The sequence below is a fragment of the Chiloscyllium punctatum genome, chromosome 18, assembly GCF_047496795.1.
Source record: "Chiloscyllium punctatum isolate Juve2018m chromosome 18, sChiPun1.3, whole genome shotgun sequence".
Lineage (NCBI taxonomy): Eukaryota > Metazoa > Chordata > Chondrichthyes > Orectolobiformes > Hemiscylliidae > Chiloscyllium > Chiloscyllium punctatum.
This window is the reverse complement of record NC_092756.1, coordinates 29671670-29740125: the sequence shown is the minus strand read 5'-3', so window position 1 is coordinate 29740125 and position 68456 is coordinate 29671670. Positions and strand designations below refer to the sequence as shown.

The 68456-nt window shown below is 45.3% G+C and overlaps 2 long non-coding RNA genes across 5 annotated transcripts; both read left to right on the top strand.

Annotated features, from left to right (window-relative positions):
• The first annotated feature begins 7729 nt into the window (after window positions 1–7729).
• LOC140488927 (uncharacterized) lies at window positions 7730–41796 on the top strand. 4 transcript variants are annotated; one of them, XR_011963062.1, is made up of 4 exons: window positions 7730–7793; window positions 16128–16234; window positions 23672–23776; window positions 41601–41796. It is a non-coding gene; the product is annotated as an uncharacterized lncRNA (long non-coding RNA). The 4 variants fall into 4 exon arrangements; XR_011963061.1 differs by lacking the exon at window positions 41601–41796 and adding an exon at window positions 28992–29131; XR_011963060.1 differs by lacking the exons at window positions 7730–7793; window positions 16128–16234 and adding an exon at window positions 18505–18751.
• A 114-nt stretch (window positions 41797–41910) lies between these two features.
• LOC140489137 (uncharacterized) lies at window positions 41911–53876 on the top strand. Its single transcript, XR_011963082.1, has 3 exons — window positions 41911–42172; window positions 47723–47829; window positions 53700–53876. It is a non-coding gene; the product is annotated as an uncharacterized lncRNA (long non-coding RNA).
• Window positions 53877–68456: the final 14580 nt, after the last annotated feature.

The window sequence follows — 68456 nt, the reverse complement described above, 5'->3', positions numbered from 1 at the left end:
TATCCCCGGATCCAGTGGATTCTGTCATTCACAAGCAGAAACATCTTTTCCATGTCTACTCGATCAAACGTAACTGGACCATGTCAGTCTTTTTCAATGAGACAACCCTGCCCAATCTTACTTGATGAATTCAAACTCAGTTTGGATATAATTCCAGTAACTATTCTTCACCTTCCCCGATCCGAACTGTGTGCAATGCTCCAAGGGTGACCTGTCCATGGTCCTACACATATCGAACACATTTCCATTCTGTCACCCCAGAAATAAACCCATGACCTACTTCTCCATCTAACCTCACAAACCGGTGCACTTTGCTGCCAGTGACTCATTCCTATCTCCAGATCCCTCTGCCCTATTTAAAGACATATTTCCAAAGAGGAAGTGGTCTGTTTAGTCTTTTGACCACAGTGTACGACCTCACACATGGGTGGAGGTTAATCTTCCACAGCTTTGACTGCAATATTCCCTGAACCAAATCTTCCCAACAGTAAGTCTTCCTAAAAACAAAACTCCATTATATTAATGTTCTTAATCTCATCAACTATTTCTTATTTGAAAAGCACTAACCGTCCAGCTCAGTTTTGAACAAACATCCTCTGCCACAGTTATTAAAATGTCACAAGCTGAACTACAAACACTATTTCCATTCATATTCATTGGAGCCCAAGAATGAGAGGTGGTATCATTGAGGGTCTATAAAATGGTCAAGGGGTTGATCAAGTAGATGCAGAGAAGATGATTCAATCTACAATGAGTTGTCGTAAGTTTACAATAAAGGGAAAGTTGGAGGAATTACTTCTCTCAGAGAATGGTGAATCTTGGGAATTCACTACCTCAGAACAATGTGGATTTTGGGACATGAAGTAAATTTAAATAAGAGGCACACGGGTTTTTAGTTAGTAATGGGTTGAAGAGTTAAGGAGAGCTGGCAGGAAAATGGTGTTCAGGCCAATATGAGATTCACCATGACTGTATCAAATGGCAGAGCAGGTACAAGGGGCTGGATTAATACTCCTGCTCCTAATTATGATGCTCTAATGTTCTTATTTCAAAAGGAGGAAGTAAGAGGAATGCACTAATACAAGGTGTTTAATGGGCATGGTATTGGAAAGACTATGGTGAGAGGCTGTTTGATTTGGTGAGGTGAGGCACAATATCCCTACTATAGTGTCAGCAGACCAGCTGGGCCCAGCACAGAGAAAAGACCGTGATGTCTCCTTTGCAGCATCTTTCCCCTCCTATCCATTTCTAGCCTCTACCTGATTCCCCTCTCCGTAGCTTTCAACCTGAAGCCCCTTCACCAAAAACCTTGCAGCCTCTTTCTTCAAACCCACCATCACCAAATCCCCCACCATCAACATTCTGGGGGTTTACCATTGACTAGAAATTGAAGTGGACTTTCCATATAACTACGTTAAGTAAACCACCCTCCAAATCTCTGAAGCCTGTCCACCGTCTACAAGAATCAACTCAGGAGTGCAATAGGATATTCACTACTTGGCTAGGTTTGTGTGCAGCTCCAAGGACACTCAAGAAGCTTGACAGTGTCAGGAAAAAGCAGACTGCTTGATTGGCACCACATTCACTCCCTCCTCCACTAATGCCCAGAACAGCACTATGTAGTATCTGCAAGATACATTACATCAATTCATAACACTTCAATAGCATCTTCCAAACCTATGACCAATACCAAATAAAAGGAAAAGGGAAGCAGATTCATGGGAACATCACCTCCTGTAGGTTCCCTTCCAAGCCACTACCATCAGGAGTTGAAAATCTTTCGGCAGTCCTGAAGTGTCATTGAGCCAAAATTCTGGAATTCCCTCCCAACGGCCCTACCAATAGGTCTGCAACCCACACGGACTGCAGTGATTCAAAAAGGGAGCTCACAACCACCTTCTCAAGGGCATTAGAATGAGGCAATAAATGTTCACACAGCCAGTGACACCCACATTCCATAAATTCATTAATTCCTTCATGCCTCCTCCTTCCTTCCACAACACCCTCACCCATAGACAGCTGTGCTGCACAAACACAAAGCCTTGAGCAGCATGTGGTAACCCACAAGGAGGCCCAAGCTACATTCAAGCCGTGCTCAGACAGGGGTGGTCCTGAACGAACAATCATCCCCAGTGATTCACACACCGTAGTCAACAGTGAAACTATCAGTTGCTAACGTTTTCATAAAGAGAATATCCTATTGCACTCCTGAGTTGATTCTTGTAGACGGTGGACAGGCTTCAGAGATTTGGTGGGTGGTTTACTTACCGTAGTTATATGGAAAGTCCACTTCAATTTCTAGTCAATAGTAAACCCCCAGAATGTTGATGATGGGGCATTTGGTGATGGTGGGTTTGAAGAAAGAGGCTGCAAGGTTTTTGGTGAAGGAGCTTCAGGCTGAAAGCTAGGGAGGGGGGAAATAAGGTAGAGGCTAGAAACGGATAGGAGGGGAAAGATGCTGCAAAGGAGACATCACGGTCTTTTCTCTGTGCTGGGCCCAGCTGGTCTGCTGACACTACTGTAGAGATATTGTGCCTCACCTCACCAAATCAAACAGCCTCTCACCATAGTCTTTCCAATACCATGCCCATTAAACACCTTGTATTAGTTGCTACATGGGATAAACGGCCAGAGGGGTGGTAGATGCAAGTACAGTTACAACATTTAAAAGACATTTGGAGAGGTACATGAATAGGGTAGGTTGAGGAATATGAGCCAAATGCAGGCAAACCGCACTGGCATAGTTTGGGAAATTTGTTTGACATGGATGAGTTGAACAGAAGGGTTCATTTCCATGTTGGTGACTATGATTCTATTCTTTTCAGCCACAGTGGCATTTTGCAATTGTCCTAAACTATGGTGTAATTGAACAAGTTAATGGAGGCTTTTGACACCAGGGCCACAGTACTCTGTCGGTAAGGTGTTAAGTAGTAGCTGCAATTTAGTGGACATTTAATAAACAACATAATGAAGAAGTATAGAAGGAAATAACAACAGATGGTGGAATCTGTCCTGAAAACAGCAAATGCTGGAGCTGACAGCAGGTCAGAAAGCATCCCTGGAGACCAAGCAAGTTAACGATGTGTCTCGATGACTCGATCAGAGATCTGATGAAGAGTCATCTGGACTCAAAATGTTAGCTTGGTCTCTCCATCGATTTTTCTTTTAAAAAGAAGTTCATGGGATGAGGGTGTCATTGGCTCAGCAGCATTCATTGTTCATCCCTAATTGCCCAAGGGGCAGGTAAAAGTCAAGCTCATTGCTGTGTGTCTGGAGTCACATGTAGGACAAACTAGGTAAGGATGGTAGCTTCTTACTTCAATCACGTTAGTGAACCAGATGGGTTTTCCATAACCCGACAAAGGATTCATGGTCATGAGATTCTTAATTCCAGATGTTCACTGAATTCAAATTCCACCATTTCCTGTGGCACAATTCGAACCTGGTTCTCCAGAATGCAACCTGGATCTTTGGATAAACAGTCTAGAAGTAATACCACTCAGCCACCGACTCCCTCCTGTGATCTTCAGTATTTGTTGTTTTCAGTACTCAAAAAAATGTTATGCATTAATTTTGAACTCTGTAAAAGCATCCACAGTGAACACAAAAAGCCCACCTCCAGTTATGATGGTTGAGTCTGGATGACTCAGTCAGACTGGCTAATGAAGCAGAGTTACGCATTTTAACATCTGGCAGTTTCTCCGCAGTTTCGGCTGGCGTTGGGCTGCTCTCATTCCTTCTGCGATGAAACAAAGAAATGACAGTCGATACCCCCCACTAAATCTCTAAATTCAATTGTACTTCAACCAAAGTAATTTATTTTAATTCAAAAATGTTTCAGTGAAAGACATTTCAGCAAGCTCACCACCTCCTGTCTCAGTTTAATGGGAAATGGGATCAATTCTGTAGGGCCTACTGTCCCAATGGAAAAGGTCACTGGTTTAAGCCCTTGAACAGGCTATCAGCTGATCGGAGTTTTCAATCTTATTCTTTGACAGATTGCAACATGTTTTGCACAAGGGGGCATGCAGACAGGACAAACTTCAATTATATTCAACACAAGAAAAGGCAATTCCATTTAAATAAGGCAGATTAATTGAGATCAGGCCTCAGGTGAGGATACAAAACAGTCAAGTTTGGAATTCCCAGAGACCATCAAGACTGTCCATTCAATTACTGAAGTTTGTCTCATATTGCTTTCCCAATCAACCTATTTCAATGCATTATGACACCTCTGGAGCAGGAGCAGGTGGGACAGTTCCAGGCCTTCTGGCTCAAAGTTGGAGACACTACCACAGCATCACAAGAGCACTGTGTTTTAGGCTGAGTAACTGGTGGGTTAATTTGCCCAATTATCTTACGAATCTGGAAGATACTGTTACCATCCTAATGCTCGGAAATAAGCAAGTTATTAAATGGGAGCAAAGATGTTACAACAGCCTCTCTGACAAGGGACAAAATATCTTCTATTTGTTGTTTTGTTCATCCTTCAATAGTTTGAAATTTTAAAACTTTCTAGTCTACCATCATCTTTGCAGTTTTGTACATCTTTTCTTTCAATTTGATGTCCCTCATAATTCCCTCAGCGATGCACCACTGTTCATCGTGCATTTCTTTCACAAGTTAATAGATATTGTTGAGAATTATAAAATAACTGAATATATTCTTCTGCTTTAACATTCTAACTATAGTCCCATTCCAGTTTAGCGAACTACTACCTTATCCCCTTGTGACTGCCTTTAAGTTTAGATACTAGTTGAAGAACCAAATTCCTCACCCTAATGCTAGATTCTATCATGCTGCATTGCATCTTACCAAAAGGGTCTTTTACATTGAGCTCATTAATCAATCATATTATCAGGTCTAAAATAGCTGTTCCATGATTGGTTCCAGAGCATGTGTTCTGTGAAATTGCACAGAGCAGTCGACCTCAAATTGTTTCAGAAGGTAACATAAGCTGAGTGCAAATACTATTTTAACATACAGAGAACCCTCTGAATACCAGGATTCTATTAGATCCCCAAAATTACTCAGAGCATGGAATCCTTCCATTGTGGAAACAGGCCCTTCAGCCCAACAAATCCACACCAACCCTCCAAAGAGTATCCCAACCAAACCTATTCCTCAATGTTTACCCCTGATTAATGCACCGAAACTGTGCATCGCTGGATACTATGGCAATTTAGCATGACCAATTCACCTAACCTGCAGTTCTTCGGATTGTGGGTTTGCAGCCCTGGTTTGCAGTTGCTTCGTGAAGTCTGAATGTTGTTGCCTCTATTAGTCCAACAACACTGTCACTGACACAGGAGCTCTTCCCCCAAATCGGTTTGTGGCAGTCAGAGATCCTGCGCACATGCCAACCCAGTCATCTCAATCAGAAAGAATTAGTACAGCACAGATTAGAAGACAACTTGGATCGCATTGTGCTTTTGAAATCAGAGGCTTTTGAAATGTTCTAACAGTCTTTGTTACAAGGGACAAAGTATTGACCAACGAATAGGACTGAAGGCAGACAGGACCTAATGGCCTGGATCAAACATTTTTAAGGCAACTGACTGCAGAGATATTCAAGGCATCGATTGGAATATTCCAGAATCAGGGGATACAGGAAGCATCCAGTGGATTGATCCACCTGTTCAAGAAGGGAAGGTAGACAGAAATCAGGAAACTACAGACTAGTTAGTTTAATATCTGTTTTTGTAATACGGCAGAGTCGAATATTAAAGTAATAAATAGCAGGACATTTAGAAAAGCTTATCATTAAACATGGTAGACTGGGTTTTGTGAAAGAGACACTATGACAAATTTGTGACAGTTCATTGAGGAGATAACAAGCAGGGCTGATAAAGGGCAATCCAATGATGTTCTGTATTTGGATTTTAGAAATGCAAATGAAAAGGTGCTACAGAAAAGTTAATTGCATAATACAGGAGCTCACTGTTTCAGGGGTGACGTATTTGCATGGAGTGAGGATTGGTTAACCACACTGGCTGTTGCTGAGACCTCACTTGGAGTACTGTATGCAATGTTAGCTCCCATATTTCATAAGGGATAAACCAGTATTGGAGACCATTCAAAAAAAGATTCAGCTAGCTGCTTCGAGGACAAAAAGGTTGACCTATCAAGAATAGCTAAACAGGTTAGGTCAATATACAACAGAATCTCAACAAACAGATTACATACAGTGTGGAAACAGGCCCTTTGGCCCAACAAGTCCACACCGATCCGCCGAAGCACAACCCACCCAGACCCATTCCCCTACATTTACCCCTTCATCTAACACTACAGGCAATTTAGCATTGCCAATTCACCTAACCTGCACTTTTTTTTGGATTGTGGGAGGATACCGGAGCGCCCAGAGGAAAGCCACGCTGACAACGTGCAAACTCCACACAGAGAGTCACGTGAGGCAGGAATTAAACCGAGGTCTCTGGCACTGTGAGACATCAGTGCTAACCACTGTGCCACCCACATAATATAAGGGGCGATCTTATGGAAACAAGATTCTGAGGAGCTTGGCAGGGTAGATGTTGACTAGATCTTCTAGCACCAATAAAGTCTCAAACCAGGGGAGAGTGCATAAGGGAGCATTCATTTTGTAAAAAATGTAAAGAATTTTTTTCTCTCAGTGAATGGCTAGAATTTTCTAGCCCAAACAATTGTGAAAGTTAAATGTGCTAGGGGAATGGATCTGGTTGGGTTACTCTTCAGAGGGTTGTGTGGCTTGATGGGCCGAAGGGCCTGTTTCCACACAGTAGGGAATTTATGATTCTATCTCAAATTATTCTAAAAGAGGACAGATGGATTTTTGAAATATTGAGCAGTTGAGGGCTATGCAGATCAAGCATAAAAGTGGTATTGAGATGTGGGTTGACCCAGCCATGATCTGATAGAATGGGGGGAACAAGCTGGAGGGGATGAATGCCCTACTCCTGCTCCGATTCCTTGAGGCTCCATTTCATGCTTTTTTTTATCTCCAAAGAAGAGTGTGACACAATGTGCTGAAGATCTCAGATATTGTGAAAATGGTGTTTATGTATTGGTTCATTTGGCATTGTTTCATCAATCACAGCTATCCAGTCGTGAGTAGGAAGGCAATTCCCTCCATTAATAAAGGAAATCTACTGCAGAGCTCACACAAAGGTATCCTTCCCCTCAGTAAATCGCTGCCTGAACTGCTGTGCTCTTCCAGCACCACTAATCCAGTGTTTGGTTTTCAGCATCTGCAGGTATTGTTTTTACCTTGTTGATTTTAACCCAACTGTGAATCCTCTTGCAAGGATGTCTGCCTTGAAGAAGTTTTCCTCCTCTCTCTACAAGAATACTCTATGCTACTTTCTCCCCACCCCCAGCCTCCTCTAGCTTATCTCTCCACGCTTCAGGCTCACTGCCTTTATTCCTGATGAAGGGCTTTTGCCCGAAACGTCGATTTCGCTGCTCGTTGGATGCTGCCTGAACTGTTGTGCTCTTCCAGCACCACTAATCCATTATTTGGAATTCAGCATCTGCAGTCATTGTTTGTACATCTCAGTAAACTCTCCCATCACATTACCAAACATATCAGCAAAAGCAGGACGCACTGCGCATGCTCTAGCCAACAAAGGGACCCCGGGTGATTGATGTTAGCACCGGACCAATGAAAGGACGGTGGGCGGAGCTGGAGGACCTGGCGGGAGGTTGGTCCTCCAACGAATCAAAGTGAACAAGTGGCAGAACCACGTGATCACCCTCGCGCGTGGAGGAGAGTCGCTGTGATGAATTCTCAGGAAGTAATGGAGCGAAAGGATACGGTAAGGAAATAAATAAATAAACAGAGGGAAACGGGAGAAAAACTGTGTTGCTATGAGCGGAGAGGTTTTACAAACATGTTGTGCACGCCGGAAAACACAAATTTGAACATCCCATCCTGTGTTTGTAGTAAACGGGGCTGCAGGCCTGAGTGAGTGCTGGCATCTTTATTTGGGGCAACGATTCAGTGGACACGTGCGCGGCCGCCATCTTTGTAGGGGGCAAGGTGCAGCCTTTCTCTGGTACAGAGTCATTGGGCAGGATTTACACAGAGCACGTTCAAACTCGGAGAAATGGATGTTTATTTCTGGATTTGTTTCGTCATTCATTTAAATGACTTGCTATTGTAACTGAGTTTGCAGGTCATTCAAAATTGGAGCTATTGTGCATCGTGAAGAAGGTCACCTCAGGTTCCAGTGAGATATTGATCAGATACAGATTAATTTAGATAAATGTGAGGTGCTGCATTTTGGAAAAGCAAGTCAGGGCAGGACTTATACACTAGGGGAAAGTGAAGACTGCAGATGCTGGAGATCAGAGCTGAAAACTGTTGCTGGAAAATCACAGCAGGTCAAGCAGCATCCTAAGATCAGGAGAATCGACATTTCAGGCATAAGCCCTTCTTCAGGATTCCTGAAGAAGGCTCATTCCCGAAACGTCGATTCTCCTGATCTTTGGATGCTGCCTGACCTGCTGTGCTTTTCCAGCTACACGTTTTTCAGCCCAGGACTTATACACTGAATGGCAAGGCCCTGGAGACGCTTGTGGAACAAAGAGACCTTGGACTGCAGATTCATAGTCCTTGCAAGTCAAGTTGCAGGTAGATAGGATGATGAAGAAGGTGTTCAGTGTATTTCCCTTTGTTGGTTAGAGCATTGAGTATAGGATGTGGGAGGTCATGTTGCTGTACAGGACATTCGTTAGGCCACTTTTGGAATATTGTGTGCAATTCTGGCCTGCCTCCTATCAGAAGGGTGCTGTGAAACATGAAAGGTTTCAAAAAAGACTTACAAGGATGTTGTTCGAGTTGGAGGATTTGAGCTACAGGATGAGGCATAATAGGCTGGGGCTGTTTTCCCTGGAGTGCCATAGGCTGAGTGGTGATGTTATGGAGGTTTATAAAATCATGAGGAGCATGAACAGAGTAAATGAACAAGATGTTTTCCCTGGAGTAGTGGTGTTCAAAAGTAGAGGACATTGCTTTCGGGTGAACGGGGCAAAAATTCAAAGGGGCCTAAAGGAAAACTCTTTCATGCAGTTTGTGGAATGAGCTGCCAGAGAAGGTGGTGGAGGCTAGTACAATTAAAACTCATTGAAGGCATCTAAATAGACACATGATCTGATTAGGAAGCATTTACAGGGATATGGGCCAAGTGCTGGCAAATGGGAATAGATTAGGTTCGGATACCTGGCTGGCATGGATGAGTTAAACCGAAGGGTCTGTGTCGGTGCTATACATCTCTATGACTGTGGGATCATAACAGCTTATACAACTCTGCTTCATCTCTGGGCTGCCTTATGACCACTTTGTCAATATCTAGCTTGCTCAGTATCGAACAATGGGTGTATTTTTGGTCTGTTTAGTATTTTACGATTACTTTTACAGACATGTTTGTAAGTTAATTTTTCACTGCTACCCAGCCCCTGACCATGTGCTACTTATTAATTTTTTTCTGAAAAATCTTTGACATTCAAGAATTATTTCTTCCAATAAGCAAGTGTATTTTCCTTCCATTTCTGACTATCAAATTCTGCACCACTTTCATTCCCTGTAATCCGCTTTGCACTCCCTGAAACATCAGCTGTGTTTCTCCTTCCACAGATACCAGTGATTAATGCCAAAGCCCTGTTGCCTGTGGAGAGGGTGATGTTTGACTTTTGTGTACAGCTGCAGTTTGTGTGGAGAAGGTGCTCCCACAATGTGGTTGGGTAAGAGACATTACAGAGTATTCATTACAGCAATAGTGATGATTTGAAGGTAATGTCCAAATCAAGAACAGGTTGTAGTTTTATTATCCTGCTTATAATTTCACCAAAATATTATTGGGAACTTTAGACATAAGGTCAGAGACTGATGATATTAGGTCAGGTGACCAAAAGCATTGCCAAATAAGCAGGCTTTGAGGAATGTCTTAAAGGAGGAAAGCAGACCTGAGAAGTTTTGGCTGCGAATTTCAGAAAATGTTGCTTTGGCAACTATAAAAGCAGCCACACAGGTGAAGTAATGAATTAACAGATCATTGGGAGTCTCGAACAGAATGGGTTGTTGAGGTCTTCAAGGATGTGTGATGCGGCGAGCAAGGGATGATCACAACCAGAAATTAAATCAAGGGTGAGAATTTTAAATTGAGGGACGTGGGCCGGATGCTGGCAGGTGAGACTAGATTTGGTTGGGATATCTGGTCGGTATGGATGGGTTGGATTGAAGGGTCTGTTTCCATAATGTACATCTCTGTGGCTCTATGTTGTTGATTATGAATAGGAGCCTTTTGATGGATCAACAAGTTTTGGTACGAGGGAGTACTTGGGCAGCAGAAATTTAGATTTTCTTAAGATTACAGGGAGGTTGAATGTGGGAAGCTGGCCAGGAGTGTGTTTGGATACTGAAGTCTGGAGATAACACAAGGTGGATGAGAGTATGTGAGCTGAGACAAGGGTAGAATCAGCTAGAAATAGTGATCTTGGAGTGGCACTGGGCTGTCACACTCGCCTCACCTCTGGGATTCAGTTAGTTGTCAGATTGTGAATCAGGGCGGTAACACAATCGGGAGCTGAGTGGCCCTGGTGGAGCCTAAAATGAGTGTCATTCAGCTGGCTGTTGCTGAGCAGCTGCTGCTTGATAGCCATGTTTATAACATCTTCCATCACTTTACTGCTGATCGAGTGTGGACTGATAGATGGAACTTGCCTGGGTTGGATTGCCCTGTGTTTTTGTGTTGACCATCCCTGGGCAATGTTCCACATTGTCGGTAGATGCCAGTGCTGGAGCGGTACTTGGCTCGGTGGGTGGCAAGTTCTGGAGCACAAACCATCAGTATGATTGCCAGAATATTGGCAGAGCCCATAGCCTTTGCACTACTTAACCATTTCTTGATGTTATTCAAACTGAATGAAACTGGCTTCAACCACTGGAGAAGGCTCAGATGGATCATCCCACTTTGCACTTCTGGCTGAAGATTGCAGCAAATGCTGTTGTCTTATCTGGTGCATGGGTGTGTGAGACCCCTCCATCAGTAAGGGTGAGGATATCTGTGATACTTCCTCCAGTAAGTTGTTTAAATGTCCATCACCGTTCACAACTGGGTGTGGCAGAACTGCAGAGCTCCGATCTGTTCCATTGGATGTAGGATCACTTAGCTCTGTTGCTTGCTGCTGATGCTGTTTTACATGAAATAGCTTCAGGAAATGGTTTAAGTAGAATCCAAAGAGTTTAAACAAATATATCACAGACAAAAGTTGAACTGGACCAGAGAATAGGACCCCTTAAAGATTAACGAGGCTGTCTATGGAACCACTGGGGGGTTGGAAAGATATGCAAATATTTCACGTCATTTTTACTGGAGAAAGATATGGAAGCTCGAGAGTTTGGAGAAATAAACAGAGAGAACTTCAAAAGTATCCATGTTAGAGTGGAGTGTACTGGATGTCTTGAATCGCATCAAGGTGGATAAAGCCCTGGGACATGATCAGATGTAACCTGGAACTGTCTCGAAATCGAGGGAAGTGATTGTTGGGCCTCTCCTGAGGTATTTGTATCATTGATAGTGACAGGTGAGGTGCCATTATTTTAAAAAAGGTGGTAAGGAGAGGCCATGGAACAAGAGAATAGTGAGCCTGAAGTCAGTGGCAGGCAAGTTGTTGGAAGGGATTCTGAGGGACAGGATATCCATCTGTTTGGAAAAAGTAAGGAATAATCATTGACTGTTATCAATGTGGAGCTGAAAACGTGTTGCTGGAAAGGCACAGCAGGTCTGGCAGCATCCAAAGAACAGGAGAATCGACGTTTCGGGTGTCAGCCCTTCTCAAAACATCGATTCTCCTGTTCCTTGGATGCTGCGTGACCTGCTGCGCTTTTCCAGCAACACGTTTTCAGCTCTGATCTCCAGCATCTGCAGTCCTCACTTTCTCCTGTTGTCAATGTGGCTTTGTACGTGCACAATCGTGTCTCACTAACTTAACTGAATGTTTTGAAGTGACAAAGAAAATTGATTAAACCAGGCTGTGAACGTTGTTTATATGGACATTCGACAAGGTTCCACAAAGCAGACTGGTTAGCAAGGTTACATAACATGGAATGAAGGGAGAACAAGCCATTTGGGTACAAAACTGGCTTGATGGTTGGAGACAGAGAGTGATGATGGAGATTTGCTTTGTGGACTGGAGGACTGTGAGCAGCAGTGTGCTACAAGGATCGATTATTGGGTCCTTAAATAAATGACTTGTGTGTGAATATGAGGTATGATTAGTCGCTGTACACAAGACACCAAAATTGGAGGTGTAGTGGACAGCGAAGAGGGTTAGTTCAGAATACAACAGGATCTTGATCAGATGGGCCAGTGGAGCAAGGAATGGCAGATAGAGTTCAATTGAGATAAATGTTAGCTGTTGGATTTTGTAAAGGCAAATCAGGGCAGGACTTATACACTTACTGGTAAGGTCCTGGTGAATGTTGCTGAGCAAACAGATCTTGGAGTGCAGGTTCATCGTTCCTTGAAAGTAGAGTCACAGGTAGGCAAGGGAGTGAATGGAGCGTTTGTTATGCTCTCCGTCATGTTGTGGTTGTACAGGACATTGATTAAGGCTCTTCTGGAATTCTTTTTTCAGTTCCAATCTCCCTGTTCCAGGAATGATGTTGTGAAACTTGAAACATTTCAGAAATTGTTTGCAAGGACTTTGCCAGAATTGGACAGTTTGAGGACAGGGCATGTTTGGAGTGAGCTGCCAAGGGAAGGGGTGGAGGCTAGTACAATTACAACATTTAAAAGACATTGATGAAGCCATTTCTCGTATTCTGTTTTCAGTTTGAATTTCCCTGTTCTGGGAAGGATGTTGTGAAACGTGAAAAGGTTCGGACAAGATTTACAAAAACGTTGCCAGGTTTGGAGGATTTGGGCTACAGGGAGAGGCTGAATAGGCTGGGGTTAATTTCCCTGGAGAGTCCAAGACTGAGAGGTGATTTCATGGAGATTTATAAAATCACGAGGGGCATGGATAAGGTGAGCAGCCGGGGTTCTTTTTCCTCAGGTTAGGTGGGTCCAAAACTAGAGCACATGGTTGAGAGGGCAACGATTTAAAAGGAATCTAAGGACAACGTTTTCAAGCTGAGTGTGGTGTGTGTATGGAATGAGCTGCCAGATGAAGTAGTAGAGGCTGATAAAATCACAACATTTAAAAGGCATCCGATTGGGTACGTGAACAGTAAGGGTTTTGATGGATACAGGCCAATAGCTGGAAAATGGGACTCCAGTAGTTTAGGATTCCTAGTTGGCATGGACGAATTGGACCGAAGATCTGTTTCTGTGCTGTACATGTCTATGACGTTAATAAACTAAGATGTGTTCCTCTTTTGAGGAGAGCAAGCTGCAGCACAGATAATTGTCCTTGGAGCTGAGAAGGTGAAGCAGTGATTTTGACCTGGTGCAGATTTGGTTCCAATATATTGAATTTGCGGAGAGAGAGGAATTGTTCACACTGTCACAACTTTTAGTAACTACTTTCAAGTAATTGGCAAATAATACAAAGTGAAAATGAGAACATTATTTTACTCAATAAGTTCTGAGCATCTGGAACAGTCTTAACGACAGATTCAGCAGGTTTTCTGAAATAGACTTGGAATTTTAATTTTGAAGGAAAGATTTGGGGGCTGTGGGCAAATAGGAGGGGAATTCGGACAGACTTGCAGCATCTCCAGAGGGAGAGAGTACAGCTCCAATGGGCTGAATAGCCCCCAGGCCCTGTGCTCTGTGATACTGCCCCATTCACTGTGAATGATGAAGCTCATTCCAGGGCAGAGAGAGGGAGGAGCCCTCCACTCTCATCACAATGGGGCCCGGCTGATTGACAGCAGCTCCACACCAATGGGAGGAGAGTCTGTGTGGTCCTGCAGCCAATGGGAGTGAATTAGGGGTGTGGCCAGCAAGATGACACACGTCCATGAGCTGTGCAGGTGCAGTGTCACTGGGTGGGGGTGGGGGTGGGGGTGGGAGAGACAGCAGAGACTGGGACAGAGGCTGTTGGACCTGAATTACAAACTCCCGGTCAATTAAAACCAAAATAACTGCGGGAGATGTAAATCAGAAACAACAACCAGGAGGTTCTGGAAAAGCTCAGCAGGTTTGGCAGCATCTGTGAAGAGAAATCAGAGTTAACATTTCAGATCCGGTGTCCCTTCCTCAGAACTGATACTGAGAGAAAAAATGTTGGTTTAGATGCAGAAGGTAGGGTTTAGGGGAGGATGTAAGGAGTAAAGGATAGGTGGGGATAGAGCGAGAAGAAGAGCTGGATAAAGGAATCGATAACGATCTGGCTGGGGGAGGGCGACTAGCTGTTAATGGAGACTGTTAGTGGCTAACCTTAGGTAGTGTGTAATGGCAGGCTGTGAGAACAAGGACTGGTGTGTGGGGTCGGGGGCTAGGAAATGGGGTTGCTAAATTATGGTTAGCCACTATCTGCCTCCGTTGTAAGCTGTTCCCCACAGACGTCACTCTATGATTGGAGCTGCAGAGGACAGCTGCAGATGGGCGGCACGGTGGCACAGTGGTTAACACTGCCGCCTCTCAGCGCCAGAGACCCGGGTTATATTCCCACCTCAGGCAACTGTCTGTGTGGAGTTTGCGCATTCTCCCCGTATCTGCGTGGGTTTCCTCCGGGTGCTCCGGTTTCCTCGCACAGTCCAAAAATGTGCGGGTTAGGTGAATTGGCCATGCTAAATTGCCGTAGTGTTAGATGTAGGGGAATAGGTCTGGGTGGGTTGCTCTTTAGACGGTTTGTCTAAATAATCTAATCTAAAAAATAAACTCTTCAATATCCTTCCTAACCCCCTCTGTACTCCTCAAAGATGTATGTTAAAGTTGTTCTCTTTAATCAACGTTTCTATCATTCGTGAATCACTTTAGGAGATTTGTCAGTGTAAAAGGCTCCACACAATGCAAGTCGTTGTTGTTAATGTCTGACATTAGGAGAAACAGGGCTGAGCCCTCTCTCTTTTATACCTGATGAACAGCAGCAAAAGCAGGAAGTACTGAGCATGCTCCAGCCCACAATGGGCCTCTGGTGATTGATCTCAGTGCAAGACCAAGAAGACGATGGGGATGGGACTGGAGGACCAGGCAGTGCCGGTAGGTCCTCCAACTAATCTGAGTGAATGAGGGGCGTGGCTGTACTCAACCACGTGATAAGCTTCACTGGCAGCACAGTGTTGTTGGGACCAAGCCATTGGGAACGTGTGAAGGTGCAGGGCACGGTTATGGAAAGACCTATTGACCAGGAAGTGAAGGAAATTTTAATGGAATGGGCTGAAACGTTTTACAGAACTTAGTGCACATCGGAGAACACAAATTTGAAAATCCCAGGCCTATGTTTGTAGCAAACTGGAAACTGGTGAAAGGTGTGAGTGATTGCCGCCATCTTTATTGGGGGCAGTGATCCACGGGACACGTGTGTGGCCGTCGACTTTGTGAGGGGCAAGCTGTAGGGGGACGCATGCGCAGCCTTCCTTGGCAGGGAGTGATAGGGCAGGATTTACACAGTCTCAGAGTCAGTATATTTTCAATGTCAAAGAGTGTGATGCTGGAAAAGCACAGCAGGTCAGGCAGCAGCTGATCGGTGAGAAGGAAGATGGACATGTAGGGTAGGTCAAGAGGGCGGTGCTGAATTGGAAGGCTGGTTCTGGGATAAGGTGGGGGGAGTGGAAATGAGGAAACTGGTGAAATCCACATTGATCCCATGTGGTTGGAGGATCTGAACACAGAAGAGGCGTTCTTCAGATGCCTGGCATTTGGCAGTGGAGGTGGCCCAGGACCTGCATGTTCTTGGTGGAGCGGGAAGGGGAGTTCAAGTCTTTGGGCACAGGCTGTTTGGTTTGTTTATTATTATTTACTGTTACTTTCACAGACGTTTTGTAAGTTAATTTTCCTCTGCTGCCCAACCCCTGACAATGTGCTGCTCTCTAAATGGACTAAACTTTCCACAGTATCTTTGCCAGTGAATAATTCTTTTCTTTTCAACAAAAGAGTGCATTTTCCTTCCATTTCTGACCATCAAATTCTGCAACATTCTCATTTCCTGTAATGCATTTAGCACTCCCTGAAATATCAACTGTGTTTTTCTCTCCACAGACACCAGTGATTAATGGCAAAGTCCCATTGCCTGTGGAGAGGGTGATGTTTGACTTCCTTGTCCAGCTGCAGTTCGTGTGGTGAAGGTTATCCCACAATGTTCTTGGGTAAGAGATGTTACAGATTATTCACTCAGCGCCAGTGAAGAGTTGACAATATGTGTGCAAATCAACAACAGTTTGTATTTTTATAATTTTTGTAATTTCACAGAAATTGAGAATTTCTGACATAAGGCCACAGATGGGGATATTAGGTCAGGTGATCAAAAGTATTGCCAAATGAGCAGGTTTTCAGGAATACCTTAAAGGAGGAAAGCAAGTCTGAGAGGGTCAGGGTGCGAATTCCAGACTGTGTTGCCTTGACCGTGTCGAAACAGCCAGACTGGTGAAGCAATGAATAAATGCATCTTTGGGAGTCTGAAAGAAAATGAGTTATCAGGGTCTCACAGGTTGTGTGGTGCAAGGAGACATGGATGTTCACAGCCAGGAATTACATCAAGGGAGAGAATTTTAAATTGTTTCTTGTTAAAGGAGCCTTTTGATGGATCAACAAGCTTTAGTACAAGTGAGCACTTTGGGCAGTAGGATTTCAGATACTCTTGAGCTTATATGTAAGTTGAATGTGGGAGGCTGGCCTGGACTGTGTTTGGATAACGAAATCTGGAGATAACACAGGGATGGACGAGTATTTCAGTAAATGAGCTGAGACTAGGGTGGAGTTGGGTGATGTCACTGATGTAGAAATAGCAGTTTTGGAGTCGGGCCCCTCCTCATCACTCCCCCTCCCCAATTCACAAATATTGTTCCTTGTTCTGTCTGTCTTTTCTGGTTATGCCCTTCTCTCCAATTCTGCTAAGAACTAATATTTAACCTCAAGGTTGTTGGAAAATCCTGCTCCATCTCCACTCTCCCTTTCCTTTCTGAATTCCTCATATGTAGTGTCCATCAGGATCTATCTTTGTCCCCTCCTGTATCTCACCTACATACTGCCAGGAGGTGACATCGTATTGGTTTCACATGTACACTGACATTGCCCAGCTCTCTCTCCCTATCATCCCTCTCCATTGCTCCACTGTTACTCATTCATCAAACTGGTTACCACTCAATTGGCTGCAATTTGCTCCAATGAAACACTGCATGGTTCAACCCATTGCCTTCAGTTGCTATTATAAATTCCTTTCCCTTACTCTGAGCCCCTCCCTCTCACTAGGAAATGCCAGAGGCAGAACTACACTCTTCACAATATTGCTCTCATATTCTGACCCCAAGGTGATCTTCTGATCAGACATCTACATAATCGCAAACACCAGGAACTCCAATCTCTAAAATGTTGCTTTTCTCCAGGTCCATTGCTATTGAAACCCCTTACCCATATCTGTGTTGCATTAAAGTTGACAAATCTAAAACAGAACCGTTGATTCTGCAACTGACCCAGAGACTGGTTCCAGGTTCCCTCATGATGGGACACATATTCTCAGTATTTAACCTGTCATGCCCCTTAATAAGCCTATATGTTTCAATAAGATCCCCTCTCATTCTCCCCCAAATCCAGTGAGTCGAGTCCCAACTTCTTCAGCCTTTTCTTAAAAGAGAGTCCCTGCAAACCAGGGATCATCCCAGTCAATCTTCTCTAAATGCCTCCGATGAAGTGATGTATTCCCTTAACTAAAGGGACCAAAACGTCTCTCATTACTGCATATGTGGTCTCACTCGCACTTTATAAAGTTGCTCTCAGGTATATACTCCAAACTCTTATACTGCAAATCCCTTCAAACAAGGAACAACGTTTCATCTCCCTTCCTGATGACCTGTTGTAACTGTGTGCTAGCTTTCTGTGTTTCCTGCACAATTATCTCCTCGTCTCTTTTGTGTTGCAGCTTTCTGCAGTTTCCACCATTTAAATAGTCCTCTGTTCTTTTATTACCTCCTCCAAAATGAACAACTTCACATTATCCCAAGTTATGCTCCATTTGCCAATTTGGTGTTCACTTCTCCAACAAATCCGTTTCTGTAAACAGTTTATAATCCTTTTGGAAGTTTACTGTTCTACATTTTCTCGGAGATTCCCCCCTCATTCTTCTAAATCTTTCCAGGGAGCACAGGACAGTGGGAAGCATGCTGAGTTGCTGTCTTCAGAGAGACTCTTTGGAATGACTGGGAGGATCTTGCTGCCCATTGGTCAGAATGGAGACAACTTGCCCATCGAGCTGCATGAGCCTTTCGCTCCCCATGTCTTATTGATGAGGCACAGCGGCAGCACGGAAGGAAAGAAAAGGAAGCAAATCCTGCTCTCCACATCTCACTGACCCTTGGAACATTCTCTCCCATGTGTCAAACATCTGTCCTGTTCAGTCCCATGAAGTCCCAAGGTGGAAACTCATAGAAACCCACACAGATTTCCCCCTGAACTGATTGCTGACCTCCACAAGGGGTAATGTGTCCAGTCATCCTGGACCAGGAGGAGGGGATTGTGTGAGTTTCTAACCTGAACTGACGGTGACAGATTTTAAAAACTTGTATGACAGGATACTACAGGTGGATATTCAGATGGGAATCCCAGTAATTGTAAAGCCAAACTCTGATTGAATTACTCCATTCATCAGGACCTGGATATTTGCACTGTGTGTGAGTATTTTGTTCCAGCTCAATTCCATTTTCTGCATAAAAATTCTCCTTTGAACCAAACCACCCTGTCAATAGATCTCCCCGAAATCTTCAATATGTGTCCAGTAATCCTTTTATGATGAGTTGATGAGTGTAAGGTTTAACATCCTAATGTATATGTTTTGTAAGCACTTGTCTCTCTGCTCCCCTCAATTACCTTTGCTACAAGGAGAACAATCTCAGTTTTCCCAAACCCCTGATTCCCCAATGTCTGTTTGTGTGCCTTATAGACAACATCAGGATTGTGTTGGAACATTCTCCACTTGCCTGCATCAGATTAGATTAGATTACTTAGTGTGGAAAAAGGCCCTTCGGCCCAACAAGTCCACACCGCCCCACCGAAGAGCAACCCACCTAGACCCATTCCCTACATTTACCCTTTCACCTAATACTACAGGCAATTTAGCATGGCCAATTCACCTAACCTGCACATATTTGGACTGTGGGAAGAAACTGGAGCACCATTTCTTCTGCAAACAACATAATTGGAAAATTGTTTTGAACATTTCAACAGGAAATCCTGAGAATTTAGAACGCAGGTACAGAAGTAGGGTCCTCAAGCCTGCTCAGTCATTCATGGCCAATTTGCGGCCAACTCCATATACTTGATTTCGCCCCTGCTTAATATTTAACAATTTCAAATTTAAAAGTCGATAATTAACCCAGCATCAGCTACAATTGGCGAGACACTCCTAAGCTTCAAACACCCTTTTGGAATAGAACTGTTTTCAAACACTACTGAAAGGCAACACTCCAATTTTGGGCTCTTCTGTATATATGGGGGTCTAGATTAGAGTGGTGCTGGAAAAGCACAGCAGGTCAGGCAGCATCCGACGAGCAGGAAAAATCGACATTTTGGGCAAAAAGCCCTATATATGTTTATCAGGCCGAGGTAAGTATACACATTTGGAGAGAGATGAAACTGGCCATCAACCACTGGATTTGAGCAATCTGGATCCTCTGTCACTAATAATATTTACCTTCTCCCCGCATTAGAATCTAAAGGGTGATTTTAATGCTAACCTTAGAAAATAAATAATACTATTATTGTCATTAGGTTAATCTCTTCCTGCTCAAAACACTCCCTGTTTATTCCTTCCATCATAAATTTTACCCATATTTATAACAGAATTTATCCAGTAAAATTCCCATTTACAGCATACAGAGTATAACATCAGCTGTTTGTAAAGCCATACTTACTGAAATAAGCCCAAAGTGGAGGACCAAAGAACGTTTGTATATCCTGATTTTCCCACAGTCTATAATGCCATTTGTATTTGAGTGGTGACTCTAACAAGATTACACAAAAATCTCTACAGAAACAAAAGTCTGAAATCTTTAAGTGTGACAAAGTGTACAAGAAATATAATATGATATGACATTTCCTCATCAGATAGATCATAGGCTCTTAACATTTCCAGGTTTGAGACTGTATTGGAATAATGCATCCAAATGGTTTCCTGGTGGCCACACAGATGTCCATTCAAATCTGTCATACCCCAAAACCTTACATTTTGAATCATTCTCTGCTACCAATATTAAATACTAAAGATAACTGTCTAAACCAAAATTGTAGTGAGATATTTATTTCAATTCACTACCTTCCATTAAAGGCCCCACCACTGATTACTAAATCTCCACATCTATATACTCAATTCAAACTCAATTAACCCTGCCTAAATATAGTGCAGCCCTCAACAGTATTAAAGAAAGCGAACATCCTCCAGGACAAAGCACTGTGCCTGAGTGGTGTCCCATCCACCACCTTCAACATTCCCTCTCTCCACCCCAGATGCACATTGGCATCACTGTCTAAAAGGTAAAGTCAGCATTGTCCTACCAAACCATAGGGCTGCTCTCTCATGAGGGAGAGATGTCTGGTGTTGGTTTAACCTGAAGGTTACCACAGCCCAGGCAAGGGGAGAGGTTGAGAACAAGAGTCCATCGATTGTAGATGGATATTCTTGATCTGTATTCACAACACCTATGTCCCTGCAACTAAAATCCCCCATTCTTTGAGCCATCCTGGTAACTCTCCTGTGCCCCCTCTCAGGGACCCTGCCATCCTTCCCAATGTGTGGGCGATCTCTGGTTTGCACAGACCCAGCTGCTCTGTGTTCCTGTGGGTGATGTCATCATCGAGCACCAGTTGCACTAAACCTCACTGTCTGTGAAGGTGGGAGACATAAATCCCCAAAACATTTGAGATGTATTTAGTGTGCACTTGCTATGCCATGATAGATGACACTTTTCCATAAGTACTGGAAAATAGATGAGGATAGTAGTATGGTGGTAGTTTTCGGTGATAATTTTCTTTCTCACAGACTCGATGGACCACCAGAGCCATTTTCTGTTCTGTTTACCGCTGAGATGTTTATTATAGGAATATGACAGGCTCCGTTGGATATCAGGTCAGAAGAGGTGATACTAGAATAGATGACACGTGATTGGTCAATGTTTTTGGGAGAAAAGTGAGACGCAGAGGTTTAAGAGGAAATTCAGAAGCTCAGCACAGGAATTGTAAAGGGCAGTCATCGAGTGAGAAATAAACATTGGGCATCCTGAAAGCTGGAAATAAAGAAAGGCACATGTAGCAGAGCTTTGAGAGACTGGAGGGGATTAGACATGGGAAGGATAATGAAGCTGGAGGAGATGCAAGTTGGAAAGGATTGTGAGGATGGAGGATGTTACAGAGATAGAGATATTTGTGATAGAGGTTTTTGGATTTTGAGGCTGGAGTGGAATTATAGAGATGAGGAGGATTTGTAAGGCTGGATGAGGTGGCACTGATAGGGAGAGTTCCAAACATAGAGGAATTTACAGAGGTAACGAGTCATAAAGTTACACAGCATCGACACAGACCCTGTGGTCCAACCAGTCCGTGTCGACCATAAATTCGAACTGAACTAATCGCACCTGCCTCCACTTGGTCCAAGTCCATCCGAGCATTCCCTATTGATATACGGGTCCAAATGGTTTTTTCCTATTAGAATCCCATTCTCCTACCCTTTTGCTCTATATTTACACCTGACTAATTCACTCAACCCAATCATCCCTGAACACTATGGGCAATTGAGCACGGCCAGTTCACCTACCCTGTACATCTGTGGATTGTGGGAGGAAACGGCAGCACCTGGAGGAACCCACGCTGTCATGGGGAAGAATATGCAAACTCCACATGGACAGTCACCCAATACAGGAATTGAGCCTGTGTCCCTGGCGCTGAGAGGTAGCATTGCTAACCGTTGAGCCACTGTTCCACCCTGAAATTGTAATTGTATTCACATCTACCATGTCCTCTGCAACTTTATTCCACGTGTGAACCACTCTGTGCAGAAACAAAAAATAAAATCTGGAACTTCTTTTTAAAGCCTTACTTTTTAACGTGAGAAACGTATGTCCCCAATCTTGAATCGCGCCCCCTCCTGGAAAGGGCACCTGCTGTTCACATTACCGAAGCTCTTCAGGATTTTGTAAACCTCTAATAAGGTCACCCCTCAGCCTCCTGTGCTCCAGTGAAAAAGGACCCAGCCTATCCAGACTCTGCTTATAATTCAATCCCTCCGTTCCCATTACCATCCTGGTAAATCTATTCTGAACCTGCTCCAATTTAATAATATCCTTCCTATAACAGCACAACCAGAAATGGACACAGTATTCCAGAAGAGGCCTCCCCAACATCCTGTACAATCTCAACATAACGTCCTAACTCCTATATTCAAAGATCTGAGCAATGAAGGCAAATGTGCTAAAGCCCTTCTGAACCACCCTGTCTGCATGTGACACATATTTCAAAGACCTGAACCCCTCGGTCTCTTTGTTCTATATCACTATCCGAGGGCCAACGTTTAATCAGTGTAAGTCCAGCCTTCGTTTGTTTTACCAAAATGTGATATTTCGCATTTTTTCCAATCCAAAAAATCACAAACATCCTTCCAGTATAAAGGCAAGAGGAGTAAAATCAGTCAGGCAAAAAGGGGACAGGAGACTGCTTTGGCGAATAGGGAAAGGGTTTTTAGAAATACATTAAGAGCAAATGGGTCAATAGAGAGAGAATAGGCCACCTCAAAGATCAGCAAGGCAGCCTATGTGTGACGACGCAGGAGATGGGGTTGTTGGGGGGATACTAAACGAGTGGCATCAGTGTTTACTGTGGAGTAGGACAGATTTGTGGGGGTTGTCAAGATTAGAGATCGTGAGGGTGATGACAGGAGGAGATTGGAGGATGTTAAAGAGATTGAGATGTTTGTGATACCAGAGATAGTGATGGTTCTGAGGCTCGAGAGGATTTCTAGAGATATGGAAGAGTTTAGTCTGGATGAGGTGACAGTGATCTGGGGAGTTGTGAGGATGGAGGAATTCACAGAGATAGCGAGAGTTAGTCATAAAGTGATACAGCACAGAGACAGACCCTGTGGTTAAACCAGTCCGTGTCGACCATAATTCCCAACTAATCTAATCGCCCCTCCCTCCACTTGGTCCACATTCATCCAAACATTTCCTGTTTATGTACTTGTCTAAATGTCTTTTAAACATTGTAATTGTATTCACAGCTGCCTCTTTTTCTGGGAGTTCACTTCACACATGTAAAAGTAAAAAGAAATCCCCAATTTGTTTTTTAAACCTTTCTCATCTATTTTCAAATTGTATGCGCCCAGGTTTTGAATACCACCTCCCCCCCCACCCCCGGCCATTCACCTTGTCTATACGCTTCATGGTTTTATAAACCTCTAAGGTCATCCCTCAACCTCCTACGCTCGAGTGAAAAAGCGTCCCAGCCTATCCAGCTTCTCCTTATGACACAATCCCTCCATTCATGGCAACATCCCGGTTAGTCTCTTCCGAAACCACTCCAATTTAATAATATCCTTCCTATAACAGCACAACCAGAACTGGACACAGTATTCCAGAAGAGGCCTCCCCAACATCCTGTACAGCCTCAACCTAAATTCCCAACTCCGGTACTCAGAGGTCTGAGCAATGAAGGTAAGTGTGCTAACCACCTTGTTAACCACCCTGTCTACATGTGACACAGACGAAGAAGACCTGAACCCCTCGGTCTCTTTGATCCATATCACTACTCAAAGCCTTACTTTTAATTAGTGTAAGTCCTGCCCTCGTTTGTTTTATTAAGATGCAATATTTTGCATCAGTATTTACTGTGGAGAAGGACACGGGAGATGTAGAATGTGGGAAAATAAATGGTGACATCTTGAAAATGTCCATAATACAGAGTTCTGGATATGTGGGAACGCATAAAGGTGGATCAATCCCCAGGCTTTGATCAGGTGTACCCAAAAATTCTGTAGGAAGCGAGGGAAGTGATTTCTGGGCCTCTTGCTGAGATTTTTGTATTATTGGTAGTCATAGCTGAGGTGCCGGAAAACTGCGGGTTGGTTAATATGGTGCTACTATTTAACGAAGGCGGTTTGGACAAGCCAGAGAGCTACAGACGCTGTGCTCGACGAGGTGTTGGAGGGAGCCCTGAGCGACAGGATTTGCGTGTATTTGGAAAAGCACAGACTGATTAGGGATAGTCAGCATAACTTTCTGCATGGGAAATCATGTGTCACATACTCGATCTGGTTTTTAAGAAGTAACAAAGAGGATTGAGGAGGGCAGAGCAGTAGATGTGATCTATATGGACCTCAGTAAGGCGTTCGACAAGGTTCCCCATGGGAGACTGATTAGCAAGGTCAGATCTCATGGAAGTAGCCATTTGGATATAGAACTGGCTCAAAGGCAGAAGATAGAGGGTGGTGGTGATGGATGATTATTTTTCAGACTGGAGGCCTGTGACTAGTGGAGTGCTGCAAGGATCGGTGCTGGGTCCACTACTTCTCATCATTTATATAAATGATTTGGATGTGAACACAGGAGGTATAGTTAGTAAGTTTGTAGATGGCACCAAAATTGGAGGTGTAGTGGACAGTGAAGAAGGTTACCTCAGATTTCAATGGGATTTTGATCAGATGGGCAAATGGGCTGAGGAGTGGCAGATGGAGTTCAATTCAGAGAAGTGCGAGGTGCTGCATTTTGGAAAGGCAAAGCTTAGTAGGACTGATACACGTCATGGTCAGGTCCTGGGGAGTGTTGCTGAACAAAGAGACCTTGCTGTGCAGGTTCATAGCTCCTTGAAAGTAGAGGCGCAGGTAGATAGGATAGTGAAGGTGTTTGGTATGATTTCCTTTATTGGTCAGAGTATTGAGTAAGAGAGTTGGGAGGTCATGTTGCAGCTGTTCAGGACATTGGTTTGGCCACTTTTGCAATATTGTGCACAATTCTGTTCTCCACCTACCAGGATGTTGTGTAACTTGAAAGGTTCACAGAAGATTTATAAGGATATTGCCAGGGTTGGAGGGTTTGAGATATAGGGAGAGGCTGTATAGTCTGGGGCTGTTTTCCCTGGAGTGTCAGAGGTTTATAAAATCATGAGCATGGATCAGATAGATAGACAAGGTATTTTCACTGGAGTGAGGGAGTCTAGAACGAGAGGGTATAGATTTAGCGTGAGAGGGGAAAGATATAAAAGGGACCTAAGGGGCAACTTTTTCATGCGACGGTGTTGCGTTTATGGAACGAGCTGCCAGAGGGAGTTGTGAAGGCTGCGACAATTGCATCATTTATTAGGCATCTGGGTGGGTATATGAATAGGAAGGGTTTAGAGGGATATCGACCAAGTGCTGGCAAATGGGATGAGATTAGGTTCGGATATCTGGTCGGTATGGACGAGTTTGACTGAAGGTTCTGTTTCCGTGCTGTATGTCTGTGACTCACAGCCGGGGATCAGCTCAGTGGGTTTCAGTCTGTTAAAAGGTAAATCTTACTCTGCTTTACATTTTAAAATCCGCAACATTCAGTAGGGTGAGTGTTTACTAGTTTAAGTGCCTCTGTTATGATCTTTTGGTTGAATGTTTTAAATATAAAATACAGGTTCTAATGTTTTCGAGAGTAGGCTTTTGTAAAGCTGTAAGACTCTGCCATTTTCTGGGTCTACAGATTAAGGTGCAGAGATGGCCATTCGTACAGTGATGTGCACTTCCTGGAGGAGAGTAGGGGGAGTTTGAATGATCCTGTTGATAGCCTGCAGGAAGTGATGCAAATCCTCTTGGATCACATGGATCAGATGGAGTAGTGCTGAATGGTAATGAAGAATTTACAAGAGTCAGGATGTGTGATAGGTGGCAGTTTCAGGCTGAAAACTGCAGATACAGTCAGGTAGTTGGGTTACCTCTCGGAAAGGTAGGAGAGGGAGGTAGGTAGAGCATGAGTCTCCTGTGGAGAAAGTGAGGACTGCAGACGCTGGAGAACAGAGCTGAAAAGTGTGTTGCCAGAAAAGCGCAGCAGGTCAGGCAGCATCAATGGTGTAGGATAATCGACGTTTCGGGCATAAGACCATAAGACATGGGAGTGGAAGTAAGGCCATTCGGCCCATCGAGTCCACTCCGCCATTCAATCATGGCTGATGCGCATTTCAGCTCCACTTGCCAGCACTCTCCCCGTAGCACTTAATTCCTCTAGACAACAAGAACCTATCAATCTCGGCCTTGAAGACATTTAGCGTCCCGGCTTCCACTGCACTCCGTGGCAATGAATTCCACAGGCCCACCACTCCCTGGCTGAAGAAATGTCTCCGCATTTCCGTTCTGAAATGACCCCCTCTAATTCTAAGGCTGTGTCCACAGGTCCTAGTCTCCTCGCCTAACAGAAACAATTTTCTAGCATCCACCTTTTCAAAGCCATGTATTATTTTGTACGTCTCTATTAGATCTCCCCTTAATCTTCTAAACTCCAACGAATACAATCCCAGTATCCTCAGCCGTTCCTCATATGCTAGACCTGTCATTCCAGGGATCATCCGTGTGAATCTCCGCTGGACACGTTCCAGTGCCAGTATGTCCTTCCTGAGGTGTGGGGACCAACACTGGACACAGTACTCCAAATGGGGCCTAACCAGAGCTTTATAAAGTCTTAGTAGTACATCTCTGCTTTTATATTCCAAACCTCTTGAGATAAGAGACAACATTGCATTCGCTTTCTTAATCACAGACTCAACTTGCATGTTTACCTTTAGAGAATCCTCGACTAGCACTCCCAGATCCCTTTGTGCTTTGGCTTTATTAATTTTCTCACCATTTAGAAAGTAGTCCATGCTTTTATTTTTTTTGCCAAAATGCAAGACCTCGCACTTGCTCACGTTAAATTCCATCAGCCATTTCCTAGACCACTCTCCCAACCTGTCTAGATCCTTCTGTAGCCTCCCCACTTCCTCAGTACTACCTGCCTGTCCACCTAACTTCGTATCATCGTCAAACTTCGCTAGAATGACCCCGGTTCCCTCATCCAAATCATTAATATATAATGCGAACAGCTGTGGCCCCAGCACCGAACCCTGCGGGACACCGCTCGTCACCGGCTGCCATTCTGAAAAAGGACCTTTTATCCCAACTCTCTGCCTTCTATTAGATAGCCAATCCTCAATCCATCCCAGCAGCTCACCTCGAACACCATGGGCCCTCACCTTGCTCAGCAGCCTCCCGTGTGGCACCTTATCAAAGGCCTTTTGAAAGTCCAGATAGACCACATCCACTGGGTTTCCCTGGTCTAACCTACTTGTTACCTCTTCAAAAAATTCCAACAGGTTTGTCAGGCATGACCTCCCTTTACTAAATCCATGTTGAAGGGCTTATGCCCGAAACGTCGATTCTCCTGCTCCTTCAATGCTGCGATTTTCCAGCAACACATTTTTTCAGCCATGAGTCTCCTGTGGCTCTCCCCATCTCAAACAAGTTTACTGTTTTGAATAATGTAGGTGGTCATAGACTTTCAGGGAATGTTGCACTGACAGCCAAGTTACTGGTACTGAGATTGGCTCCACTACAATGAGAGGTATATCAGATTCCAAATGCTCAAGGATGATAAGGGACTTTTTAGTCGGGCACAGACTGCTGTTTCTGCAGCTGACAGTGAGACATCAGAATGGGGTGGTACCTCCCTGGTGACAGGGTCAAGGATGTTTCGGACAGGTAGCAGAATATTGTCAAAGGAAAGAATTACCAGTGGGAGGTCATTGTACATTGGTACCAATGACATAAGGGGAAAAGATAAAGTCCTGATGAGAGAATATAGCAAATTAGCCTGGAATATAATAAACCAGGTCCTCGGTCATAATATGTGGAGTACTCCAGGTGCTACATACTCGTGAGACTAGGAATAGCAGGATGGAGGAGATGAATGATTGGCTAAGGAGCTGGTGTAGGGCAGAAGGATTCACATCTTTTGATCATTGTAATCTCCTCTTGAGTAGAGTTGATGTGCATAAGAAGGATGGATTGTACCTGAATTGGAAGGTGTCTGATATCCAGGCAGGGAGATTTGCTCGTACTACTCAGGAGTCATTAAACCAGTGAAGGAGTGTGGGTAAACTCAAAGAGATAGTGAGAAAAGAGGTAAGTCTGAGGCTGGTACAGTTCAGAAGTCAGACAGGCAAGGCAGGCAAGGGCAAGGCATAGAACCAGGTAGAGCTGACAAGTTACACTGCATTTACTTCAATGCAAGAGGCCTGACAGGGAAGGAAGATGGGCTCAGGGTATGGTTTTGAACGTGGCACTGGGATATCATAAGTATTACAGAAACGTTACTCAGAGATGGGTAGGACTGGCAGCGTAATGTTCCAGGGTATCGATGCAAGAGGAAGGATAGAAAGGGGGACATGAGAGGAGGTGGAGTGGCCTTTTTGATTAGGGGTAACATTACAGTTGTGCTGAGGGAGGATATTCTGAGATTACGTCCAGCGAAGTTATTTAGGTTGACCGGGGAAATAAGAAAGGGATGATCACCTTGTTATTACCTGCGTGGGTTTCATCTGTTTGCTGTGGTTTCCTCCCACTATCTAAAGATATGCAGGTTGGGTGGATATTCCAGGCTGAATTGCCCATATTGTTCAGGGATGTGCAGGCTAGGTGGATTAGCCGTGGGAAATGCAGCGTTACAGGTTTAAGGTAGGAGGCTTTGAGGGTCAGTGTGGATGTGATGGGCCGAATAGCCTGCTTCCACGCTGTCAGGATTCTCTGATAATTCTACTAGTTTTGAAATAGTTACAGAAAATAATAAACCAGATCTAAACAGTGTTCTAAATTGGACAAAGGCGAATTTTGACGGTACAAAGCGAGAGCGTTCAATATTTCTTTGCTATTCCCAGGTAAAGGGACAGCTGGAAAGTGGGAACATAAGAACAGAAGGAAGAGGAGCAGGAGTAGGCTACCTGGCCCCTCAAGCCTGCTCTGCCATTCAATAAGGTCAGGGCTGATCTTTTCATGGCCTCAGCTCCACTTTCCTGTTCTCTCACCATAACCCTTAATTCCTTTCCTGTTCACAAATCTACCTTTTGACATAACGATCGTCAAGTTGATAACGTCAACTGCTACACTCAGCAGCAAATTCCACAGATTCACAGATTTATCTGAAGAAGTCCATCCTGAACTCAGTCCTAAATCTGATATCCCCTTATTTTGACGCTCTGCTCCCGACTTTGCTCCGTCCCCAGTGGAAATCACCTCCCTGCTTCTAGTTTATCTACTCCCTTAATAATTTCAATTTTTTTCCTATCCAACCCCCATACTCCGAAACTCCAATGAGTATAGAACTAGTTTTCTCAATCTCTCCGCATACGTCAACCCTCTGAAATCCTGACTCAAACTAGTGATCCTCCACTGCACCCTCTCCAGTGCCAGTACATCCTTCCTGAAGTAAGGAGACCAAACCTGTACGCAGTACTCCAGGTGTGGCCTCTCCGGCACCCTGTACAGCTGCAGCATAACCATCCCTCTAGCAATGAAGGACAATATTCCCTTCACTGTCTTATTTACCTGCTGCACCTGCAACCAACTTCCTGTGATTCATGTACAAGGAAACCCAGCTCCCTCTGTACAACAGACTGCTGCAAGTTTTCACCATTTCATCAGTTAGCTGTTAGTCCGACCAAAATGGATGACCTCACATTTCCCAACATTGTCCTCCATCTGTTTGACCCTTACCCACTCACTTAACCTATCCGTATCCCTCTGCAGACTTACATTGGCCTCTGCACACATTGCTCTACCACTCAGCTTAGTGTTGTCTACCTTTCATGAATCGATGCTGTGTCTGCTCTGAGACAATGTCTATCCAGATAGCTCACTATTTCTTCCTTGAGAGATCGAGCATTTCCCCCACTACAGAAGTTATGCTAACAGGTCCATTTTAAAATATTAGCATCACATTTGCAGCTATCTCATCTGTCAGAACCGTCCCAGAGTCCAGCACATTTTAGTGAATTATCACGAGTGTGTTGGCTATTTACCCTCTGCCATCTGTTATAGTCCCCTGGGATGCACTCCATCACAGCCATACGACCCATCTACCTTTAGGCTGTTATCTTTCCCAACACCACCTCTTTACTGAGAATGATTGCTTCTCTGTCCTCATCTGCCATTGCATCAATAGGCCTGCAACAACGAGAGTACACAGCCAGCATGTTCCTTCCAAGTCCAAGGCTGGGAGGTGTAAGGAATGCTGCCTGTCGAGAGAAATTGAGGGCCTGGTCAAGAAAACGAAGGAGGGATATGGCAGGTACAGACAGCTGGGTTTGCGTGAATCCCTCCAGGAGTAAAAGGGCAGTAGGAGTATAGTCGGGGGAAACCATGAGGGCTAAAAGGGGACATGAGATAGCTTTGGGAAATAGGTTTAAGGAAGAACCCAAAGAGATTCGACAAATACACCTAGTACAAAAGAGTAACCAGGCAGAGATTAGGGACCCTCAAAGATCAGCAAGGCTGTCTGTGGAATCATCGGGGTGGGAGGATTTCATGTCAGCTTTTACTTGGAGAATGTGGAAGTGAGACAGTTTGAAAAAATAAATAGTGATAACTTGACAAGTGTCCATATTACAGAGAATGAGGTACTGGATATCTTATAATACATAAAGCTGAATAAATCCCTGGGACCTGATCAGGTGTGTCCCAGAACTTTGTGGGAAGTTAGCGAAGTGATTGCCGGGCCCCTCGCTGAGATATTTGTATCACAAATAGCCACAGGTGAGGTGCTGTAAGACGGGCATCATTATTTGAGAAAGGTGATGAGGAAAGTCCAGGGAACAATACACCGGTGAGCCTGAAGACAGGCAAGTTGTTGGAAGGGCTTCTCAGGGACAGGATTTGGATGGAATTGGAAAGGCAAGAAATAATTAGGGATAGTCAGCATAGCTTTGTGCATGGAAATCACTAACTTGGACTTCAGAAAGATGTTCAACAAGGTTCAACATAACAGACTGGTTAACAAATTATACAAAATTGGCTGGAAAATTGGAGACAGAGGATAATGGTAGAGGGTTGCTTTTCGGACTGGAGCCCTGTGATGAGCAATATGGTGTAAGGATTGGTGTTGGGTCCACTGCTTTTCATCATTTATATAAATGATTTCGATGTGAATATAGGAGCTATGATTAGTGATGTTACATAGACACCAAAATTGGAGACGCAGTGGACAGGGAAGAAAGTTACCTCCGAGTACAATGAGACTTCAATCAACTGGGCTGAGGAGTGGCAGATGGAGTGGAATTCAGATAAATGTGAGGTGCTGCATTTTGGAAAAACAAATCAGGGCAGGACTTATACATTTAATGGGAAGGGCCTGGGGAGTGTTGCTAAACAGAGACGTTGAGGTACAGGTTCATAGTTCTTTGAAAGTGGAATAGGCAGGGTGGTGAAGAAGGCATTTGGTATACTTGCCTTTATTTGTCTGTGCATTATGTATAGGAGTTACGACATTATTTTGCAGCTGTACAGGACATTGATTCAGCCATTTCTGGAATTCTGCTTTCAGTCCTGGTTTCCCCGCTATCGGAATGATATTATAAAACTTGACAGGATTCAGAAAAGGTGTGCAAAGATGTTTCCAGGGTTGAAGGTTTGACCCATACAGAGAGGCTGAATAGGCTCGGGCTGTTTTCACTGGAGCATCGGATGCTGAGAGGTGACCTTCGAGGTTGATAAATCGTGAAGGACATGGTTAGGGTGAACAGCCAGGGTCTTATTCCCAGGTTAGGGGAGTCCAAAACCAGAGACCACAGACGGGAGGTGTGAGGGAAAAGATAGAAAGGCGATCTAAAGAGCAATATTTTCAAGCTGAATATGGTACGTGTATGGAATGAGTCGCCTGAGGAAGTGTGGAGGCTGGTACGACTACATTTAAAAGGTATCTGATTGGGTACGTGTTTAGGAAACTTAGAAGGATATGGGCAAAGTGTTGGCAAATGGGACAAGATTAATTTAAGATATCTGGGCGGCATTGTCGAGTTGGACCGAAGTGTCTGTTTCTGTGCTGTGCATCTCTATGACACTCTTAAATTCAAATTAAGATAGATTTCTCTTTTATGGAGAGTTAGCAAAAGACCTGACAATTCTCCTTGGAGCTGAGAAGGTTAAGCAGTGATTTCAACCAGAAACAGATTTGTTTCCAGGATATTTAATTTACAGAGACACCGAGAGAAAATTATTGTCACAATTTTTAGTAACTACTTTCAGGTAATTGGCAAATAATGCAGGTTAAAAATGTGAAGGCTATTTTATTCAGTAGGTTCTGAGCATCTGGAACAGTTTGAATCAAAGCTGGATGCAGCTTTTGTTATTGTCAAAACAGATTTGTAATTTAACTATTTGAGGATAAATGTGGAGGGCTCCTGGTAAATGGGAGTGGAGAAAGGGCAGATTGGCAGCATCTCCAGAGGGAGAGAGTACAGCCCCAATGGGCTGAATAGCCCCCAGCCCCTGGGCTCTGTGATACTGCCCCATTCACTGAATAATGAAGCTCATCCCAGGGCAGAGCCACAGTCATGTACAGCAAGGAAACAGACCCTTTCGTCAAACTAGTCCACACCGACCAGATATCCCAACCTAATCTAGTCCTATCTGACAGCAGTTGGCCCATATCACTCTACGCCCTTCCTATTCATATACCCATCCAGCTGCCTTTCAAATGGTGGAACTATACCAGCTGTCACCACTTCCCTGACAGTAGATTCCATACACGCACATGAAAAAAGTTGCCCCTTGTGTCTCTCTTATATCATTCTCCTCTCACCTTAAACCTATGCCCCCTCATTCTGGAAATCCTAACCCCAGGGAAAAGACCTTGTCTCTGTATCCCATCCATGCCCCTCATGATTTTATAAACCTCTGAGGTCACCCCTCAGCCTCCTCCCACTCAAGTCACAATGGGACCTGGCTGATTGATGGCAGCTTCAGTCCAATAGGGGAGTCGGTGTAATCCTCCCGCCAATGGGAGTGAATGAGGGGTGTGGCCAGCAGGCCAACACGTGACCATGAGCTGTGCAGGTGCAATGTCACTGTGAGGGGGGGACCCAGTGAGTGTGAAGGGAGTGGGAGAGACAGCAGAGACTGGGAGAGAGATTGAGTTTGTGGACTGGGTGGGTTGATAAACACACGATGTAGGCTGCTAGACCTGAATTACAAACTTCCAGTAAATGAAAACCAAAGGAATTGCGGATGCTGTAAATCAGAAACAACAACCAGAAGATCCTGAAAATGCTCAGCAGGTCTGGCAGCATCTGTGAAGAGAAGTCAAAGTTAACATTTCTGATCCAATGACCCTTTGTCAGAACTGATGTTCCTGAGAAACAATGTTGGTTGATATTGCAGAAGGTAGGGGTTAAGGAGTAAATGATAGGTGGTGATAGATTCCAAAGAACGCGATGGGAGCAGTTGGACAAAGGAGTGGATAAAGATCTGCCTTGGGGAGGGTGAATAGCTCTTTATGGAGACTGTTAGTGACTAACCATAGGTAGTGTGTAATTGCAGGCGATGTAATAACAGGGCCTGGTCTATGGGATGGGGGCTAGGACACTAGTACGTAGGAGACTTAGGACTTAAAATTATGGAATCCAATATTGAGGCCAGAGGGCTGAAGGGTCCCCAGGTACAAGATGAGGTGATGTTCTTCCAATTTGTGTTAAAGTGTCCCGCTGAATGTGCACAGCAGGTCAGGCAGTATGCAAGGAGCAGGCGAATTGACATATTGGGCCTAAGCACTTCTTCAGGAATGTGAGGGTGGGGAAGAGGACAGATAATAGGATGGGTGTGTAGGGCTGTTGGGAAGGTAGTTGGGCAGGCGATAGGAAAATGCAGGTGGGGGTAATGGTGAGAGGGTGGAGTGGATAATTGGGAAGGAAGAGGGACAGATGGGACAGTTTGAGGGCGGTGCTGAGATGGAGGGTTGGATCTGAGATAAGGGCGGGGAGAGGAGATGAGTAAATGTTGCCATGTTGTTGAAGGGTCGCTCCATCCCACCTATTATTTACTCTTTTACCCCTATCTCCTGCAGTCCAAAGATGTGTAGGTTAGGTGAATTGGCCAAGCTAAATTTCCCGTCGTGTTCAGGGATGTGTAGGTGAGGTGCGTTGTTCAGGAGAAATTTAGAGTAACAGAGTAGCGGAATGGGTCTGGGTGGGATACTCTTCGGAGGCTCAGTGTGGATTTGTTGGACCGAATGGCCGGTTTCCACACTGTAGGGAGTCTAATTTTCCCAGCTGCCATCGGTTCTGAGGAAGGGTCAATGGACCCGGAATGGCCCTTGGTGTGTGCAGGAGCTGGAAACTGGGAAGGGGGAGCGGCAGCGGAAACCGGGAGAAAATGATTCAGTTTAGACTGGGAAGTTTTATTTACACGTCTGTACAGGGTGTTAGTCCTGAATTAGAAACTCTTGGTTCCATGTTTACAGCAAATGGGAAAACGGCTGTGGGCCTCAGTCAGTGATAGGTCCTGGGTTATGGCCGCCATTTTTATTGGGGGCACGGTACAGCAAGGTGCATGGACATGTCCTCTTCCTGGGTGGGGGAGGGGTGATTTGAAGAGGAGCATTTACAAATCAGACACATACCAGAGAAATATTTGTCTTTCCAATTCATCCTGCACTGGCTGAGATTTGTTTTGTGAATGTTTTAATGGGATATTAAATGAGAATAATTGAGGACAGGATCTCAAAAAAGCAGATTTCTGCACTCAGCGGAGTCATCAGGATCTGAATATCATTAGCATTTTACTGTGGAAGGAGAAAGGGTTGTCTGTTCAGTCTCTGGGAAAATATCTCCAATACTTTTGTGAAGCAAAATGCAGAAAGATGTTCGGATTTGTGGTTGAATTCCCCATGGGCGATTTGGCCTGAGTGGGAGCACAGATTTATCCAAATTATACCTAGTCTCTTTGCAGGAACTGTCAGATTTAGTCCCAATCACTCACTTCATGATGTTAACCTGTAAACTCCTAATTTTCAACTCCCTGCAAAATTCTCATTAAAATTCTTTGTGAACTCAAATTCCAGTACCTTTTCAGGTGGAATGTTCCAGGTTCTGGCAACTGTCCATTCATCCAGAAACTGCTGAGGTCCATGTTGACTCTGGGGTTACAAAGGGCTGAGCTGAAAGATGAGATACAGTTCCTGAGCTCCCATTGCGATGCATTGGAACAGGACAGGAGGCTGAGGGCAGTGTAGGTGTGAGCAGACAGTGAAAATGACAGGGCTGCACTGAGTGTTGCTTGACTCAATGAGTGGGTTTTGGAGTTGGGTGAAAACAGAGGGAGGTGAGACAGGGAGAAGTTGAAGCTGAAACTCTGGTTTAGTTCAGGCCATTGAGAAATTCACCAATGGGAACAGCCAATTTGTAAGTGATACCTGCAGAATATTTGTTAAGTTTTTAAAATATAATGTATCAGCTTAAGTAAAGATTGGGGCTTTTGATATATAATGGAAATGTTTGAAGTGAAGGAAGGTTGAAAGCTCTTTTAAATTCTCTTAATGGGAGTAATTAGCTGAATCTAGAGAGACGTTGTGACAGGAGCCCTCAGACCCGTGGTGTGCTCCTCTTGTACAATGTGGGAAATAAGGGATACTTTCAGTGTCCCTGACGGCTATGTGTGCAGGAAGTGGGCCCACCTACAGCTACAGGGAAACTGCTTTTCAGACCTGGAGTTATGAGTGGACTCACTGTGGAGCATCTGAGAATGTTATGGACAGCACATTTAGTGAGTTCGTCACACTGCAAGGTGAGGGTTACACAGGCAGAAAGGAATGGGTGACCATCAGATCAAATAAAAGGCTCAGGAAGGCAGTGCAGGAATCCCCAATGATCATCCACTTCTCAAAAAGATACTGAATCCTGCTTGGGATTCTGTTGGGGGTAAATGTGTGGAGTGGCTTCTCGGGAAATCAGCAACAGCCAGTTTCATAATACCAAGATAGCTCTGCTGTACAGAACCGGAGGAAAGACAGTGGCAGGGCTATAGTGACAGGGGATTCAATGATCAGAGGTTCAGGCAGGCACTTCTGTGGTCACAGACATGAATCCAGGATGGTATGTTACCTCCCTGGTGCCAGCACGCGATTATCATGGAGCAGCTGCAGGACATTCTGAAGCTGGAGGGTAAAGTCAGTGGTTGTGGAACACACCGATACCAATGTCATCACTAAACAAAGGGATGAGGTGCTGAAAGCTGGATATAGGGAGATCATGGATACAGTAAAATGTAGCTCCTGAAATAAAATAATGTCAGACTTACTCATAGTGCCATGTGCTAGTGAGAGCAGGAATAAGAGGATAGATCAGATGGACGTGTGACTGGCGAAATGGTGGACCAGAGAAGAGTTTAGATTCTTCAGGCACTGGGACCGTTTCTGGGTGGGTCCTGTACCAGCCTGACCGGTTACCCCTGGGCAGAGCTGGGAGAAATCTCCTGGTGGAGGCTTTTGCCAGTCCCATTGGTGTCGTTTCAACTAGTCTAACAGGGGGATGGGAACTAAAGTGTAGGCTTAGATGGGTCAGATTCAGGACAGGCAATGGGAGGTAGAATATTAATGATGTAGTCAGCGGCTCAGAAAGCCAAAGGAAAGGAGGATTAAATGAGGATTGAATCCCTCTTCATCCATCAGTCCTGCCATCCCAGGAATTATAGTCAGCAAAATATGGAGCTGTACAGCTCTCTGACTCTAAGCGCTTGAGCAAAATGGGGGAAATCCACAATAAAAATCAAAAAGTGCTGGAGATCCTCAGCAGGTCGGGCAGCATCTGAAACGCTGACAGATGCAGGAAACATTGCAGCCTTGAAGAAGTGTTGAGATGATCACACCAGGCTCTACAATATCGATTACACGCTGAGTGCCAGAACTTGGGACTAAAATTAATAGGTGCTTGATGACCAGCATGAATACGATGGGGTTGGAAAGGTGTCATTTCGCGTCAGGACTATTCATCAGGGCTGACAAAGGGTTCCGACCCAAAACATCAACCTTCCTGCTCCTCTGATGCAGCCTGACCTGCTGCACTTCCCCAGATCCACATTGTATGGACTCTGACTTCCAGCATCTGCAGGCCATAACTATCTCCATATACCAGGACTCAGGCTTGTGACCCTCCTTTACTTTCTCAATAACCAGGATAGCTCTCCTTGGGAAAGGGGAACAAAGGTATACACAGTACTCCAGGTGTGGTCTCACCAAGGCCATTCCAGAAAGGGATCCCTGCTACTGTACACGAATCCTCTCTCTAGGAAGGTCACACATCATTTGCATTCTCCACTGCTTCCCACTCCTGCCTGCTTCCGAGAAGAGGGAATCGCCGAGAAACATGGAATCAAATGAGGTCAGAGTCTCTGGTATAAAACTGTTGAACACAATGCCCCCATCTTCTACATAACTGGCCATCAAGCGCACGTGCCTGGTGTGATAATCTAACCACTTCTTCAAGGCTGCAATGTTTCCTGCATCTGTCAGCGTTTCAGATGCTGCCAGACCTGCTGAGGATTTCCAGCACTTTCTGTTTTCTCTGTTGTGCAGTACTGAAAGGGGGGATTTGCAGTTGAGAAATTCAAATTGAACTTCATGTTCAGTTTTGATAGTTACTTGATCCGTGCCGATCTGAATATCATTGGCCTTTTCATCTGGATGGAAAGGTGTGCATTCTGCCCGTGGACGAATATTTCAAATGTCAGTGTGATTGGGGAAAAAAGTACTGAGACAGTGAAGTCCATGTTAGCGTGGGGCCTGTGGAGAGAGATTTCATTGGTTTTTGAAAGTCTAAAAAATCATGGCACGTTTCCCAGGAACAGTTAAGCCACTGGTTTTGTATGAGGACAATTAACCATGAAACCAGAAAGACAAAAGGATTCCTGCATCATGGAAAAAGCTATGAAAATGGGATTGTTGTTACGGGGTAAATTATTGATCATTGATTGTAATCCATTGGCGTTGTCAGGTCTGTTCCAACGCCGTGGGGAAACACTGGAAATGTGATGAATGCAGTGTCGGTTTCAGTTATTAAACTGGAAAAGGTGCAGAAGAAATTTCCAAGGATGATGCCAGGGCTCAGGGGTCTGAGTTACAGGGAGAGGTTGGACAAGCGAGGGCTTTTTTGTTTAGAGCAGAGGAAACCGAGGGGGAATATTTTATAGAAGTGTATATGATCATGAGAGGCGTGGGTAAGGTGAATGCACTCAGTCTTTTTCCCAGGGAACCAAGGACTGGAGGGCATCAGTTTAAGGTTAGAGGAGAAAGAATAAAAGGGAAGGTGAGGAGCAACTGTTTTACCCAGAGGGTGGTATGTATATGGAATGAGCTACCAGTGGAAGTGGTTGAGGCGGGTACACTAAAAACATGTAAAAGGCATTTGGACAAATAGATGGATAGCAAAGTTTCAGAAGCAGATGGGCCAAGTGCAGGGAAATGGGGTTAGCGTGGATGGACATTCTGATTGGCATGGGCCATTTTGGGCCAAAGGGCCTGTCTCTGCTGTAGGATGCTGTAACTAAGTGCATTTGCTATTTCTCCCCCGAACTCTGTTGGTATCCTGGGATGTATTCCATTAGTGGAAGGAGACTTGTCTACCGTTAGCGCTATTAGCTTGCCCAGCTCTAACTCTTTCTTGATAATGGTCGTTTCTAGATCCTCACCTTCCTCAGTCTCCTTGTCAATTACTGGCATGTTCTTCGTGTTCTCCACTGTGACGACTGACTGCTGTGTCCTCATCTTCCTGAACCCTGCTGGACAGGAATTACAAAGCACAAAACTCTGAGAGGTCTTCTTTGAGTCTTTATTGATGAGACATCGTAGTTACCTGGGTATTTTACGTGCAAAACGCCTTTCGGCAGCATCAGGTCCGATGTACGGCTCCCATTCTTCTACCTTTTATGATTTGTGACTTTGCATAGAGACTGTCTCTCAGGATTATCTCCACGGCAACAACAGTTAAAAACTCTAGTTCAGTTAAACTCTGTGGTTAAACCACACACCACTCCCCCCACACCCCCGTGGCTCCCTCAATTATCTGACAGGCACTTCAGTTTCAGTGGGGCTGTCTATTGGGATGCTGATGTGGATGAGCCGGGGTTGGAGTGGGGTGGACAAAGTTAAAAACCACACATCACCAGGTTATAGTCCGACAGGTTTATTTGGAAGTACAAGCTTTTTGGGGTGTGCTGTGATTTTTAACTTGATCAGGATTATCTCTCTGGTAACAGTTAAATGCTTCAACAATTAGAGAGGCCATATGTTCACCAAACAATAGGTTTCCCTCGAACAGTGTAAACTGCTATTCTGGCCCTGGGCATAGCTACTCATCACTATTTATACCCAATCCCATCAAGCTTTCAGTTGACCTTTGAAGTTTTTCTAATCTCCTAATTTCTCCTTGGTCATTGCCAATTTGTATGCCTTCTATTTCAATTTGATAGACTCCCTTATTTCCTGAGACATGGCAGCTTACTCCTTTTCCGTCAGTCCTTCCTTTTCACTGATATATACTTTTGCTGAGCACTTCGAAAAATTGCTTTGGTATTCCTCCACTGTCTGTAAACTATCGCATCGAAAAGTCTTTGCTCCCAGTCTACATTACCAACTCCTGCCTCATCCTATTGTAGTCTTCTTTGTTTTAGCACAGGATCTTCGGACTGCATTTAATCTACCCGCTTTCCATCTGTGTTCTAAATTCAACCAGATTTATCACGCGGCTTTTGTCAGATTACGAGGTGAGGCGATGTTTCCTGGGTGTTTTGGTTTTCATTATCAATGACCTTGGCTTTGTAATAAATTACAGAATAGATATTCACAACAGAGTATTCTGGACAGTGTGAATGTACCACACAGTCTATAACCATAAATCACTGTTACCCCTCAGTTTAAAATTGTAAAATCATTATCTTCTACACACTTCCTCACTATCTCAGTTTTGAATGCTATTCCACTTGACTACCCTACATTTTCCAAAAATCTCCTTTGGTGAAGTTGGTGATTTTTGGATTCAGCTTTTCAGTTATTACCGCAAGAAGATAAGTACTGGGCACAGGAGAGGCAATGCAGCCCTTCGAACCAGCTCCACCATTTAATACCATGATGATTGAGCTCACCTCGGTCTCAGCTGGATTTTCCCGCCTGCGCTCTCTCTCTCTCACCCTCTCTCTCTCTCTCTCACCCTTCAGCTCATTGCAAATTAAAAATCTGTATCTGTCCATTAAATTTGCTCATTGTCTTGGCATCCACTGCGTTTTGAATAGGGAATTCCACAGATTCATAACACATCGAGATAGGTATATTCTTCTTCATGAGAATAAAATAGAATCCCTACAGTGCAGAAGCAGGGTATTCATCCATCGAGTCCACACCAATCCTATAATTCAGACCCACCCATTCCCAGTATTTCCCATGGTTAATGGTTTAACCTGCACATGCATGGACACTGTGGTTTAGCATGGCGAATCCACCTAACCTGCACATCTTTGGACTTTGGGAAGAAGCTGGAACACCAACCAAAACCATGCACCCACTGGGAGAACGTGGAAACTCCACACAGTCACCTAAGGCTTGAATCAAACCAGGGTCTCTGAAGCTGTGAGGCAGAGGTGCTAGCCACTGAGCCACCTCTGCCTAAAACTGCTTCCCCTTATTGACCCCTCCACCCCGCAATTGACTGAATCTATTTTCCTTACGTCAGAAATTGGGTTGTCTAACCAGATGTCTCAGTAAAACCCAGTGACAAGCCATATGTCCTGTCTGTCTGAATGGGGATCCTATACATAACACCTTCCCCACACGTTTCATTCACTTTCCAGAGACAGGGCTCCAGTGACTTCATGGGGACTGCAACTCCCATAATTCCTGAGGCAGGAACCACAGGTGTATTGGGAAACCCGGCACTGTACATGTACAGAATGTGGGCAGGTTTTGGAGCATGTGTTTTGTGGTAATTAGGGGAAAGTATTTCACACTGTGATTGGCTAGAGGAGGAACGTATCTGCTTGTAGTATTGATCAGTTGGGGGGGTTAAAGTGTCACTACACCCTCGTGGGACTACTCTCCATCCCCAGTTCGTTGTAATGCTGGGAATAATCTAAAGGGAAACAAGGAAGAATCTGACCCATTCTCCCAGACTGAAGGTTCCTCTTCTGTCCAGGATCTGCCACCTCCCTTTCTGTTTCCTTTTGTTTCATTCTGCTCTTACATTATTGACTTGCAGCAACTGAAGGGAAAGGAAGTGAACCCAGAAAGGGTGCAGAGTCTAACCAGGGACGGGAAGTGGTGGCATGGATCTGTTTATCAGTAACTCCATGAGAATGAGGAGGGTGTACATTAGGGGCAGCAGAGTCAGAATGGTGGGAGAGAGTAAGTGGGCTGGAGGGTAACAGCTTTGGGGGAAGAAAGGGGAAAAAGATATTCCAGAGAAACTAGAATAGTCTGTTCTGAATTTCTAATCTGTGCATATTCCTTTACACAGGGTGCTAGATGGTGTAGATTTGCAGGCTGAAATCTCAAAATCATGTGCCGATCGTGATAAAGTTAACCAACATTTGAAGAACCAAAGATGGAGAATCACTCGGCCAAAATCCTGCAACACTCTCCCTCCCAGCATTGTCGGTCTATCTGCACCAAATGGACTGTGAATGGTTCAAGACAGCAGCTCACTACCATCTTCTCAATGGGAACGAGAGATGGGGAATAAATGCTGGCTGAGACAGTGATGCCCATATCCTGGAAACGGTTTCTATCTCGAGTTGCTGATTCCCAGTTGATGTTACTGCAGGATGATGAGGGATGCTGAGTGTGTCCTCCAGGAAGAGCACCATCACATTACCCCTGCCTATACCCAGTAATAACACAGCAACATCGCTGGTATAAAAGGCAGTGAAGCCCAAGGATGACTGAAATATAGTTCATTGTGGTAAAGTCATGAAAGAGGATTGGAACAGAGCAGGAACAGGAGACTGAGCTGGATGGTCAGCTGTTTCCCATTGAATGGTGGAGCCAGATTCAAAGGTCGAATGGCCTTCTCCTGCTGCTATCTCCCAGGTATGTATATAGCCATGGATCCCGGGTAGGAAGAAGTAGTCAGGGCAGGAATTCTGCAGGAGATTGCACTTCCACCTCAGTTTTCAGTGAGGGATGGTTTGATGGATTTTTTTAACATTTATCTTTAACGCAAGGTTTGTGAATTTGTTTTTTTTAAAGTACAAGTTCATTCCACAATAAATAAAACTTAAAGAATCGAAACTATCTGCATATAACAGTTTTTAAAATTTCAAATGCCCTTTAAACAAAATCCTGTCTACTCCCGGACCCCATCACTTTTCAGTTACTCAAACTCCAGGGAAATATTCCTTCCCTCTCTGAACCTTTGGATTGATTTAACTATTTTCAGTTCTCGTTCTGTGAGCTGTGAAGCATTTTTCTCCCATTTCTCCTACCCAGAAGTGTTATCTCACCCAGCTGAGCAACCTTCCCACCATCAACATCATTATTCCATTATTTTGCTTTTTGTTAACGTATAATCACCAGCAGTAGCACACCAGTGTCATCAGTTGAATATTTACAAACAAAGCCCATTATGGGCAAAGCAAACCATTCCAAGTGACACAGTGGGAAGGGGCTAAATCAAAGTAGAGTTGGGGGTGAGGGGGTGGCGGTGGTGGTGAAGATAAAGCACTGTATCCTCTGCGGTGCCCACCTCTATCTGATGGCATAGAGAGCATTGATACACACCACATGCTCCTCCTCCAAGGAGACCCTGAGAATATTCTTTATCCTCAATCATAGAATATAATCCCTACAGTGTGGAAGGAGAGCATTGGTCCATCAAATCCCACCAACCATCCCTGTAACACTGCATTTCCCATGGCTGATCCACTTAGTCTGCAAATTCTGAACACTGTGGACAATTTATGACGACCGATCCACCTAACCTGCATATCTTTGAATTGTGGGAGAAAACCAGCGCACATGGAGGGGACCCACACTATTATGGGGAGAATGTGGATACCCCACATAGGCCGTTGACCAAGGCTGGACTCCAACCTTTTACCTGGTGCTGTGAGACAGCAGTGCTATGATCACAATTTAAATCAACACAGATGAACCCTGCTCCTTGTCACATTGCTGTTTGTGGTGACCTACTGCCCAGAGAGGCATCCTGAGGTTCAGAAAGTGGCAATATAAATTCAGTCAACTCCAGCCTAGTTAATGTGGTTAACAACAACAACATCAATACTCCAGCAGTGTCATCATGTACAAGGTCCACTCCTGACTCTGATGGACAGTAACTGCAGAATCAGAGTCCTGCAGTGATGTGTGAACTCTACACCATACGGAGCAGGGGGATGACCACTTCCCTGTGTGCACTCACTGGTCTCTCAGTCGTGTTGAGTCTCAGCACATCCCTTGTCACACAGAGATTGAAACAGCTCCTACCCAGTGTGAACCCGCTGGTGTCTTGGGTCAGGATGAATCACTGAATCCCCTCTCCCACACTGACCATCTGAATTGCCTCTCCCCTGTGTGGGCTCACTGGGGTCTCAGGGGGTCAGGATGAATCACTGAATCCCCTCTCCCACCCTGACCATCTGATTGGCCTCTCCCCTGTGTGGGCTCACTGGGGTCTCAGGGGGTCAGGATGAATCACTGAATCCCCTCTCACACACTGACCATCTGATTCGCCTCTCCCCTGTGTGGGCTCACTGGGGTCTCAGGGGGTCAGGATGAATCACTGAATCCCCTCTCCCACCCTGACCATCTGAATGTCCTCTCCCCCTGTGTGGGCTCACTGGGATCTCAGGGGGTCAGGATGACTCACTGAATCCCTTCTCACACCCTGACCATCTGATTGGCCTCTCCCCTGTGTGGGCTCACTGGGGTCTCAGGGAGTCAGGATGAATCACTGAATCCCCTCTCCCACCCTGACCATCTGATTGGCCTCTCCCCTGTGTGGGCTCACTGGGGTCTCAGGGAGTCAGGATGAATCACTGAATCCCCTCTCCCACCCTGACCATCTGATTGGCCTCTCCCCTGTGTGGGCTCACTGGGGTCTCAGGGAGTCAGGATGACTCACTGAATCCCCTCTCACACACTGACCATCTGATTGGCCTCTCCCCTGTGTGGGCTCACTGGGGTCTCAGGGGGCAGGATGAATCACTGAATCCCTTCTCACACACTGACCATCTGAATGGCCTCTCCCCCAATGTGGGCTCACTGGGGTCTCAGCAGGTGGTGCATTTGAGTGAATCTCTCCCCACATTGGGAGCAAGTGAATGGTCATTCTCCAGAGTGAGCTCGCTGGTGTTTCAGCAGATCAGAGGACTGAGTGAATCCTTTCCCACACATGGAGCAGGTGAAGGATCTAAATCCATTGTGCCCCCTCTGGTGCCTCAGTAGATTGTAAGATTGAGTAAATCCCTTCCCATACATGAGGCAGGTGAACAGCCTCTCCCCAGTGTGACTGTGTCAGTGAGTGTCCCACTGGGAGGGGTAAGTAAATTTCTTCCCACAGTCCCCACATTTACACAGCTTCGCCCTGGTCCCGTTACATTGGTGTCTTCCCAGATCACATGACCGGTTAAATATTTGACCAGCTGCCTAACATGGGAATGATTTCTCTGAGCTAGGAATGCTGCTTTCCCCTTTTCATATTACTGATAAGGATCAGGACCTGCAGAATTGGACGACTCTGCAGTTGATGCGATGTTAAAGCTGAGTTTTCCATCTGAGAACTCTCTCTCTCTGTGAAACAAGTTTTTCCCTATTATTACTACAACTGCCAACACCAGCTCTCCCTTCAGCTCTCCTGAATTTCTAAATTTGGACTAATGCAAAGGCCTCAGTAATGTGCTTTTCTCTCACTTGTTTCTGAAAGTAAATTGGAACCATTTTGAATAAATTTATACACTTTACCAGCAGAACTCATGCCTACTCTGTCATTTACAATTTGTAACCTCTGGGAAATTTGTTACCACCTTCGATGACCGTTATAACGCTCTGCCCACTTCTCTGGAGCCAGGATAAGTCAATTCTAACAATTACCAATAGATTGGATCTGAACAGAATGTCCCCACAACAGTAGGCACTCTGACACTCAGTGCCCATCATTTAAGTTCTTTTTCTTAAAACCCCACATGTGCCTGGCAATCTGGCAATAAAATTGAAGATATTTTATACAGTAGCCTTTCAGTCTCAATTGCCAGTTCCAATCCTTGAAGCAGCCAGTAACACGCCATAGTGACTTGAATTCTAACAGCAGCATCGCCTTGGCAGAAGAGATTGAGGAGAATGAAGCTGTCTTCTCTGGACTATCTAAACATGGAACACTTCAAATGAACAAACATCTTAAAGAGATCAATATGCTAGATACAGCAAGGGTGTGTGCCCTGGCTGGTGTGTCTGGAATGAAATAAGCACTAACTGTGGTATCTTTACCCAGCATCCCCTTTAGCTGCACAAATGTTTAACATTTATTTGCTGCTCTAATTCCACTCTCTTGATCACTCCCCTTTGTAACTTCTGTAATGTTGACAGCTGTGCAAATTGGTAACATTTGATTCAATCCATCCCAAAACCTCTCTGTATCTGTGTCTCACTTTTGTTCACTGAGACCCTCATTCAATCTGACCTCTTTACAAACCCTGCCCTGATATTTCCTTAGAGGGCTCAGAATGAAATGTTCACAGAATTGTTAATGCGGAAAGTAGGCTGCTTAACTCATCAGCTCTCCAAAGGTAAGAGGGCTGACAGGTAAATAAGAGGGGTGTGTGGGGTTGGTCGGATGGGAACTCGGAAGGCAGTAGGTCGATGTCGATGGGAGGGAATGATGAGAGGTTGGAGTGGATAATTGGGAAGGAAGATGGACAGGTGGGACAGTTCAAGAGGCCAGTGTCGAGTTGGAGGGTTGGATCTGAGAGAAGGTGGGGGGGGGAGGGGAGATGAGCAAACCTTGATGCTGTGTGGTTGAAGGGTTAATGTGGAAGATAAGGTGTTATTCTTCCAGGCGTCGGGTGGCTGGGATTTGGCGATGGAGGCAGCCCAGAACCTGCATGTCCTTGGTGGAGTGGGGGAGGGCGTTGAAGTGGTCGTTGAGAGGGTGGTGGAGTTGTTTGGTGCATGTGTTCCAGAAATGTTCTCTGAATCAAGTTGGCATCCTGATTCCCCAATGTAGAGGAGACCACATCGAGAGCAAAGGATAAAATAGGTGAGGTATCTGGACGTGCAGGGAAATCTCTGCTGGATGTGGGAGGATCCTTTGGTGCCGTGATTTGCCGTGAAGGGAAGGTGTGGGCACAGGTTTTACACCTCTTGAATCAAAGGTGATGGGAGTGGAGGGTGGGTTGGTGGGGAGCATGGATCCAATGAGGGAGTCCCAGAGGAAATGGTCTTTGTGGAATGCTGAAAGGGGTGGGAAGGGAAATATATCTCTGATGGTGCGGTCTGATCGAAGGTGGTGGAACTGACAGAGGATGATCTGGGTGGAAGGTGAGGACTGGGGGTTCAATCCTTGTTGCGTTGGAGGTGTGGGGTTCAAGAGTAGAGGTGCAGGAAGAGGAGGAGATACACTGGAGAGCATTGTTGACCACATGGCAGGGGAAATTGTGAATCCTTGAAAGAGGAGGCAATTTGGTATGTTCTGGAGTGTTCTGCCAGCTTGCATCAAGTTTCACTGGAACACTGCAGTAAGCTTGAGACAGAGATTTTGGCCAGGGAACAGTCTTGTGTGTGAAAGAGCTGGTAACTGGAAGCTCAGGGTCTTTTTTGCAGCAGGACTTAGATAATCAGCCACCATTTCCACCACCGCCACTGAGATGCTGCCAGACACAGGTTCCTGTCCCCTCCATTAACAGCTATGCACCCTCCCAGCAAGATCGTAATCCACTCCTTTGTCTTTCCAAATGTTCTGGTCTCTCTTTGCACTCCATCTCAACCTATTATTTACTCTTTATCCCCTATCTCCTGCAGTCCAAAGATATGCCAGTTCGGTAAATTGGCCAAGCTACATTTCCCGTAGCGTTCTGGGGTGCATAGTTTAGGTGCATGAGTCAGGGGAAATGTAGAGTAATAGGGTCGGGGAATGGGTTTGGGTGGGATAATCATCGGAGGGTGGTTGTGAGCGTGTTGGGCCGATGGCCCTGTTTCCACACGGTGGCTGGGAAAATTTAGAATTCCTACAATCGGATCTAAGGAAGGGTCACAGGTACCGGAATGACCCTTGGTGTGTGAAGGAGATGGAAACGGGAAAGGGGAAGTGGCAGCGGAAACCGAATGAAATGTATCAGTTTAGACTGGGAGGGGTTTAATTACACTCTGTACAGGTCGCTAGTCCTGAATTAGAAACTCCTGCTCCCACGTTTGCAGCAAATGGGAAAATGTCTGCGGCCCTCAGGCAGTGATAGGTCCTGGGTTATAGCCGCCATCTTTATTGGGGGCAAGGTACAGCGAGGCGCATGGACATGTCCTCTTCCTGGGTGGGGGTGGGGCGATTTGAAGAGGAGCATTTACACATCAGACACATACCAAGGAAATATTTGTCTTTAATATTCATCTTGAACTGACTGTGAGCTTTGTCTTGTGATTTTTTTTAATCAGATATTAATTAAGAATAATTGAGACCGGGATCTCAACAGCATGTTTCTACAGTCAGCAGAGTCATCAGGATCTGAATATCATTGGCATTTAACTGTGGAACGAGAAAGGTTTGTCTGTTCTGTCTGTCGAAAAGTAGCTCATACGTTTAGGTAAAAACAATGTCCTGTGGCCCAACATTTCAACTCCCCTCCCACTCAGCAATGACATGGAGGTCCTGGGCCTCCTTCACCACCGCTCCCTCACCACCCGACGCCTGGAGGAAGAACGCCTCATCTTCCGCCTTTGAACACTTAAACCACAGGGCATCAATGTAGACTTCACCAGTTTCCTCATTTCGCCTTCCCCCACCTCACCCCAGTTCCAAACTTCCAGCTCAGCACTGTCCCCATGACTTGTCCTACCTGCCTATCTTCCTTTCCACCTATCCACTCCACGCTCCTCTCTGACCCATTACCTTCAGCATCACCCCAATCACCTATTGTACTCTTTCCTACGTTCTCCCCACCCCCACCCTCCTCTCATTTATCTCTCCACACTGCAGGCACCCTGTCTCTATTCCTGATGAAGGGCTTTTGCCCGAAACGTCGATTTTACTCCTCCTCGGATGCTGCCTGAACTGCTGTGCTTTTCCAGAACCACCCTATTCCAGACTCTCATATTTTTGTCAAACAAATAGCAGAAAAATGTACAAATTCATGGTTGGATCACCTTTGGGGTATGTGCTCTGTTCTGGGCCGTGCAGCCCGGGAAGGAGATATTGGCCTGAGAGGGAACATAGATTTATCCAAACTACACCTCGACTCTTTGCAGGAACTGTGATGTTTCGACCCAGTCAACCACTTCATGATTTTAACCTGTGAACTCCTTGTTTTCAATTCCCTGTAAATTTCCCATTAAAATTTCTTTTGGACTCAAATTCCAGTAACCTTTTCACGTGGAATTTTCCAGATTCTGACAATTATCTGTTCATCCAGAAATTGCTGAATGCCATGTTGACGCTGAGTGCTGCTTGGCTCAATGAGAATGTTTTGGAGTTGGGTGAAAACAGTGGGAGATGCGACAGGGAGAAGGTGACGCTGAAACTCAGTTTTAGTTCAGGCCATTCAGAATTTCACATGGTCCCAATGGGAACAGCCAATTTGTAAGCGATACTGCGGAGTATTTGTTAACAGTTTTTAAAGTACAATATATCAGCTTAAGTAAAGATTGGGGCTATTGATTATAATGGACACGTTTGAAGTGAAGGAAGGTTGAAAGCTCTTTAAAATTCTCTTAATGGGAGTAACTAGCTGAATCTAGAGAGACATTGAGACAGGAACCTTCACACCCGTGGTGGGCTCCTCTTGTACAATGTGGGAAATAAGGGACGCTTCCAGTGTCCCTGACGGCTATGTGTGTAGGAAGTGTGTCCATCTGCGCTTCTGGGAAACTGCTTTTCAGACCTGGAGCTGTGAGTGGACTCACTGTGGACCATCTATGATACTGAGAATATTATGGAGAGCACGTTTAGTGAGTTCATCACACTGCAGGTGAGGGTTACACAGGCACAAAGGGAATGGGTGACCATCACATCAAGTTAAAGGCTCAGCAAGGGAGTGCAGCAGTCCCCATTGATCATCCCCTTCTCAAACAGATACTGTATACCGGTTGGAATTCTGTTGGGCGTTAATGGGTGGGGTGGCCTCTTGGGGAAATCAGCAACAGCCAGGGTCATGACACCACAGATAGCTCTGCTGCACCGAACAGGAGGAAAGACAGTTGCAGGGCTATAGTGACATGGGATCAATGGTCAGAGTAAGGGCAGGTACTTCTGTGGCCACAGACATGAATCAAGGATGGTATGTTACCTTCCTGGTGCTCGGATCTGTAATATCATTGAGTGGCTACAGTGAGTTCTGTACCTGGAGGGTAAATAACCAATGGTTGTGGAACACACAGATAACAACGACATCGCGAAACAAAGGGATGAGGGCCTGAAATATGTATAAAGGAAAATCAGATATATTAAAATGAAAAGTAAGAATGTCAGAATTACACCCAGTGCCATGTGCTAGTGAGAGTAGGAACAAGAGGATAGATAAGCTGGCTGTGTGGCTGGAGAAATGGTGTACCACAGAAGGGTTTAGATGTTCCAGGCACTGCGACCATTTCTGGGCTAAGTGAGACTTGTACCAGCCTGACTGGTTACCCCTGGGCAGGGCTGGGAGAAATCTACTGGTGGGGTGATTACCAGTTCCATTGGTGAGATTGTAACTAGTCTGGCAGGGGGTTGGGAGCTAAAGAGTGGCTTAGATGGGCCAGATTCAGGTCAGGGGATGGGAGAAAGAGTCTTTGTGATGCAGGCAACAGCTCAGAAAGACAAAGGAAAGGAGAATTAAACGAGGATTGAGTCCTCTTCATCCATCAGTCCTGCCATCCCAGGGGTGAGAGTAAAAAAAATATGAAGCCTTTTAAATGTCTATGACTCTAAGTGCCTCAGCAAAATCGTGGAAATCTGAAATAAAAACAAACAAAAAAATTGCTGGAGATCCTCAGCAGGTCTGGCAGCATCTGAAACAGTGACAGTTGCAGGAAACAATGCAGTTTTGAAGACGTTGTATAATGCCATCCCACAACGTCCACTACGCCAGGCAAAATGTCCTCAGCCCGTCCTTATGGGTCACATGTTTCAATACTGGCAGCACCCTTATAAATCTTTTCTGGACTTTTTCAGGTTTCCCAACATCTTTCCTATAGCAGGGATACTAGAATGTAAAGCAGTCTGGGCATTCCAGAAGTGGCTGAGCCAATAAACTGTACAACCGAACCATGATTTCCCAACTCCTAGACTCAATGCACTGCCCAATAACAGCTAGCACAGCAAACACCACCTTCACCGACCTGTCTACCTTCAGCCCCACTTTCAAGGAACTATCAAACCACTCTGCACAGTGTATTTGTTCGTCAACACTTCCCAGGAACTTGTTATTATGGGGCTGAGTCCTATCTTCCTGAAATCAGGGAGACTAGATTTGAATGTGGTATTCTAAAACTGGCCTCACCAATGCCCTGTACAGCCACAACGTGACCTCCTGACTCTTATACTCAGTGACAGAATCCATACAGTGTGGAAGTAGCCCATTCAGCCCATGAGACCTTACCAACCATCGGAATAGCATCCCACCTGAACCATGTGACCCAGCATTACCCACAGTTAATCCACCTAACCTGCACGCCTTTGGATTTTTTGAGGAAACCAGAGCGCCCAGAGGATGCCCGTGCAAACACACAGAGGGATAATGTGCAAACACGACAGACTGGAATCGAACCCAGGTCCCCTTATTGATGAGTGCACTGACCCATAAAGGTCAGCGTCCCAAATGCAGTCTTCAGCACCCAGTCTCCCTGAAACTTGACTTTCCAGGAACTATGCAGTTCTGAGCTCTTCAGAGGGATTGAAAGTGAGGAGGAGAAAACAGGAACAGGGTTGAGTTGTCGATCTCTAAAATAACTCTCTGTTCCCCTCTCTCGGTTTCCCTCCCCCTCTGTTCCACTCCCCATTCTCTGATTCTCCCCTGCCTCTGCCTGTCCTCCCCTGCCCCCATCTCTGTCCTCACCTGTGCGACCACTCTCAATCCCCACATTCTCTCTTTCCCCCCACCCTCAGCCCACACTCTCTGCCTACTCTCCCCTCCCTCTCACCTAGTTCTGTATACCCCAACCACAGGTCAAGGACCTTGTCTATTTGCCCTACCCATGACCGGCTGATTTTATAAATCTCTATCAGGTCACCCCTCAGCCTCCGACCTGCAGGGAAAACACCCTATCCAACGCTGGCAACATCCTTGTAATTCTTTTCTGACCCCTTTCAAGTTTGAGAACATCCTTCCGATAAGAAGGAGACCAGAATTGCTGGAATATTTCAAAAGTTGCCTAATCAATGTCCTGTACAGCCACAGTATGACATCCCAACACCTATACTACATTCTCTGACCAATAAAGGAAAGCATACCAACTACCTTCTTCACTATCCTATCCACCTGTGACTCTACTTTTGAGGAACTATAAACCTGCACTCCAAGGTCTCTTTGTTTCGCAACACTCCCTAGGAGGTTACTATTAACTGCAAAAGTCCTGCTCAGGTTTGCTTTCCTAAAATGCAGCATCTCACATTTTTGTAAACTGAACGCCTCAGCCCATTCGCCCATCTGATCCAGATCCCATTGTACTCTGAGGTAATCTTTTTCACTGTCCACTACACTGCCAATTTTGGTGTCATCTGCAAACATGCTAACATTACATCTTATGTTCTCATCCAAATCATTGATATAAATGGCAAACAGTAGTGGATTCAGCACCGATCTTTGTGACATTCCATTGGTCACAGGCCTCCAGCCTGAAAAGCATCACTCTACCACCACTCTCTGTCTTCGACCTTTGAACCAGTTCTATATTCAAATGGCTAGTTCTCCCAGTATCCCATGAGATCTAACCTTGCGAACCAATCTCCCATGAGGAACCTTGTCGAACGCCTTACTGAAGTCCATGAAGATCATGTGCACCGCTCTGCCCTCATCAATCCGCTTTGTCACTTCTTCAGTAAACTCAGTCCAGTTCATGAGTCATGATTTCCCCCGCACAAGGCTGTTATTGATATCCAGGACTTAACTCTGTACATTGGGGTCTGCGTCGCCCAGTTATAGGATTTAATATTCTGGATAACGTTCACGTACACCAGCTTTGTGTTTGTGACTGCGTATTGAGTCTTGTTAATAACACCAACACAGGTGAGTTCCTTTTGAAAGGCAGTCCCTATATCCCTACCCCCTCCCAACTGCTCTGTCTCCTCCATCCCCACCATAGACAGTAAGTACGAGGAGCTCATGGAGTTTCCATGTGAGTGAGCTTGTGAAAATCTTCCTTTCTTTCCACGAGCCCACCATGAAATGGTGGTAGTGTCCTTACCTCTGGACCCAGAGAATCGGGTTCAGAGTTTGGTAACAGCGGCTTTGAAGAGGCTGATTGGAAAACATGCCCAAGCCACCAGGCCATACTGTCTCCCAGCTGTCCCTGCCTGAGTCTCCAAACAGAACCTTCCTGTAGTTTCTCTCCTGTCAGACTCTCCCATTACTCAGTTTGTCCAGTATCCCCTCCTGCTGCTGCACTGATCCTGTCCCTCACTGACCTGTCCATCCTCCAGTGTCCTCCACATTCATTCATTGTTTACAATCCCATTGTCCCAGTCCTCCAGCCCCACCCCCTCCACTCTATTGAGCAGCAGCTGATAACAATCCTCCAGGCTCCTGTGAGATCGAGAGCATGTTCCGTAGGAAGGGAGATCAGTGCACGGGCGCAGTGCTGGCCAGTTGTTGGCGTATGTGCAGGGCGGGTCAGTGCCAGGGAGGGAGGCTGTGGATGTGTGGGATTAATCTGTCATTGCCAGCTCCCTTCCTTATTTCCTCTGAGAACCCGACCCAGGGGAATAGCCCTTTGCGTGGTATCCTGACGAGTGGCCAAAAAATCAATGGGGGAGCATTTTGCAGCAAGGTATCAGAACTCTTATGAATAGTCAGGATTGTTATGGAAAATGACAAGGATGGGCCTCCAATTGGAGTTCTAATTTGTTTAATTTTAGTTCAACCAGATATGATTTGGCCAGTGTGTGCAGAATGGTTCTCATCAGAGAATGGGGGTTCTGGGAGATGGGGGGAGGATTCACCAACACCCTGGAGGCTCCAAATCAAACTCATTGATTTGGTTCTTATTCTGCAGACAGCAGCTCGGAAACTGAATTCAAGGCGAGGAGAGAGATTGTGAGAACTGGGTGTGGAGGAAAGGAGGGATGAGATTGGTTTGGATTTCAGTTAACAAGAGAGAGAAATTGTGAGACTGAGATTTAAAGCTTTGGGGGAACAAGGAAACTACAATTTAATACTATCATTGTTCTATAAAGTTCCATCCTGTATTAACAATGGTGACTTGTTTTTTTCTGTTGTAGGGTACGGAAAGGGTGGATTTGCAGATGAGAAATTCAAATTGAACTTCATATTCAGATCTGATAGTTACTTGATCCGATCTGATCTGAATATCATTGGCCTTTTCATCTGGAAGGAAAGGTGTGCATTCTGTCCGTGGGCGAATATTTCAAATGTCAGTGTGACTGGAAAAAGTACTGAGACACAGCCAAGTACATGTTAACGTGCTTTGAGGCTTTGAATGGAGGCTGGTTGTCAGTGTTATCTCCGTGGCAACGGCAGTTTAAAAAGTCTAGTTCAATTCAGCACTTTATATTTAAACAACACACCCCTCCCCGACACCTCCGTGGCTCCGTCAAGTACTTGACAGGTGTTTCAGTTTCGGTGGGGTTGTCTGTCAGGATTCTCATGTGGAGGAGCCGGTGATGGAATGGGGTGGACAAAGTTAAACATCACACCACACTAGGTTATAGTCCATCAGGTTTATTAGGAAGCACTAGCTTTCCAAGCACGATGTAATTTTTAACTTTATCAGGTTCATCTCTATGCTGACAGACTTCTTCAGATAAGTACTTCAACAATTAATTAGGCCATATGTTCCCCACGCAATAGGTTTCCTCGAGCAGTGTAAACTGCTATTCTTGCCCTGGGGATAGCTGCTCATTTGTAGACCCAGTCAAAATCTCATCAAGCTTTTTGTTGATCTTTAAAGTTGTTCTAATCTCCTAGTTTCTCCTTGGTCTTTGCCAATTTGTATCCCTTCTGTTTCAATTTGGTAGACTCCCTTATTTCCTTAGACACAAATGGCAGAATTCTCCTTTTCCTACAGTCCTTCCTTTTCACTAATATATAATTTTGCTGTGCACTTTGAAAAATTACTGCCTCATCCTGTTGTCGTCTACTTTGTTTAAGCACAGGATCTTGGGATTGGATTTAATCTTCCAGCTTGCCATCCGTGTTATAAATTCAATCAGACTTCCCACAAGTCTTTTATCAGATTACGAGGGGAGGCGATGTTACCTGGGTGTTTTGGTTTTCATTGTCAGAGACCATGGCTTCCACCACACTTTGAATAGGGAATTCCACAGATTCACAGCACATTGAGACAAGGACATTCTTCCTCATGAGAATAGAATAGAGTTCTTACAGTGCAGAAACAAGGTATTCGTTCATCGATTCCACACCAACGCTATGATGAGCATCCCATTCAGACCCACTCGTTCCTGTAACCCTGCTTTTGCAATGGCTAATGGTTTAACCTGCAAATGTATAGCAAATAAGTATGGCTAATTCACCTAACCTGCACATCTTTGGACTGTGGGAGGAAACTGGAGCACCCAGAAGAAACCCACTCAGACATCGGGAGAGCGTGTAAACTCCACCCATTCGCCTATGGCTGGAGTCAAACCCAGGTCCCTGAAGCTCTGAGGCAGCAATGCTATCCACTGAGCCACCTCTGCTACAAATCTACTTTGCCTCATTAACCTCCCCACCACCACAATTGGTTGAATCTATGTTGCTTATGTCAGAAATCAGGTTATGGAAGCAGATGTCTCAGTAAAACCCAATGACAGCCCATATGTCCTGCGTGTCTGAATGGGGATTCTATACACAACAGCATCCAACCCACACTTTCCAGAGATAGGGCTCCAATGGCTTCATGGGGACTACAGCTCACACAATCCCTGAGGCAGGGACTACACGTGTGAGGGGAAACCCGGCACTGCACATGGACACATTGTTGGGCCGATTTTGGCGCATGTGCTTTGGGGTTACTAGCGGAAAGTATTTCACATTGTGATTGGCTGGCTGGAGGAGGAATGCATCTGCTTGTGCGTTAAAGTGTCATCACACCCATGTGGGACCAAGTTCCATCCCCAACTCATTGTAATGCTTGGAATCGACCAAGGGGAAACACAGAAGGTTCTGACCCATTCTCCCAGACTGAAGGTTCCTCTTCTGTCCATGATCTGCCACCTCCCTTTCTGTTTCCGTCTGTCGCATTCTACTGTTACATTATTGACTTGCAGCAACTAAAGGGAAAGGAAGTTAACCCAGAAAGGGTGCAGAGTCTAACCAGGGAGGGAATTGGTGGCATGGATCTGTTTATCAGTAACTCCATGAGAATAGGGAGGGTGTACATTAGTGTTAGCAGAGTCAGAACGGTGGGAGAGAGTAAGTGGACTGGAGGATTACAACTTTGGGGGGAGAAAGGGTAAAAAAATATTCTAGAGAAACTAGAATAGTCTGTTCTGAATTTCTATTCTGTGCATATTCCTTTACACAGGTTGCTAGATGGTGAAGATTTGCAGGCTGAAATCTCAAAATCATGTGCAGATTGTGATTAAGTTAACCAGCATTTGAAGAACCAAAGATGGAGAATCACTCGGCCAAAATCCTGCAACACTCTCCCTCACAGCATTGTCGGTCTATCTGTGCCAAATGGACTGCGAGTGGTTCAAGATGGCAGTTCATGACCATCTTCTCAAGGGTATTTAGAGATGGGGAATAAATGCTGGCTGAGCCAGTGATGCCCATATCCTGGAAATGGGTTCTATATCTATTTACTGAAACCCAGTTGATGTTACTGCAGGATGATGAGGGACGCTGAGTGTATCCTCCAGGAGGCAGCACCATCACATTACCCCCGCCTACACCCACACAGTAACACAGCAACATCACTGGAAAAAAAGGCAGAGAAGCCCAAGGAGGACTGAGATATAGTTCTTCGAGGTAAAGTCATCAAAAGGGATTGGAATACAGCAGGAACAGGAGACTGAGCGGGATGGTCAGCTGTTTCCCATTGAATGGTGGAGCAGGAACGAAAGGCCGAATGGTCTCCTCCTGCTGCTATCTCCCAGGTATGTATATAGCTATGGAGCCCGGGTAGGAAGAAGTGGACAGGGATTCTCCAAGAGATTGCACTTCCACAACAGTTTTCAGTGAGGCATGGTTTGATGGATGTTATTTAACATTTATCTTTAACACAAGGTTTGTGAATTTGTTTTTTTTAAAGCAAATGTACAAGTTTATTCCACAATAAAGAAAACTAAAATAATCGAAACTATCTGCATATAACAGCTTTTAAAATTTCAAATTCACTTGAGAACAAAATCCTGTCTACTCCTGGACACCACCACTTTCCAGTTACTCAAACTCCAGGGAAATATTCCCTCCCTGTCTGAGCCTTTGGTTTGATTTAACTCCTTTTCAGTTCTCATTCTGTGAGTTGTGAAGCATTCTTTTTTCCCCATTTCTCTTATCCAGAAGTGTTATCACACACAGCTGAGCAACCTTCCCAGCATCAACATCATTATTCCATTATTTTGCTTTTTGTTAACATATAATCACCAGCAGTAGCACACCAGTGTCATCAGTTGAATATTTCCAAACAAAGCCCATTATGTGCAAAGCAAACCATCACAAGTGACAGAGTGGGAAGGGACTAAATCAAAGTAGAGTTGAAGGTGAGGGGGCAGCGGTGGAGATGAAGCACTGTATCCCCTGCGGTGCCCACCTCTACCTCAACGAATCGAGAGCATTGATATACACCACATGCTCCTTCTCCAAGGACACCGTGCTGCATCGCCTTTATCCTCAATCGTAGAATAGAATCCCTACAGTGTGGAAGGAGAGCATTGGCCCATCAGACCCCACCGATCATCCGAAGAACATCACGCCCAGAGCACTCCATCCCTGTAACACTGCATTTCCCATGGCTGATCCACCTAGTCTGCACATTCCTGGACACTGTGGACAATTCAGCATAAGTGGTCCACCTAACCTGCAAAACCTTGGAGGCTGGGAGGAAACCAGAGCACCTGGAGGGGACCCACACTATCCTGGGGAGAATGTGGGAACCCCACACAGTGTGTTGACCAAGGCTGGACTCCAACCTTTTACCTGGTGCTGTGAAGCAGCCGTGCTACGATCATAATTTAAATCAAAACAGATGATCATTGCTCATTGTCACATTGCTGTTTGTGGAGACTTACTGCCCAGAGAGACACCCTGAGGTTCAGAAAGTGGCAATATAAATTCAGTCAACTCCAGCCCAATTCATGTGATTAACAACAACATCAATACTCCAACAGTGTCATCATGTACAAGGTCCAGTCCTAACTCTGATGAACAGTAACTCCAGAATCAGTGTCCTGCAGTGACGTGTGAACTCTATCCCACATGGAGCAAGTAGATGACCACTTCCCTGTGTGCACTTACTAGTCTCTCAGTCGTGTTGAAGACTGTGCAAATCCCTTGTCACAAAGAGAGGTAAACAATTCCTACCCAGTGTTAGGGGGCAGGATGAGTCACTGACTCCATTCTCACACACACAACATCTGAATGGTCTCTCCCCTGTGTGGGCTCACTGGAGTCCCAGGGGGGCAGGATGAATAACTGAATCCCTTCCCACACACTGACCATCTGAATGGCCTCTCCCCCTGTGTGGGCTCACTGGGGACTCCGCAAGTGCTGCATTTGAGTGAATCTCTCCCCACACTGGGAGCAAGTGAATGACCTTTCCCCAGAGTGAGATTGCTGGTGTTTCAGCAGGTCACTGAGTGAATCCTTTCCGACACACGGAGCAGGTGAATGGCCTCTCCCCAGTGGGAATGCACTAATGTTTCCGCTAGTCAGAGATTTGAATGAATCCTTTCTCATACATGGAGCAGGTGAAGGGTCTAAATCCGCTGTGCCCTCTCTGGTACCTCAGCAGATTGCAAGATCGAGTAAATCCCTTCCCATAGGTGGGGCAGGTGAACGGCCTCTTCCCAGTGTGACTGTGTCGGTGAATGTCCCACTGGGAGGGGTAAGTGAATTCCTAATTCTAATTGAGCCCAATCTCATTCTGCTCGGACCAGAACCTGTTCCAGAGAGAGTTGCAGGAAAGGCAGAATGCTCAGCTGTAGCTGCTCACCTGACCAGTCACCAGACCCGAAAGGTTCACTCGACACAGATGCTGCCAGACCTGCTGAATCTTTCCAGCCATTTCTGTTTTTGTTTCTGATTTTCCAGCATTTTCAGATGTTTAGTTTTCCAGTACTCATCTTGTCTGTTGCAGAGGAGTTTATTGATGAAGTTCGAGTGTTTTGAAAATCGTACGTCAGGACACACATCAGCTATGATGATCATGAATGGCAGAGCAGGGTTAAGGGCTAAATGGCCTCTTCCTGTTTCGATGAAAGTTATCCACCGTCAGCTTGTGGTAACATGTCCCCTCATTGCTCACTTCACCTCCATGTCTAACACACTGTTACTGATGAACAAACCTCCTGTGTTTGAACTAAACCTGCTCATGTTCAGTGACTCCCTCTCCTGCCACCCGGGTTTAACTCTCATCATGGAATGCTGTCTCGTATTACTGCGGGAATGCGCACAAAGGACTAATCCTGGAGTCTGTATCCCCTGGGATCCACAAAGCCCGTTTATGTCCTTCTTCCTCTCTCATTCTGGCTATTGAACTCTCGGTTTCAATACAATCCCCTGTCATGCTCTTCAACATGCCCATGTGGGTGGACTAGAGCCAGCTGGGATTTAATGAAGGGATGTGGGGATTAGGCGGAAGTACGAGGAGAGGTGACAGCAAATAAAGCTCTAATTGTAACGGCAGAGTTTCTCCATGACCCAGTGAGTGGTGAAGCACCTGAGTTTGTGGGGGAGGCAGATTCAATCGGGGATTTGGGAAAACACTCAGAGACTGACCTATCCATCTGATTGTTAACACAGTTAGATAGACATAAAGCAGAATACACATTTAGATAACACCTTTGATGACCTGGGGTAAGATAACATGTTTCCAGCCAATGATTTCAACCTCAAATCTCTGAAAACGCAGACACAGAGCTTCCTATTTGTACTAGGCTGTCTCTCAACCTCCTCTTTTCTTGGGAAAATTGTTTTAGGTTGTCTAGCCTTTCCTTGTGATCATAATCTCTATGTTCCTGTAGAATTTGTGACTGAAACTTTATTTTCCTGATCCTTGTGAGTGATGCCATCAGCAGAAACAGGTCCTGACCTGTGAGGAATTTCGGTTGGAGTATTTGTATTTACAAATTCATTCTCACCCTCATGTACAGTGTGAAATTGCTGTAAAACAAAAGGAATGGAATGAGTGAGAACCCACAGAAACACAAAGGTAGTGTATATACCTGAGCTGAAAGAACCTGGCATGAGGAAAACGTGACGACAATCAAAGCTAGTTAGAGTCACACAATCCCTTAGGCACACAAACAGGCTATTCGGTCCATCGAGTCGGCAATGATCTGCTGTCTCACTCTACCCTCATAACCCCACATTAACCATGGCGAACCCAACCCACCTAAATTGTACACGACAGACCATGTTAGCATGGCTAATAGAGCAAACCTGCATATCTGTGGGAGGGTCACAGATTACATCCAAATGCTCGGAATTGTGGATGAAGGCTCACAAATACTTTTGTCTAATGCAAATGCTGTATTTTTCAAAATAAAATCTGGGGGGCACTGCAACCAGAAAGATTTCCAATTATCTCTAGAGGAAGAGAATTCAAAACTCGAGCCACTAACCCAGGGGGTGCAGTGTAAGTTACAGAGATCTGGGAACCATCAGAAATGTAACAGGTTGTGAGTAAGGTGGGGGTGAGACAAGGACAAAAAGACAGTCTGTCACACGGGGGAAGGCAGGAGAGATTAAATAGCAGAAATGATAGTCCCTCAAGGCCCCAGGGAATAGAGTTAGGGCTGGGAAAGATACAAGGAAACAAGGTGTGCAGCTGTCAAAGATATACATTGAGAAAATAGATTATAATAACGTAGAGGGCAGAGTTCACAGTCTGGTATTTTTGCTCTCATTGGTGAGTACAGAACGCCGTAAAGCTGGGGTAGTTCTCTGGTAGCCAACACGTACAGGATAGGCCAAGCGGCCTCGATTTGTGCTATAACTCTCTGATAATTTTATTGTGACATTTGGAATTCAGGTCAGATGAGGTTTAACTTCTCAAATTGGACTGGGGTTTAATATTCTGGAGAAATGTCAAATACATCGCATTGATCCCATTCTGCAGACTTTAGTCCATAGCCCTGCATGTTCCAGCATCTCAGTTACATCCATATCCTTTTATTCTAATGTGATGCATGTTACTGCCTCTATCAGCCCATCAGTGAGTTCCTGCTCCCCACCATCTCTGAGGGAAATGAATTCTCCCTTCCTCTTTTTTTCTGAGAATTAACTTCAATCTAAAACCTTCAGTTCCTGACAGCTCTGTTAATGAATGGTTGTTTCCTTTCCACTTTACCTGGATTCCTCAGCATTTTATTACTTCAAATAAATCTCAGCAAATCTTCCTTGTATACACTCCCCACCCCCAGCCTACCCAATCTTTCGTCAGAGCAGAATTTGTCCAATCTGAGTAACAATCTGATCAATCTCATCTGTACCCTCTCTGGTCAGAACACAACAACCCTGGAATGTGGGGACTAGGAGTGAGTGCAGGACTTTAGCCGTGGTCAGACTAGTGTTCCTGACATTTCCCGTGTCACCTCCGTGTTCTTGTGGTTGTCGCTGACACAAGAAGTATCCTGGTTTTCCTGCATGGAAATGCATGTGCACTCCATGGGACTGGGATTCCCTACCATGTGTTTATTGTTAATTAATCCTAAATTAACTTCAGATTTAAACAAGATTATCAGCGACCCACCAATCAACTTCTTTCATTATACTCAAGTCACCTTACTTCTTAAAATCTCTTTAAAATTATTGCTATCTAAACACAACAGGGTTTAATTTGATGAACAATTATTCAGGAGTATTCACTGTTACAATCACTTGAAGATTATCTTTACCTTCAGCTACATCTGGTGAATTGAACACTGATTGTAATTGTATGAATATCAAATGGACTTGGGTTTTATGCTAATTAATTCAGTCTGACTTTCTTGTTGATTAATATCTTGCAGAGAACTGTCCTCAGAACTCCAACTGTGCTTTGACTTCAATCGCAACTGGATGTGGATGGACAGAGACCTTAGATCTGTTCTGTTGTTTCCTGAATTGCTTTGCTCTGTCTATCACTTGCTGCTTGTGCTGTTTGGAATACAAGTAATCCTCTTTGGTAACTTCATCACGTTAACAGCTCATTTTTAGGTATTCATGCTGCTGTTACTGGCATGCCCTCCTGAATTCTCACAGTTGATTGAGGATTGATCCTCTGGTTTGATGGTAAGAGGTAAATTGGGGGATATGCTGGGCCGTGATTCTGCAAATTTTGTTGGCGTACAATTCTACTGCTATTAATGGAAGTAAAGAGCGAAACCCTTACACTGTAGGCCCTATATACAAGAAGTTACATGCAGTATCATGAACACTGATAGGCCAAGAAATGAAATGAAGGACCATCACTGCACAATGATACAGGATCACAACTGCAGCAAGGGGAGATTAAGAGCCAACTTGACATAGGAGTAGGGAAAGAAGCAGCTGATCAGATTGTCTCCTTCATCGTCACAAAGGGACTCTGTGAGATTATTGTATTGTTGGAGGTGAGGATGGAGGAGGTTGGGAAGATAAAGAGCCCTTCAAAATAAACTAATCTGCCTGAGAGTTATGCGATCGACTTGATTGCCATGCATTTAACAGAAAGCTAATTGAAACTGTTTTTATTCACAAAAGATAACAAAACTGACACTGTTTCCAATCATCATCAGAAAAAAACCCGAGAATACACGGTTCCGAGATGGATGTTAATAGCCCATCAACATTCAAACTCCTGTAATCATTCAGCAAACTTATGCATGATTAATCAGTCCTGATGAACCAGAAAATCACTGTTCACTCTGTGCAGATAAACAGCGATGTGGGGAAGTACTGGCCGAGTGGTATTGTCATGAGACAGTTAATCGAAAGTCCCAGGTAAAGTTCTGAAGACCTGGGTTCAAAGCCTGCTGCAGCAGATGGGGGAATTTGAATTCAATAAAAAAAACCTCTGGAATTTCAGAATCTAATTGTGGCCATTAATCGGTTGTCAGAAAAACCTATCTGGTTCACTAATGCCCTTTCAGGAAGGAAGCTGCCATCCTTATTCGGTCTGGCCTACATTGTGACCTCAGACCCACAGTAATGTGGTTGACTCTTACCTGCCCTCTGGGTAATTAGGGATGGGCAGTAAATGCTGCTGGGCCAGCGACACCCTCATCCTGTGAATTAATAAAGGAAAATAAAAGTCTATACCCAGTGTGAATCTGTACATGTTCAACAGTGTTGTGAACATTTCCAAAACTTAGTTCGCTATATAGAAAACTTTATGAACATTACAACTGCCAAAATTATTGTTCACTCCTTGGTGTGAACAAGAGAAAAAATATCCTTCTCCTGTGGTTATGAGTAAATTCCCTGATGTTTCAGTAGGATGGATGCATGAGGGAATCCCTCCACCCCACACACAGAGCAGGTGAATAGTTTCTCCCCAGTCTGACTGGTTTGTCCAGTTTCCCGGGGGGATAGGTAAAGAGTTCCCTTCTGGCATTCCCCACATTTCCAGTCTCTCCCTGGTGTGGCTGCACTGGTGTTTTGCCATTTCAGATAAATGCTGGCAGACTGTTACACACACCGTATAGGTGTGTTACTTCCCAGTCTAAATGTTGCTGTTTTCTGTTGAAAACCTTTTGATAATTTGGTTCCAATGATCTGTTACCGGCTATGGAAACCCCGTCCCCCCCACTCCTGAGGAAGGGTTTACGCCTGAAACATCGATTCTCCTGCTCCTCACATGCTGCCTGACCGGCTGTGCTTTTCCAGCACAACACTTTTTGACACTGATAAACAGAATGACTGTCAGAGCTGGATGTGGTTTTGCTGAATCCTTTGACCCAGCCCTTCACAGGATTGGGACAGTTCAAGGCACGTCTCTATGAAATGGGATGGACTTGCAGATTCCAAACAGGCATTATGTAGTAACTCCTTGCACCAGGATATAGATATCATCGCCCTGATGACTGTGAAAGGAACCATTGTTCATTTCCACAATCTTTCAGAAAGCATTTCAGGTATTGGTGTGGCTGAAGATGTTCTGAGATATTTACAATCCTGGGTAGACCATCCTGGAGCAGGTGTTCAGTTCAGTGTACCCTAACTGCCCGCCCCCCCCAACCAACAACCCAGCATAAAGCAGTAAACATTATCTCCTGCTGTGGAAGGGCAGTCTGTATTAGTCTGAGAAGGAACACTGAGCAGATTTACCTCAATGATAATTTAACCCCATGAAGGCAAGTGACCAGAGCAAGTTAAGAAAGTCCAAATAAAATGCATTATACCACAAAAAGAGGCCCATCAAATCCAAGCTGGCTCTCTGTAGCAGAATCCCAAATTCGCATGCCCCATATGTCCCCTACAGTCAGCAAATTCATTTCCCTCAGACCTCTTATCATTGTTTTTATCAATCATTGATCTTCTCTACTTACATCACTATAACAGGCAGCATGTTCTGCATATTTCCAGCCAATGCAGTCACCTGGCACACTTGCTCATCTCCCGCTGACTCAAAACCTTACATCTAATCTTAATTCTTGTGCCATCTGAATATCATTGTCTTTTTCTGTTGGAAGGAAAGGTGTGCATTCCGTCTGTGGATGATTATTACAAATGCCGGTGTGACTGGAAAAAGTACTCTGTGGTTTATGGCTTTGAATGGAGGCTGTCTTTTGGGATTATCTCCAAGACAATAGCATCTCACGTTTATCCCCCTCCATCCACGCATCAATGAATTTAATATATGCTGTGATGTCAAACACTTCTTCTGCAACCTCCGTGCTCAGTTTTACAATCAGGACTCCCGCACACCTTCCCAGGACCCCTTTGCCAGCCTCCAACACACTCCATCCACCTGGTCACCCCGTGCTGGCCTATTCCCTGGCCTAGATGTCTACATTTCCAACTGCCGCTGAGACATTAACTACCTCAACCTGTCTACCCCCTCCCCCACTCCAAACTCTCACTGTCGTGACGCACCGTACTCCACTCCCTCTGCTCCAATTCAAACCGCACCATCAAACCAGCAGATAAAGGGGATGCAGTGGTAGTTTGGCACACTGACCGCTACACTGCTGAAGTCAGAGGCCAACTCGAAGACACCTCCTCCTTCTGCTCCCTTCACCATGACCCCACCCCTATCACCAAACCGTCATCTCCAAGACCATACAGAGCCTCATCACCTCAGGAGATCTGCCAACCACAGCTTCCAACCTCATAGTCCGGGAACTCTGCACCGCCCGATTCTAACTCCTTCCCAAGATCCACAAGCCTGACCACTCCAGCCGACCCATTGTCTCATCTCCAACTACCTTGACACTGTCCTATCCCCCCTAGTCCAGGAACTCCCCACGTATGTTCAAGACACCACCCACGACCTCCACCTCCTCCAAGACTTCTTTTTCCCCGGCTCCCAACGCCTCATCTTCACCATGGATATCCATTCCCTCTACACCTCCATCCGCCATGACCAGGGCCTCTAAGCCCTCCGTTTCTTCCTCTCCCGATGTCCCCAACAGTACCCTTCCACTGACACACTCATTCGGTTGGCCGAACTGGTCCTCAACCTTAACACTTTCTCCTTCAAATCCTCCCACTTCCTCTAGACCAAATGAGTAGCCATGGGCACACGTATGGGCCCCAGTTATGTCTGTCTGTTTGTTGTCTACGTAGAACAGTCGATCTTCCATATTTACACCGGCACCACTCCCCAACTCTTCCTCCGCTATATTGATGACTGCATTGGCACCACCTCATGCTGCCGTGAGGAGGATGAGCAATTCATCAACTTCACCAACACATTCCACCCCGTCCTTAAATTTACCTGGAACATCTCTGACACCTCCCTCCCCTTCCTGGACCTCTCCATCTCCATTAATGACGATCGATTTGGCACTGACATTTTCTACAAACCCACCGACTCCCACAGCTACCTGGATTACAACTCTTCCCACACTACCTCCTGCAAAAATGCCATCCCGTATTCCCAATTCCTCCCCTGTATCTGCTTCCAGGAGGACCAGTTCCACCACAGAACACACCAGATGGCCTCCCTCTTTAGAGAACGCAATATCCCTTCCTACGTGGTTAAAGATGCCCTCCAATGCATCTCGTCCTCATCCCGCACCTCCGCCCTCAGAGCCCACCCCTCCAACCGTAACAAGGACAGAAGACCCCGGTGCTAACATTCTACCCTCCTGATTTCACATAAACCAAATTATCCACCGACATTTCCGCCACCTCCAAACAGACCCCACCACCAGGGATATATTTCCCTCCCCACCCCTTTCCGCCTTCCGCAAAGACCGTTCCCTCCGTGACGACCTGGTCAGGTCCACGCCCCCCTACAACCCACCCTCCCATCCTGGCACCTTGCCCTGCCACTGCAGGAATTGCAAAACCTGCGACCACACCTCCTCCCTCACCTCCATCCAAGGCCCTAAAGGAGCCTTCCACATCCATCAAAGTTTTACCTGCGCATCCACCAATATCATTTATTGTATCCGTTGCTCCCGATGCGTTCTCCCCTACATTGGGGAGACTGGACGCCTCCTAACAGAGTGCTTTAAGGAACATCTCAGGGGCCCCCAGCACCAATCAACCACACCGCCCTGTGGCCCAACATTTCAACTCCCCCTCCCACTCTGCCGAGGACATGGAGGTCCTGGGCCTCCTTCACCGCCGCTCCTTCACCACCAGACGCCTGGAGGAAGAACGCCTCATTTTCCACCTCTGAACACTTCAATCCCAGGACATCAATGTGGACTTCAACAGTTTCCTCATTTCCCCTTCCCCCACCTCACCCTAGTTCCAAACTTCCAGCTCAGCACTGTCCCCATGTCTTGTCCTAATTGCCTATCTTCTTTTCCACCTATCCACTCCACACCCCGACCTATCACTTTCATCCCCTCCCTCACTCACCCATTGTACTCTATGCTACTTTTTCCCCACCCCCACCCTCCTCTCACTTATCTCTCCACCCTTCAGGCTCTCTGCCTGTATTCCTGATGAAGGGCTTTTTCCCGAAACGTCGATTTTACTGCTCCTCGGATGCTGCCTGAACTGCTCTGCTCTTCCAGCACTGCGAATCCAGATTCCCCTCCAGGCCTTCCCCATCTGGCACCATTCCACGAAATCCCAGAATGTGTAATGCTGCTCGCTTACGATGCCTCTCTTCATTGTGTAAGGTTCCAATGATTTATGTGCTCATCACTCAATTTAATAAACTGCATTTCCTGCTCACAATCTGATCTCATCTAGACTGGGGAGAGAAAAACAGCACAGTTGACAAACGTGTATATACCTACATTCTGTCTGCAAGCAAAAAAAGACCCTGAGCTTCCAGGTTCCTATCACTGCAACATCCCACTGTGTTCCAATGCCTCCATTTCAGTTTGGTCTGCTGCAGAGCTCCCGCATATCACAAAGCAAGTGGGAAGAGCAGAAAGTCATTTCCTGCTGAGAGACCGTGCAATCTTCAATACCCAGTATCGGGTTCAATCATTTTATACCCTGTGCACCTTCTTTCACTTTCCTGCCCCACCTACACATACCATTCGTTCCAAAGGCGGATCGTTTGGCTCGAAAATCTATCCCAGGATGCACTAGACCTGCTGATTTTGTCCAGATATTTCTGCTTTTTCTTTGGATAACTTTATTCAGTTCTGATGGCCAGCCTTCAGGAAACGTGTGTTTGCAAGGGATGGTGGTCAGAGGAGATTTACCAAGGTAGTATCTGAGCTCGACCATTCCCCCTGCGAAGATAAGCGAAAGTGATGGCTGCAGGTGCTGGAGCTCAGAGTCGAGAGTGTAGTGCTCGAAAAGCACAGCACGTCAGACAGTATCTGAGGAGCAGCGGAATCGATGCTTCGGGTGCAAGCCACAGCCATTCCATTACCAGCCGATGCCTGGAGGAAGAACCTCTCATATTCCACCTTATGACTCTACAACTACACGGGATAAATGTGTATTTCAACAGCTTCGTCATTTCACCTACCCGTATATTGTCCCAGTGCAAAGCCTCCAACGAGGCGATGCTCTCTGTACACGGCCATCAATCCTACCCACCGCCCCCCGCTGAACTATCACATTCTCCATCACCTTCATCCACCTGTCGCTTTTGAGGCTACCTGACAACCAATCCTATTCCCCTCCCTCAACCCCGACTCAAAAGTCTCATTCCTGATGAAGGGGTTATGCCCGAAACATCGATTCTCTTGCGCCTCGGATGCTGCCTGACTTGTTGTGCTTTGAAAGCACTACACTCTAGCCACTGCAAAGATCGATGAGCTAGACTGGGGCTCTTCATCTGAGAGTGGAGAAAGCTGAGAGAGAAATTGATTAACGTGCACAGAAAGGGGATAGACATGTGTGACAGGAACAAACTTCTTATGGGAAGGGTTAATAACCAGGGATATAAATGAAACGCTAGAGAGAGGATGTTCAGGGAATATTTAGGAAGAATGTTTACATCCTGAGAGTGTTGTTTGTCTGGAAGACACTTTTGAACGTGTTGTAAAGCTAAGAGTCATCAAAACACTTCAGGTGTATTTAGCCGAACACTTGAGGAGCTAGAGCATGCATGGATAAGGACCAAGTACTGGAAACTGGGGCGAGGATAAACAGATGTTTGATGAAAGACTTGAACACCATAACTCTGGGTGCAGTAAAATGGAGGCTAGTACAGCTCTGTGGCACAGTGAAAGACGTGTTGGACTTCTACTGCATTTTTAAGATTGGAATTCAAAGTTTGTGGGTTTGAGTCCCACCAGAATCGG